We start from the raw sequence: 72,089 nt of genomic DNA on the forward strand, positions 1-72,089 counted from the left end.
GACTGGGTGCAGTGCTGATGCAGAGAGGTCATGTGATAGCTTATGCATCGAGGCAGCTAAAGCCTCATGAGGCGAGATATCTCACGCATGATTTAGAGTTGGGGGCAGTGTTGTTCGCTCTCAAGATTTGGCGTCACTACTTGTATGGGGTTCGATGTACGATATACACCGACCATAAGAGTTTAAAGTATTTGATGGATCAGCCCAACCTAAATATGCGTCAGAGAAGGTGGTTGGATGTGGTCAAGGATTATGATTGTGAAATCCTGTACCACCCGGGCAAGGCTAATGTGGTAGCCAATGCATTGAGCCGCAGGGCGGAGAACACTCCATCGCGAGATGTATGTCTGAGGCTGACAGTGATGACTCCGATACTGTATGCTATTCGTGGGGCACAGGCCGAGGTTGTGAGATCCGAGATGCAGAAGAAAGAGCGGGTCGTGGGGTTAATTTCAGAGTTCGTTAAGAATGGATGTGGACTTCTGACGTTTCAGGGTCGGATTTGGGTACCATTCGTGGGCGGTACGTGTGCTACTTTGATGGAGGAGGCTCATAGATCGAAATTCTCGATCCACCCCGGTGCTACGAAGATGTATTTGGACTTGAGAAAGGAATATTGGTAGCCTTGCATGAAGAGAGACGTCGCTTGCTTCGTTGAGAGGTGCTTGACCTGCCGTAGGGTTAAGGCCGAGCACCAGAAACCGCATGGTAAGTTGCAGCCCTTGGAGATTCCTGAGTGGAAGTGGGAACAGATTACGATGGATTTTATCACCAAATTGCCGAGAACTGCCAGAGGAGTCGATGCAATTTGGGTGATTGTGGATAGGTTGACGAAGAGTGCACACTTCCTTGCCATTAGCGAGAGTTCATCAGCGGAGAAGTTGGCGGAGTTATACGTGAGAGAGATAGTATCTCGGCATGGAGTGCCAATCTCGATTTTTTCAGACCGTGATGTACGCTTCACTTCCAGGTTCTGGAAGAAATTCCATGAGGAGCTGGGTACTAAACTGCATTTTAGTACCGCATACCATCCCCAGACAGACGGTCAGAGCGAGTGGACGATTCAGACATTGGAAGACATGCTTAGAGCGTGTGTGTTAGACTTCGGGGGTAGCTGGGATGCGCATTTGCCTTTGGCTGAGTTTTCCTACAACAACAGCCATCATTCGAGCATTGGTATGCCACCTTTTGAGTTGTTGTATGGTAGGAGGTGTCGGACTCCCATTTGCTGGGGAGAGGTGGGACAGAGAGTGATGGGCAGTACAGAGATCGTACTCCAGACGATAGAGCAGATTCAGCAGGTTAGGCAGAGATTATTGACCGCCCAAAGCCGACAAGAAGAGTTATGCGGACAGACGCTGGTCCGAGCTGGAATTCCAGGTTGGCGACTTCGTTCTCCTGAAGGTTTCTCCTTGGAAGGGAGTGATCCGGTTCAGAAAGAAGGGCAAGTTGGGGCCCCGGTTCATAGGTCCATTTCGTGTAATTGCAAGGGTAGGTCGGGTAGCTTATCGGTTGGAGTTGCCAGCAGAGTTGGGACAGATTCACAATACCTTTCACGTATCACAGTTGAGGAAGTGTATAGCCGATGAATCGGCAGTGGTTCCGTTAGAGGATATTCAGGTGGATGCGAGCCTGAATTACGCCGAGAGACCAGTAGCTATCAGGGATCGGAAGATAAAGGTTCTGCGGAACAAGGAGGTACCTCTGGTGTTGGTTCAGTGGCAACATCGGAAGGGATCGGAGATGACTTGGGAGCCGGAGCGTGAAATGCGGGAGCAACATCCGGAGTTATTCGCAGAGTGAGACTTCGAGGGCGAAGTCTAGTTCTAGTGGGGGAGAGTTTGTAACAGCCCGGAATTTCAGGTATTGCTTTAAAGCTATTTTTGGGGCATTTTTAGGAGGGGACTCGGCGAGTTGGTGCCTGACTCGCCGAGTAGGACCACAGGCTTGTTCGCGGGTTCGCGACTGGACTCGGCGAGTCGACGCTGTTCAGCAGAAACCCTAGCTGTTTGGTTTGGATCGTATATAACGCCTCTTAGGCCGTCATTGTTCGTCTTTTGGCCGATTGAGAAGAACCCTAATCGTTTGTGGACGTCTAGAGCAGGAGGGAAAGCTATTGGAACTCTGAGGAATTTGTTAAGCAAGAAGAAGAAGAGTTTTGGCCAAAGGAATATCAAGGAGGATCGAGTCCTGAGGTTTGGAGACACAGAGGGTGCGTTTTCAGGTAATACTCGGACCATTTCTGTTATTTTGATGTGTACACGAATCTAGGGTTTATGAAACCCATTTGGTGATTAGATAGATTATTATGTTGTTACCCAATCGTTTATACCCCAGTAATAGGATGCCTAGAGGTCCAGAAAGTCCCATGATTGCATGTCTCGGGACCATGCGTGTTTCAGGAAGCAGTTGACTGACTGCATGGCATGGACTCGCCGAGTTGTTCTTCAGACTCGGCGAGTATCTTGAAGATTCACTGGGACTCGCCGAGTTGTTCTTCAAACTCGGCGAGTGGAGTCGGGGTGGCCCCGCGATTCTTCCACGAGGATCTCGTCGAGTCAAGAGGGATACTCGACGAGTAGAAAGGGGAACAACAGGGAAAGTTGGGGAGGACGTCTAGACTCGCCGAGTCGCCTTTGCACTCGACGAGTCCGGTCAAGTTGACCGTTGACCAGAGTTGACCTGCATGTAAATTCTTAGGGTCAGTTGTCTTGAATGATAAGAGTATTAATAAGGATATATGGTATTATAGGGAGTTTGCAGATCGGCGGATCGAGTACGAGTAGTTTCAAGATTTGACAGCTTACATTATCACGAGGTGAGTCTTCTCACTATACTTCACCCGGAAGGGTTTGACTATGAGACCGGAAGGTCGTATATGATAGGTGTTATTTATGCTATAAATAGAAAGGTAGTTGCTATGCATGATATGTATGTTTATACGGGCCGGAAGGCGATATGTTATGTGACAGTAAGGTCAGGTATGATGTATGATATATGTGCTATGTGTGTTATATTAAATGTATTATATGTTGTAAATGTTATGGGCCGGAAGGCAATATACTATGGGCCGGAAGGAAATATGTTACGGGCCGGAAGGCGAAGTGTTGTGGACCGGAAGGTCAGGGCCTGGAAAGGCGTATATGTGTAAGTCGTATACTGGGGAACTCACTAAGCATTTATGCTTACAAGTTGTTATGTATGTGTTTCAGGTACTAGCGAGGACCGTGGGAAGGCGCCGGCATGATGCATACACACTGCTGCTATTTGAGATCTTGGGGATTTTTATATATGTATTTGATATGGAACATGGAATAAATACTTTTGGTTGAATGAAATCACTTTATTTTAAATGAAAATTTTATTCGAAAATTTGCGTTGTTACATGTTGGCACGGGTTGACCAATATTAGGTCATGTATAGGTGTTGGGAATGGGTTAAGACCCAATGGGGTTATAATGCGTGTATGGGTTGTAGGTGGTCACGTGTTGGAACGGGATGACCAATATTAGGTCATGTTCGGGTGTTGGGCATGGGTTAGGACCAAAAGGGGTTATAACATAGATATATGTTGCTAGTGGTCGGGTGTTAGCATGGCTTGACCAATATTAGATCATGTACGGGTGTTGGGAAAGAGTTAGGACCAAAACTAGTTATAATATGGGTATCGGTTGTAGGTGGTCGGGTGTTGGCACGGTTTCACCAATATTAGGTCATGTACAGGTGTTGGGCATGGGTTAGGACCAAAAGGGGTTATAATATGGGTATGGGAGCAGGTGTTCGGGTGGTTGCACGGGTTGACCAATATTACATCATGTACGGGTGTTGGGCTTGTGTTAGGACCAATAAGGGGTTATAATATGGGTATGGGTTCCAGATGGTCGGGTGTTGGCTCGGGTTGACCAATATTATGTCATGTATGGGTTTTGGGCATGGGTTAGGACCAAAAGGGGTTATAATATGGATATAGGTTGCAGGTGGTCGCGTGTTGGCACGGGTTGACCAATATTAGGTCATGTACGGGTGTTGGGTATGGGTTAGGACCAAAAGTGGTTATAATATGGGTATGGGTTTTCACGTGGTCAGTTGTTGGCATATGTTGACCAATATGGGTATAGGATGGAGGTAGTCGGGTGTTAGCACAGTATGACTAATATTAGGTCATGTATGGGTGTTCGGCATGGGTTAGGACCAAAAGGGGTTATAATAGGGTATGGGTTGCAAGTGGTCGGGTGTTGGCACGGGTTGACCAATATTAGGTCATGTATGGGTGTTGGGCATCGGTTAGGACCAAAAGGGGTTTTAATATAGGTATGGGTTGCAACTGGTCAGGTGTTAGCATGAGTTGTAACGACCCGTTCCCGGTATGTTAATTAATTGTTAATTGTCTAAGTTTTCAAGAGGGACTCGGCGAGTTCTAGCCTGACTCGCCGAGTTGGGTCGCGTATTTTGTGCACACGGGAGCCGGGGACTCGGCGAGTCCATATCCCGGACACGGCGAGTCCGTCCGTCTGGGTGAAACCCCAAATCCCCGGGTTTGCCCACTATTTAAACCACATTATAGCCTCATTCTCGCCACTTTCACCCAGAGAACACAGTGAGAGAACCCTAATCCTCCCTTGAGAGCTTATAAGTGATTTGGTGCCATTTTGTGAAGGTGTGAAGAAGGAGAAGAAGAAAGAAGCAAGGAAACGAGTTGTAGTGCAAAGATCCAAGGGCAAATCTGAGTTTATTGAGGTATTTTCGGAGTCCCCTTCTTGTTATATGCTTTAAACTTCCATTAGAGCTCTTCTAAGAGCTATTTGATGTTTGTCCCAAGCCTTATGTTTGCATGAATGTCTTAATAAGTCGAAATACCTTTGGATCTGAATGTTGGCGTGTTGTAGAGCCCAGATCTGCTGTCTTTTTGGAGTTACATTGCATATTAGCCATGGATCTACTCATTTTATGCATCTTTTAGCCTTGTTTCCCTTATTCATGAGGTTGTGCACGTAAAGTTGGAAACTTTACGTGGTAAAACAGCTTATTGGACTCAGATCTATCGATTGTATGCATTGGATTCAAACAAAATCAAGTAGAAATCAGTTGCATGGCGGCGACTCGGCGAGTCGGAAGAACGACTCGACGAGTCGGGTCGCGAGTCACGAGTCCTTCAGTTTTTATCAGTGTCGAGTGTACGAGGTGAGTTAGAGGGTGGACTCAGCGAGTTGAGAGTGGACTCAGTGATGGAGGGACTCGATGAGTTTGTTCATCAACTCGGCGAGTCCAAGGCAATCTTCTTGGGGATCAAGAACAACTCGTCGAGTCTGTTCATACGACTCGGCGAGTCAGATGAAGATTGTCTGAGTTCTTGGATCAAGTGGGTACTCGTCGAGTCGATGCCAGACTCGACGAGTAGCAGTGAGCAGAAGTGAAAAGTGAGAGTAGGACTCGATGAGTTGGGTGGCCAACTCGGCGAGTCAGCCCAAAAGAGAGTTGACTTTGACCAAGGGTAAAAGAGTCATTTTACCCCAAGCGCAGTGTTTAGTATTTGATTGAGTGTGTTTATGGACTTGTAGCCAAGGAGATTCAGGAGCAGCCGCCGTTAGCTTTCCGAGCCACACACTCAGCAGCCAGCTTACGAGGTGAGTTTCCTTCCAGTAGGAACGGGTCTAAGGCCACAATGCCGGCCCGTTCAGTTAGCAGTAGTTTCCAGATTTAGGTCCGATGAAGCAGTTAGTATGTTCGATGCCTTCGTGGTTCGAACAGGGTTGTGTGCTATGTTTTATGTGTTAAGTATTATGTGTTCTGGGCCACGGCCCGATGTAGCATGTCGTATATGTGTTATGCTAGTTGATGTGTTATGCCATGCCATGTTCAGTCAGTCAGTTCCGGACTTCGGTCCGATGCAGTTAGTTCCGGACTTCGGTTCGATGCAGGGGACAAGGTCCCAGTCAGTTCCGGACTTCGGTCCGATGCAGTCAGTTCCGGACTTCGGTCCGATGCAGTAGTTCCGGACTCCGGTCCGATGCAGGGGACAAGGTCCCAGTCAGTTCCGGACTTCGGTCCGATGCGGTTTTCGGGCTTCAGCCCGATGCAGTGGGCAAGGCCGAATATGTGTTTATATGTTATTGTATGGTATGTGGTAGTTTGGGGGAGCTCACTAAGCTTCGTGCTTACAGTTTCAGTTTTGGATTCAGGTACTTCCGCAAGCAAAGGGAAGAGCTCGGGATGACGGCATCGCACACACTACCGCCTCAGCTTTAGCCTGGGATTGATTTAGTTGTTTGATTTGATGTAGTATGATACAGCTTTCCGCACAGTATTTTATCATGTTTTGGAATACGTCATGCATGGTTTTATTATATGATACTCTGATGACAGTTTTGATTATATTAAAAACAAAAATTTTTGGGTCGTATTTTTGGGTCGTTTCAAGTTGGTATCAGAGCCCTGGTTTGAGGGATTCGGATACACTTTCGGGTGTATCTGAACTCAAACTAAGGGAAATAAAAGATTTTAATAAATAAAAATGTTTTACAAACAGAATTTTGAAAATACTTAGAAAGAAAGAATTGTTTTAACAAGATAGAGGTGTGTGCATGCGGTCAGCCGAGCTCAAGTAAGTACTCCCAAATTACCCATACAAATTATTTGTCCAGTTTCAGTTTCAGTAGAACAGCATGCTAGTATAGGGCTAAGGATCTAGGAGAATGCCTTATGTGCCTGTTTATGTGTTACAGTTTTATGAGTATTACATGCTAGAATTGAGTAGATAGCAGTAGGATAGCCTGGTTAGGTTATGCCTGATAGTACGAGCTTAGCATCTTATGCTAGTGCAGAATCGTGTTATGAGAATAGTTTGCTTGAGTCTGTTTTCCGTGTCCGAATGTTGCTTGCTTTGTGCTTAGTGGGGTTCCGAGTGATGGGAGTTAGCCATTAGGTGAACACGTCACACCACATGTGACTAGGATTGAATAATCTCAGAGTACTGGAACTGGCCCTATTGCGCAGCTCTTGTTTGAGTCCAACCGTTATAGGGACGGGTCTTTTACTCGAAGGATTATCTGATCCTCATCCCATGTGATGGTGTTTAGGTAATGGCTAATTGGCATTATGAGGAAACCTTCAGCAGCTGAGGACCAGTTGTGTCGAGCTTGAAGTTTCCCTAGGGCAAGCCTAGGATGAGAGTATCAGAGAATGGCAGTAGTAGAAGTGACTTGGTGGAGTCAAGGCGATTCTTGAGGAAAGTACGGATAGATGTGGAAGGTAGTAGGGGCCCATACTACTGAAAGCAGAGGATCCGTACTCGAATTAAGGAAGGCCAAGACAAGACCAGGAAGCTAGTAGTCGTATCATGATCCCTTGAAATATTTCAGTGTTCTGATGTTGTTATGATATGTTTCAGAATGGTAGTTTTGCGTCCGAGGCCAGCAGCCGGCAGTTCAGATGTCGGAGGGGGATCAGGATCGGGATCAGGCCCGGAGGCCGGGCAGATGGATGAGCAGACTAGGGAGTTCCTTTCTTCCGAGGTTACCCGCATCATACTAGAGCAGACTCCTGTGATCTTCGGTTCGATCAAGGAGGGTATTTTAGAGCTGATGGATGAGCGATTGAGTACTTTTCGGGCTGAGATGGCGGCCGTGATGGGGTCGCGCACTCTTACATTCAGGCAGTTCAGGGCGTGCGGAGCTCCAGACTATCATGGGTCGCGGGACCCCATAGCGAGTACCAGGTGGTTGGCGGATGTGGCCAACGCATTCCGCACCAGCAGATGTCCCGAAGGGGACAAGGTCAGATTGGCGTCCTGTCTTCTGAAGGACAGGGCACGGGATTGGTGGGAGGAGGTTGGACACGCCATCGGGGATGATGCGGCGTTGGATGCTATGACCTAGACGGATTTCTCTACCAGGTTCAGGGTGGAGTTTGCACCGGTCATTGAGGTGCAGCAGCTAGCCAGGGAGTTCCAGGATCTTACCCAGACTACCGAGACAGTGGTGGAGATCAACGCCAAGTTCAGGGAGAGGGCTCTTCTTGTTCCTCAGTATGCCGCCGATGAGGAGATGAAGAAGGCCCATTATCATGAGATGTTGCGGAGTGATATCCGCATGTTTGTGAGCCGGTCCAGTTGTAAAACGCTGGACGACATGATTGCTAGAGCCAGGGAGAGAGAGATTGATCTCGACATGGAGAGGAAGAGGAAACCGGAGGCGGTTTCGGGTTCAGGTAGTGCGGGCAAAAAGCCCAAGGTTTCAGATCACAGGTCCAGGAGTTAGCAGAGCCACGGTCGGTGTGGCAAGTGTGGGAGGATGCACGAGGGTGCGTGCAAGGCAGGGAGTTCCGGCTGCTACAAGTGCGGTCGGGTTGGGCATATGAGCAGGGATTGTACGGCCCCTGCTACTGCGGTTTCAGCATCAGATCTGATTTGCTTTCAGTGCAATCAGAGGGGACACAAAAGGTCCCAGTGTCCCAGTTTAGCTGCAGCAGGGAAGGTGGTTGCACCTGCTCCTGCCACCCTGAGGATTACGGATGGCCGGCAGGGCCGAGCTGATGCGCCGGTGGCGAAGAGCAGGGCATTTCAGATGACAGCAGAGGAGGCGCGAGCGACTCCTGATGTGGTGACGGGTATGAATCTTTCCTTCATCTTTTTTTATTATATTGCTTGAATATTACTTGATGATATGTTTTATTTAGGGTCGTTCTCGGTGAACGGCATCCCCGCTTTGGTATTGTTCGATTCGGGGGCTACCCGATCATTTGTATCGCTTGCGCTTAGCAAGAGACTTAGCAGAGCTCCCGAGGAGCTGGATTGCCCACTAGAGGTTGAGATAGTAGATGATAGGACCGTGAGGGTCTGCAGAGTACATAGAGGGTGTTCCCTTCAGATATTTGATGAGCAGTTTCCAGTGGACCTGGTTCCTATTCCCCTGTGTGGGAATAAAGTTATTGTGGGCATGGATTGGCTGAGCCCCAATGGGGCGGTGATTGATTGTGAGCTACAGCTAGTGAGGGTTCGCACTCCCAGTGGGGGAGAGATAGTGATTCAGGGCGAGAGGCCCCAGCAAGGACCGATCTTTTGTTCCGCCGCGACGACGAGGCGCTATGTCCAGCAGGGTTGCGCCGGTTTTGTAGCCTACGTCTTGGATGCCCGGGACAAGGGCAAGACGGCGATTGATGATGTTCCTGTTGTTCGTGACTACCCGGATGTGTTTCCCGAGGATTTGCCGGGGATACCTCCAGAGAGACAGGTTGAGTTCAGGATCGATCTAGTTCCTGGTGCGGCTCCGATAGCCAAAGCACCATATCGGCTAGCACCCCCTGAGATGCAGGAGTTGTCTACGCAGCTTCAGGAGCTGTTAGACAAGTGTTTCATTCAGCCGAGCAGTTCGCCTTGGGGAGCGCCGATCTTATTTGTGAGGAAGAAGGATGGGTCGCATCGTATGTGCATTGATTATCGGGAGTTGAATAAAGTAACGGTGAAGAACCGTTACCCACTTCCGAGGATAGATGACTTGTTTGATCAGCTTCAGGGAGCGTCTTGGTTCTCCAAGATCGATCTACACTCCGGTTATCATCAGATGAGGGTTAGAGATGAGGATGTACAGAAGGCTGCTTTCAGGACCCGGTATGGTCATTATGAGTTCGTGGTGATGCCTTTTGGGCTCACCAATGCCCCAGCCGCGTTCATGGATCTCATGAACCGCGTGTGCAGACCGATGTTGGATCGGTCGGTGATAGTATTCATAGATGACATCTTGGTATATTCCAAGACTCAGGGGCAGCACGAGGAGCACCTGCGGGAGGTGTTGGAGACTTTGAGGAGGGAGAGACTTTTCACAAAGTTCTCCAAGTGTGAGTTCTGGTTGCGTGAGGTGCAGTTTCTTGGCCATCTCGTCAACCAGAAGGGTATTCTGGTAGATCCGACCAAGATTGAGGCCGTGATGCAGTGGGAGGTCCCGAGGTCTCCATCTGAGATTCGGAGCTTCCTAGGATTGGCAGGATATTATCGGAGATTTATCCAGGACTTCTCCAAGATAGCGGTGCCGCTCACCCAACTAACCAAGAAGTCGGTGGTTTTTCGTTGGGGGCCTGAGCAGCAGTCGGCGTTCGAGACTCTCAGGCAGAGATTGTGCGAGGCTCCGATCCTTACTTTGCCAGAGGGCGTAGAGGATTTTGTAGTCTACTGTGATGCTTCGATCACAGGTATGGGAGCAGTATTGATGCAGCGAGGCCATGTGGTAGCTTATGCCTTGAGACAGTTGAAGCCTCACGAGGCTATTTATCCCACCCACGATTTGGAACTGGGCGCAGTTGTGTTCGCCCTCAAGATTTGGAGACATTACCTTTATGGGGTCCGCTGTACTATTTACACGGATCACAAGAGTTTGCGATATCTTATGGATCAGCCGAGTTTGAACATGAGACAGAGGAGATGGTTAGACGTGCTGAAGGACTATGACTGTGAGATCCTTTATCATCCAGGGAAGGCCAATGTGGTGGCCGACGCCCTGAGCCGCAAGGTGTCGACGGCCCCTATCAGAGATCTGTGTATGAGGATAACAGTGATCACTCCCTTGTTGGAGCGGATCAAGGAGGCTCAGATGGAGGGTCTCAAGGAGGAGAGGCAGAAGTGTGAGAGGATAGTGGGCCGAGTAGCTTCATTTGATTACGATAGTCGTGGTTTGTTGACACTTCATGGTAGGATATGGGTACCGTACTGGGGTGGAGTACGGCAAGTATTGATGGAAGAGGCTCATAAGTCTCGGTTTTCTATCCACCCAGGGGCGACGAAGATGTATCGAGATCTTCGATCGGATTATTGGTGGCCCTGCATGAAGCGAGATGTCGCTTGGTATGTGGAGAGATGTTTGACCTGTCGGAAGGTCAAGGCGGAGCACCAGAGACCTCACGGCAAGATGCAGCCGTTAGACATTCCCGTGTGGAAATGGGAGGATATCACCATGGATTTTGTCACCAAACTTCCCAGGACTGCACGTGGAGTGGATTCAATATGGGTAGTGGTGGATCAGTTGACGAAGAGTGCCCATTTTATCCCGATCCAGGAGAGTATATCGGCGGAAAAGTTAGCCGACATCTATGTGCGGGAGATAGTGGCATGTCATGGAGTGCCGGTATCGGTGGTGTCAGACCGAGATGTCCGTTTCACCTCCAGATTCTGGAAGCGGTTCCACGACGAGATCGGTACTCGTCTTCATTTTAGTACCGCTTTCCATCCTCAGACTGACGGGCAGAGCGAGAGGACGATTCAGACTCTCGAGGACATGCTTAGGGCATGTGTTCTAGACTTTGGGGGCAGTTGGGATACGTATCTTCCGTTAGCGGAATTCTCGTATAACAACAGTTATCATGCGAGCATTGATCGACCTCCTTTTGAGATGTTATATGGCAGGAAGTGCAGGACCCCGATTTGTTGGGGTGAGGTCGGTCAGCGAGTCATTGGGAGCACCGAAGTGGTGCTCAAGACGACGGAGTTGATCCAGCAGGTCCGTAGTAGGCTGCAGACTGCGCAGAGTCGACAGAAGAGCTACGCCGACAGGAGGCGTTCAGACTTGGAGTTCCATGTGGGAGATATGGTTCTTCTGAAGGTCTCACCTTGGAAAGGTGTCATCAGGTTCCGGAAGAGGGGCAAATTGGGCCCCAGATTTATTGGTCCCTTCAGGGTTTTGGCCCGGGTGGGTCGGGTTGCTTATCGGTTAGATCTCCCTGAGGAGCTTAGTCAGATACACAAAACCTTCCACGTGTCCCAGTTGAGAAAGTGTTTGGTGGATGAGTCAGCAGTCGTTCCCCTAGAGGATATTCAGGTTGATAGCAGCCTGAATTATATTGAGAGACCGGTCGCGATTCTGGATCAGAAGATCAAGACCTTGAGGAACAAGGTCATACAGCTAGTGAAGGTGCAGTGGCAGCACCGGAAGGGATCTGAATGGACGTGGGAGGCTGAGGAGGAGATGAGAGCGCACTACCCAGAGTTATTCGCAGATCCAGCTGTAGCAGACTTCGAGGACGAAGTCTGAGACAAGTGGGGGAGATTTGTAACGACCCGTTCCGGGTATGTTAATAAATTGTTAATTGTCTAAGTTTTCAAGAGCGACTCGGCGAGTTCTAGCCTGACTCGCCGAGTTGGGTCGCGTATTTTGTGCACGCGGGAGCCGGGGACTCGGCGAGTCCATATCCCGGACTTGGCGAGTCCGTCCGTCTGGGTGAAACCCTAAATCCCCGGGTTTGCCCACTATTTAAACCACATTATAGCCTCATTCTCGCCACTTTCACCCAGAGAACACAGTGAGAGAACCCTAATCCTCCCTTGAGAGCTTATAAGTGATTTGGTGCCATTTTGTGAAGGTGTGAAGAAGGAGAAGAAGAAAGAAGCAAGGAAACGAGTTGTAGTGCAAAGATCCAAGGCCAAATCTGAGTTTATTGAGGTATTTTCGGAGTGCCCTTCTTGTTATATGCTTTAAACTTCCATTAGAGCTCTTCTAAGAGCTATTTGATGTTTGTCCCAAGCCTTATGTTTGCATGAATGTCTTAATAAGTCGAAATACCTTTGGATCTGAATGTTGGGGTGTTGTAGAGCCCAAATCTACTGTCTTTTTGGAGTTACATTGCATATTAGCCATGGATCTACTCATTTTATGCATCTTTTAGCCTTGTTTCCCTTATTCATGAGGTTGTGCACGTAAAGTTGGAAACTTTACGTGGTAAAACAGCTTATTGGACTCAGATCTATCGATTGTATGCATTGGATTCAAACAAAATCAAGTAGAAATCAGTTGCATGGCGGCGACTCGGCGAGTCGGAAAAACGACTCGACGAGTCGGGTCGCGAGTCACGAGTCCTTCAGTTTTTATCAGTGTCGAGTCTACGAGGTGAGTTAGAGAGTGGACTCAGCGTGTTGAGAGTGGACTCAGTGATGGAGGGACTCGACGAGTTTGTTCATCAACTTGGCGAGTCCAAGGCAATCTTCTTGGGGATCAAGAACAACTCGTCGAGTCTGTTCATACGACTCGGCGAGTCAGATGAAGATTGTCTGAGTTCTTGGATCAAGTGGGTACTCGTCGAGTCGATGCCAGACTCGACGAGTAGCAGTGAGCAGAAGTGAAAAGTGAGAGTAGGACTCGACGAGTTGGGTGGCCAACTCGGCGAGTCAGCCCAAAAGAGAGTTGACTTTGACCAAGGGTAAAAGAGTCATTTTACCCCAAGCGCAGTGTTTAGTATTTGATTGAGTGTGTTTATGGACTTGTAGCCGAGGAGATTCAGGAGCAACCGCCGTTAGCTTTCCGAGCCACACACTCAGCAGCCAGCTTACGAGGTGAGTTTCCTTCCAGTAGGAACGGGTCTAAGGCCACAATGCCGGCCCGTTCAGTTAGCAGTAGTTTCCGGATTTAGGTCCGATGAAGCAGCTATTATGTTCGATGCCTTCGTGGTTCGAACAGGGTTGTGTGCTATGTTTTATGTGTTAAGTATTATGTGTTCCGGGCCACGGCCCGATGTAGCATGTCGTATATGTGTTATGCTAGTTGATGTGTTATGCCATGCCATGTTTAGTCAGACAGTTCCGGACTTCGGTCCGATGCAGGGGACAAGGTCCCAGTCAGTTCCAGACTTCGGTCCGATGCAGTTAGTTCCAGACTTCGGTCCGATGCAGGGGACAAGGTCCCAGTCAGTTCCGGACTTCGGTCCGATAAAGTCAGTTCCGGACTTCGGTCCGATGCAGTAGTTCCGGACTCCGGTCCGATGCAGGGGACAAGGTCCCAATCAGTTCCGGACTTCGGTCCGATGCAGTTTCCGGGCTTCGGCCCGATGCAGTGGGCAAGGCCCAATATGTGTTTATATGTTATTGTATGGTATGTGGTAGTTTGGGGGAGCTCACTAAGCTTCGTGCTTACAGTTTCAGTTTTGGTTTCAGGTACTTCCGCAAGCAAAGGGAAGAGCTCGGGATAACAGCATCGCACACACTACCGCCTTAGCTTTAGCCTGGGATTGATTTAGTTGTTTGATTTGATGTAGTATGATACAGCTTTCCGCACAGTATTTTATCATGTTTTGGAATACGTCACGCATGGTTTTATTATATGATACTCTGATGACAGTTTTGATTATATTAAAAACAAAAATTTTTGGGTTGTATTTTTGGGTCGTTTCATGAGTTGACCAATATTAGGTCATGTACTGGTGTTGGGCAAGGGTTAGGACCAAAAGGGGTTATAATATGGGTATCTGTTGCAGGTTGTATGGTGTTGGCACGGGTTCACCAATATTAGGTCATGAACGAGTGGTGGGCATGGGTAAGGACCAAAAGAGGTTATAATATGGGTATGGGAATAGGAGGTCGGGTGTTGGCATGGGTTAACCAGTATTACGTTATGTATGGGTGTTGGGCATGGGTTAGGATCAAAAGGGGTTACAATATGTGTATGTGTTGCAGGTGTTCGGGTGTTGGCACTGGTTGACCAATATTAGGTCATATACGGGTGTTGGGCATGGGTTTGGACCAATAGGGGTTATAATATGGGTTTAGGTTGGAGGTGGGCGGGTGTTGGCACGGTATGAGCAATATTAGGTCATGTATGGGTGTTGGACATGGGTTAGGACCAAAAAGGGTTATAATATGGGAATGGGTTGCAGGTGGTCGGGTGTTGGCAAGGGTTGACCAATATTATGTCATGTATGGGTGTTGGGCATGGGTTACGACCAAAAGGGGTTATAATATGGGTATGGGTTGCAGGTTGTCAGGTGGTTGCACGGGTTGACAATTATTAGGTCATATAAGGGTGTTGGGCATGGGTTAGGACCAAAAGGGGTTACAATATGTGTATGGATTATAGGTGGTCGGGTGTTGACACTGGTTGACCAGTATTAGGTCATATACGGGTGTTGGGAATGGGTTTGGACCAACAGGGGTTATAATAATTTTTATGGGTTGGAGGTGGGCGGGTGTTGGCACGGTATGACCAACATTAGGTCATGTACTGGTGTTCGGCATGGGTTAGGACCAAAAGGGGTTATAATATGGGTATGGGTTGCAGGCGGTCGGGTGTTGGCACGGGTTGACCAATATTAGGTCATGTACGGGTGTTGGGCATGGGTTATCAACCAAAGGGGTTATAATATGGATATGGTTTGCAGGTGGTCGGATGTTGGCATGGGATGACCAATATTAGGTCATGTACGGGTGTTGGGCATGGGTTAGGCCCAAAAGGGGTTATAATATGGGAATGGGTTGCAGGTGGTCAGGTGTTGGCACAGGTTGACCAATATTTGGTCATGTATGGGTGTTGGGCATGGGTTTGGACCAAAAGGGGTTAGAATATGGGTATGGGTTGCATGTGGTCGGGTGTTGGCATGGGTTGACCAATATTAGGTCATGTACGGCTGTTGGGCATGGATTAGGAACCAAAGTGGTTATAATATGGGTATGGGTTGCAGGTGGTCGGGTGTTGGCATGGGATGATCAATATTAGGTCATGTACGGGTGTTGGGCACTGGTTAGGACCAAAAGGGGTTATAATATGGGAATGGGTTGTGGGTGGTTAGGTGTTGGCACGGGTTTCCAATTATTAGGTCATGTATAGGTGTTCAGTATGGGTTTGGATCAAAAGGGGTTTTAATATGGCTATGGATTGCAGTTGATCGGTTCTTGGCACGGGTTAACCAATTTTAGGTCATGTACGGGTGTTGGGTAAGGGTTAGGACCAAAAGGGGATATCATATGGGTTTGGGTTGCAGGTGGTCAGTTGTTGGCACGGGTTAACCAATATTAGGTCATGTACGGGTGTTGTGCATGGGTTAGGACCAAAAGGGGTTTTAATATAGGTATGGGTTGCAAGTGGTCGGGTGTTAGCATGAGTTGACCAATATTAGGTCATGTACTGGTGTTAGGCAAGGGTTAGGACCAATACGGGTTATAATATGGGTATAGGTTGGAGGTGGGCGGGTGTTGGCACGGTATGACCAATATTAGGTATGTACGGGTGTTGGGCATGGGATAGGACCAAAAGGGGTTACAATATGGGCATGGGTGGCAGGTGGTCGGGTGTTGGCACGGGTTGAAAATTATTAGGTCATATACGGATGTTGGGAATGGGTTGGGACCAAAAGGGGTTATAATATGGGTATGGGTTGTAGGTGGTCGGGTGTTGGCACAGGTTGACCAATATTAGGTCTTGTACGGTTGTTGGGCATGGGTTAGGACCCAAAGAGGTTATAATATGGGTATGGGTTAGAGGTAGTTGGGTGTTTGAATGGGATGACCAATATTAGGTCATGTACGGGTGTTGGGCATGGGTTAGGACCAAAAGGGCTTATAATATGGCCATGGGTTGCAGGTGGTCAGGTGTTGCCACATGTTGACCAATATTAGGTCATGTATGGGTGTTGGGCATGGGTTTGAACCAAAAGGGGTTATAATATGGGTATGGGTTGCTGTTGATCGGGTGTTGGCACGAGTTGACCAATTTTAGGTCATGTATGAGTGTTAGGAAAGGGTTAGGACCAAAAGGGGATATAATATGGGATTTGGTTGCAGGTGGCCGGGTGTTGGCACGGGTTGACCAATATTAGGTCATGTATAGGTGTTGGGAATGGGTTAAGACCCAATGGAGTTATAATGCGAGTATGGGTTGTAGGTGGTCACGTGTTGGCACGGGTGACCAATATTAGGTCATGTTCGGGTGTTGGGCATGGGTTAGGACCAAAAGGGGTTATAACATAGATATATGTTGCTAGTGGTCGGGTGTTAGCATGGGTTGACCAATATTAGATCATGTACGGGTGTTGGGAAAGAGTTAGGACCAAAACTGGTTATAATATGGGTATCGGTTGTAGGTGGTCGGGTGTTGGCACGGTTTCACCAATATTAGGTCATGTACGGGTGTTGGGCATGGGTTAGGACCAAAAGGGGTTATAATATGGGTATGGGAGCAGGTGTTCGGGTTGTTGCACGGGTTGACCAATATTACGTCATGTACGGGTGTTGGGCTTGTGTTAGGACCAATAAGGGGTTATAATATGGGTATGGGTTCCAGATGGTCGGGTGTTAGCTCGGGTTGACCAATATTATGTCATCTACGGGTTTTGGGCATGGGTTAGGACCAAAAGGGGTTATAATATGGATATAGGTTGCAGGTGGTCGGGTGTTGGCACGGGTTGACCAATATTAGGTCATGTACGGGTGTTGGGTATGGGTTGCACGTGGTCAGTTGTTGACATATGTTGACCAATATGGGTACGGGTGTTAGGTCATGTACGGGTGTTGGTTATAATATGGGTATGGGTTGCACGTGGTCAGTTGTTGGCATATGTTGACCAATATGGGTATGGGTTGGAGGTAGTCGGGTGTTAGCACAGTATGACCAATATTAGGTCATGTATGGGTGTTCAGCATGGGTTAGGACCAAAAGGGGTTATAATAGGGTATGGGATGCAAGTGGTCGGGTGTTGGCACGGGTTGACCAATATTAGGTCATGTACAGGTGTTGTGAATGGGTTAGGACCAAAAGGGGTTATAATATGGGTATCGGTTGCAGATGGTCGGGTGTTGGCATGGGTTGACCAGTATTAGGTCATGTACGGGTGTTGGGCAAGGGTTAGGACCAATAGGTGTTACAATATGGGTATGGGTTGCAGGTAGTCGGTTGTTGGCATGGGTTGACCAATATTAGGTCATGTACAGGTGTTGGGCATGTGTTAGGACCAAAAGGGTTTATATTATAGGTATGGGTTGCAAGTGGTCGGGTGTTAGCACGGGTTGACCAATATTAGGTCACGTACGGGTGTTAGGAAAGGGTAAGGACCAAAAGGGGTTATAATATGGGTATCGGTTGCAGGTGGTCGGGTGTTGCCACGAGTTGACCAATATTAGGTCATATACGGGTGTTCGGCATGGGTTAGGACCAAAATGGGTTATAATATGGGTATGGGTTGCAGGTGGTCGGGTGTTGGCACGGGTTGACCAATATTAGGTCATGTACGGGTGTTGGGCATGGGTTAGCAACCAAAGGGGTTATAATATTGGTATGGTTTGCAGGTGGTCGGATGTTGGCATGGTTTGACCAATATTAGGTCATGTACGGGTGTTGGGCATGGGTTAGTCCCAAAAGGGGTTATAATATGGGAATGGGTTGCAGGTGGTTAGGTCTTGGCATAGGTAGACCAATATTTGGTCATGTATGGGTGTTGGGCATGGGTTTTGACCAAAAGGGGTTATAATATGGGTATGTGTTGCATGTGGTCGGGTGTTGGCACGGGTTGACCAATATTAGGTCATGTACGGGTGTTGGGCATGGGTTAGGAACCAAAGTGGTTATAATATGGGTATGTGTTGCAGGTGGTCGGGTGTTGGCATGGGATGACCAATATTAGGTCATGTACGGGTGTTGGGCATGGGTTAGGACCAAAAGGGGTTATAATATGGGAATGGGTTGCAGGTGGTTAGGTAATGGCACAGGTTGACCAATATTTGGTCATGTACGGGTGTTGGGCAAGGGTTAGGACCAAAAGGGGTTATAATATGGGTATGGGTTGCAGTTGATCGGGTGTTATCATGGGTTGACCAATTTTAGGTCATGTACGGGTGTTGGGCAAGGGTTAGGACCAAAAGGGGATATAATATCGGTATGGGTTGCAGGTGGTCGGGTGTTGGCACGGGTTGACCAATATTAGGTCATGTACTGGTGTTGGGCATGGGTTAGGACCAAAACGGGCTATAATATAGGTATAGGTTGCAAGTGATTGGGTGTTAGCATGGGTTGACCAATATTAGCTCATGTACTGGTGTTGGGCAAGGGTTAGGACCAAAAGGGGTTATAATATGGGTATGTGTTGCAGGTATTCGGGTGTTGGCATGGGTTGACCAATATTAGGTCATGTATGGGTGTTGGGCATGGGTTAGGACCAAAAGGAGTTATAATATGGGTATGGGTTGTTGGTGGTCGGGTGTTGGCACGAGTTGAATAGTATTAGGTTATGTACGGGTGTTGGGAATGGGTTAGGACCAAAACGGGTTATAGTATGGTTATTGATTGCAGGTATTCGGGTGTTGGCACGGGTTCACCAATATTAGGTCATGTACGGGTTAGGACCAACATGGGTTATAATATGGGTATGGCTTCTTGGTGGTCGGGTGTTGGCACGGGTTGACCAATATTAGGTCATGTACTGGTGTTGGGCAAGGGTTAGGACCAAAAGGGGTTATAATATGGGTATCGGTTGCAGGTGGTCGGTTCTTCATATAGGTTTACTAATATTAGGTCATCTACAGGTGTTGGGCATGGGTTTGGACCAAAAAGGGGTTATACAATGGGCATGGGTTGTAGCTTGTCGGATGTTGGCAGGGGATGACAATTATTAGGTGATGTACAGGTGTTGGGCATGGGTTAGGACCAAAAAGGGTTATAATATGGGTATTGGTTGCAGGTGGTCCGGTGTTGGCAAGGGTTGACCAATATTATGTCATGTACGAGCGTTGGGCATGGGCTAGAACCAAAATGGGTCGGAATATGGGTATGGTTTGCAGGTTGTCGGGTGGTTGCACGAGTTGACAATTATTAGGTCATATACGCGTGTTGGGAATTGGTTACGACCAAAAGCGGTTACAATATGTGTATGGGTTGCAGGTGGTCGGGTGTTGGCACTTGTTGACCAATATTAGGTCATATACGGGTGTTGGGAATGGGTTTGGACCAATAGGGGTTATAATATGGGTATAGGTTGGAGGTGGGCGGGTGTTGGCACGATATGACCAATATTTGGTCATGTACGGGTGTTGGGCATGGGTTAGGACCAAAAGGGGTTATAATATGGGCATGGGTTGCAGGCGGTCGGGTATCGGCACGGGATGAAAATTATTCGGTCATATACGGGTGTTGGGAATGGGTTAGGACCAAAAGGGGTTATAATTGTTGGGTTATGCGCATTCTAAGACTCCTAAGTGTACATGCAACCCTAAATACCTTGGATCTATGTTTTCTCTATTATACATGCAAATATGAACATCCAAGGTATTATCCTAATCTAGCATACAAAACTATTAATATAACAAGATAGAATACATACCTCTTTGATAGTGCTTGTCTTCATGAAGCTTGAGTGCCTAGTGCCCCAAGTGTGACACCTCAAATGGTTCACACAACACCAAATACACTTGGAATAACTTGAGAGAATTCTACACTTCATAAAATCGGCTAGCCCTCTGTAGAATAATCTAGTGGCCGATTTTGGGAAGAATAATATCTTTATATAGTGTTACAATTAGGGTAAACCCTAATTGTCATGACTTTCCATTTCCTTGGATCCATGGTTTCAAATACACCATGGAGCATCCATGGAGCATCATATGGGTTTTGGCCCAACTAGATAATCCATGGAGCATTAGCCCACTATATAAGTATGGATGATTTACACAATCAACCCATATATTTAATTAGTCTTCTTTTGATCACTTAATTAATCCTAGATTAATTCTTGATCAATACTAATTAAATAATCTTATTATTCTTATTATTAATATAGTAGAACTTATAATATATTAATAACCGTAAGTATCTTATTTCTCTCATTATAGTCTATCCAAGTGCATGATGCCATGCAACCCAAATGGACCATGCTGGGTCGGGTCAAGTCTTACCAATTATAGTTATGGACTTAGACATTAATCCAACAGTCTCCCACTTGGATAAGTCTAAAACTATTATTGCGTATGACTTCAGGAACCAACTGGCAATCGTAGCTCTCAAAAGCTTTTGTCGAACTCTGACCTTGTAGATGAACTCTGATCTTGTCAATGACTTGTCCATTAGATAAGGGATCATATATTCCTCCATTCTAGATATCATATGGACTGAGACATGGATTATAATCATTCTCTCTGTCCATTTGTTGTTTCCCGATTTCTGATTTATGACGACTGACTAATTGAACAAATCAAATCAGTCCTGGCCCGGCCGAGCACTTCCATTTGTCATCATCAAATCATCGAGGGGCCCACAGATATCGCTTTCATCCCGAAGGTAAAAGGAATGGATAAACTTCGACTCATATGGCTTGTTCTGCTACTTGTTGAATCATACACAAAGACACGTTTTATAACATCGAGTTACCAATGCGTTTCGTGTAATCAATGTACTATCAACTCATAGTAACAACTCATATCTCTAGGTTTGAAGAATATAAGATATTATCGTCTCATGATCACTCGTGATAAAACCCATGAAGTGATTCCAATGAGCGCGGGTTGAATCCAGTACTCAGAATTTATGAGCACTCATGAGTGTTGTAGCCCTTTGTCCAACATCTTAGACCTCTACAAGCCAACCCATGACAGTCTTAATTCATATCTACTTCCAACATATGACCGACTGTGGATGGTTTGAATAACTTAGTCATTCTGGAAGAATAACCTAGTTTATTCGGGAAGTCAAAACATGCAAAGTGAAACACAATAATAATTGAATCCAATATGGTATCAAAACCTATGAACATAAATAAAACACCTTTTATTTATCACCATATGATTACACATTATTCATTGTATACTGTTTCAGCTATCAACATTATTCTTGAATTTAAAACAATAGTTGTCCCATGCTCCAAGCATGTACACTATGTTTTCTAAACACTAGTCATGCCATACACCAAGTATGCATACTATGTTTGTCTATGATCTTTACTTTGTGAACTAGATCAATTGAACATAATCTTCAATGATTCTCTTTTCACACTCCCAAATCCTTACTGCAAATGCAAGAATTCCAAATTCATGTCATTTACTGAAATCTGTTAGATTCTAAACTTATATGCATCGATCCTCTTGTAATGATTATGCATAAAGTTAGAAAGACTTAACAACAATCATTACAGAGCATTCCAAAGGAGATCAAGTCCTTAGAACCATCCTTCTTGCATTAAGTTTCCTTAATCTTACACAGATTGAAAATTCTAACTTTGAAACATTTCCAGATTCCATTTCGACTATCACTTCTGAACAAGAGTTGCCTCCTTACAGATTATGTCAATATGGTCCTTCCAGAATTATCACTATAATTCCAACTGTCCTTGAGCAACCAATCTTTGGTAAACCTTAGATTTTCCTCGACAATTGTTTAATCCTTTTAGTCATATCCAGTTCTAAACCTTTTCCCTTCTTAATGCCCTAGGCATTTGGAAAATTTTAGAAAGGATGAATATAGCACATGTAATCGATCCTATATCCGAAGGATATGGGACAAGATTCATGATGTCTCACATAAAGACTAAACCAGTCTTTTGCTATAACATTTCCATTTCAATTTGCCAAGTTCTCATAATTCAGATTATGAAAAGGGATGCCGGAATCATAATCGAATTTTAGAACGCAAATAATGGACCCATATACAGAATTTCCTTATGTTGAGCCATTCCAACATGAAATTCATATATATTCTTGACTAACTGATTAAAACCTCACGATCTAAGCTTATAGATTTGAGATGAAGTATAATTTCCTCTCCCTTAATTATAGCAAAACAACTTTTTCCCAATTGAAACCTTTTGTTTTCTATAGTTAACATTGCTAGCTTGCAATACTTATCGTAATTATCATGCTCCCACTAACATGATGATTATTAGCATAACACTTATGCTCCCACTAGCTTTGACATATACTCAGAAAGCTCGACTTCTAGAAATCAATACTTTATTGACTTTCTTACCAAAGTTCAGATTTCTGATACTAGATTGTTTTGATAAGACTTTATCAAAAACATACACCTTCCCTTAGATAGATCATGGGTGTGTCAAAACAATTTTAAGAACTATGAAAAGGGATGCCGTAATCATAGTCTTGATCGTTTTGACCTTTGCCATTTCTCACAAGTCCAAGTTAGTGTGCCGGTAAACCACACACGCTCCACTAACGACTTTGAGAATGCAAACATCACAATTGCTATCTAGCTAAAATCTACTTAGTGGAAGTGTTTCCTCACCATCATTTTCATGAATCGAAGAGAAACCTTATAACACTTAGATTTAATGGTGTATGTGTTCTTATCCAAGTGAATTGTCAAAATCATAGTCACAAGACAAGGATAATGACAAATCCAAACTCATATGGACTGAACTCAATCTTAATTTCTTGCCACCTGGTAGCTCAAGGGCCTACCATTGCTTCCAAATTGTTGTGCAACACATTGAGAGCTCTAAGAACTCATATGCAAAGCCAACTTTAACTAGAATGGGCACAGAATATGTCAACACGATAGGTTATAAACCTTAAGTTGTATGCTAGTGAAGAACTTTAGGTTTTTATTCTTGATTAATTCTTGAGAATTTCAAGACCTTTAAGACTCCCACTGTCCTCTTGACCTATAAGACTCCCTTGTCAAACATCCAAGAGATAGTGTGGATTCTAATCAAGACAAACACTTCACACAATTGGCCGAAGTTGGTCTTTGTTTTATCCAAAACATCACAACTTACCAATTTCAAATGTACAAGAGTAGAAAACTTTTACTCTTACATTTGACAAGTGTTTTAAACCTTCTTTAAGACATGTAACTCATATTACAATCTTGGAGTATGACTCTAAGACTTGTATTGGAACGAAGTATGACTCATCTTCTTGATTTAACCATTTCAACAATTCAAGATCCCTTCTTCTTAGTCATAAGAATGCACTAAGACTTTCTTAGAGAACTAATTTTGATATGCTTTCTTAATCATTAAGATGATCACAAAGCTGATACTAAATTACTCTCCCATCTTTTCAGATTTGAGAAACTTTTATCCTTCTGCCTAATTTGATTCTTCTTGTTCGCTCTGCCTTACATTGGAACCTTTTCCAACGTCTCAGAGTTACACTTAAGCTTGTAAGTATAATCATATTTACTAAGCTTTAGTAAACTATGACGAATAGCCTTACATCTTTTGTGGTGGACTTAATCAGTGCACATGACTATGTGCTCGATCCCTTAGTCCATTACTTGACTCACACATCCATATGACGAATAGCCTTACAACTTGCATGATTCCAAGTCCCGGTCCAATTGAGACTTTGGATGATGAGAATCTTTCCTTATTTGGTAAATTTAGACATTACCACAAATGAAAGAATCAATTTCATATTTCCACTCTTGCTATTAATGGAATCATATAAGCAACAATTTTCCCTCAAATGCCATTGTAAGGATATTTTAAAATAACTAAAATCGAAATTTTTCTTTATTTTAAAACTTTGCGGAAAACTTATCCTTACAATCCATATGAAAACTTGTTGTTATCTATTCCTAAGCAATATCTCATAACTCCTAAGAAGTAGCTCAAGAATCCGTTTTTCAAACTATGTGATAGAAATCCATCTATGCGATCAGATTCAGCATATTCTTTCTTTAAGTTCCTTTACTTTTCTTTGATTCTTAAAACATTACCATGTGACCCAGTCACATCATGCATCAAGAATCTCATAATAGAAACTTAACAAAGTTAGAGTATTGGACTTTACCTGAAGTAGAGTCAACCTTATTGACTTTAACACCCTTAGGTAAATTTGGCAGCTTCGCAAATAATGACCCTTTCTTTGGCAATATAAACATATGGACCCTTTGATAATGGTACACGGGACTATCACAGACTTAGCTTTTCTCTTTACCATTTGTTCAACCGAGTTGACTATGGCCGATCCCTTTCCATTAGGAAGAGAATACCTTTTTCTGGATTTCCTGTGTCACTATTGCCAATGTCCATAAAGTTTCAGGAAGTTGATCTTAACAATAGATAAGATCATTAAGGGTCTTGTCATAGTCTATTTCATAGGTGTCCCAAAAGAACTCACTATGTGACTTAGAAAGTGATTGAACCACCAACTTTCTCAAGACTTTGACACCCTTCTCTCCCGGCTTGTCAATATGTGACTACATCTCCAAGATGTGATCACGCCTAGACCTTGCCTTGCCAATGGGGCTTGAGTGATCTTAAACTTTTCAAGAACTTGTGGGTTAGGGAGAATAATTGGAGGAGGAGAAAGAAGTATGATATCCATGGGACATCATCTTCATTAGGAATGCTTGTTTCAAGAGATTTGGGAAGCTCATAAATGTCTAAACCAGACATCTTTTGGGAGATATTCAAGATAGTTGATCTAAAGTCCTTAGTATGACACCCAATATGAAATATTAAGGCTAGGACCCAACAAACTATTTTATAACTTAGAAGAGGTATGCCGTAATCCAAGCTATAAAACAATTTGAAGGTAGGTGAATGACGATTCACCAATTTCCACCAAAATAAACGAAATGTATTATTAGGTTTTAATTGGATTTGAAACTCCTAGATCTTTTGAGATTCATTGAACTGTTCAATGGCATGTTTCAATCTCGAGTGTGCCCTTCAGGTTTTGTGTCTGGGATGCCGAGGATCACAAAACAAGGTGTGAAGTAACCATGCAAATTACTTGGTACCCTTAAGTGTTTACCCCTCAATCGATGTGCCGGTTATCCACACACGCTCCATCGATACTATGATAAACATTAAGTTACCCTTTGCCTACCTTGTTAAATACGAGTTTGTGTGCCGGTTAACCACACACGCTCCCCTAACCGACTTAAACAAAGTGCAAAGTGTAATTTCATGGATTAGCACCTTATTCACATTTTCCTAAGTAACTAAGATTGGGAATTATTAAGAGTTTAGTTACTTAGTATTTATCATTAATACTTTTAATGAAGGGAGAATTATAGTCCTGTCAAACCCGTTCGGCTAACGACCCTCCACCAGTCAAGCAAGCGGTGGGTGAGAGTGGACACCTATTAAGTTGCCATTTTATAGGCAACACCCTTATACCCACCTTATAGACCGGCTTCGTGAATGAGGCGTACTAGCGGTAAGACCGACTTTACTCTTATACATATATATATTATTAACTTATAATATTATAAAGTATAAGGGTTGAATTTTAACTTTTTAAAATTCTAAGGGCTAACTTGGAATTAAAGTATTCATAAGAGAAAACTTTACAAATTCCAAAACTTGAGGGAAAGTTTTGAAACTATTCAAAACTAATTAATTCCATAACTTATGTATTTAAAGTAGTTTTAATCCAAAAACTCTTCAAGTTCCATAACTTGTGGAGAAATTATGGAAGACTTTAAACTAATAAAGAATTAATCTTTTCTTTATTTTATAACTTATGGAATTAATTAAGGTTACATATTTTATTTATTTATTTATTAATGAAGTGACTCTTGAACCTCCATAACTTAAGGACAAGACTCTTCATCTTTTGTAACCATTGCCATCTTTTATGAGTTTTATGAGTCTTTAATGTGACTCTTCATGTAACTTAAGGATAAGTTACACAAACACATTTTATACTCAACTCTTAGATTAATTTGGATTGAAAACAACTTTTTCACTCAACTTTTCTATTAATCTAAGCAACTCATAAGAACAAGATAATTCAAATCAAAATTTTTCATGTAATTAGTCTAACCTTTAAACTAATACAAAACATGAATCTATTGACAATTATCTTTGAGAATGGATTAGCATGAACATTACCACATTAAAAACAAGTTTATAAGTTCAAAAACAACTTAGGGTAATGTTCCTAGTCCATTTCTAGCCAAAAACCTCGAAGATATGCTGTCTGGGGTCCAACTCGTCGAGTGCATGAACACAACTCGGTGAGTTGGATGCATTTTGCCTTGGACTCGTCGAGTCCCTTCATGGACTCGGCGACTCAGCTGGGCTGACAGCATCAAAACTCGATTTTTCAGCTTCTATTGCAGGTATAACAAGAAAACAAGCCTAGGCTCTGATACCACTGTTGAGTTATGCGCATTCTAACACTCCTAAGTGTACATGCAACCCTAAATACCTTGGATCTATGTTTTCTCTATTATACATACAAATATGAACATCCAAGGTATTATCCTAATCTAGCATACAAAACTATTAATATAACAAGATAGAATACATACCTCTTTGATAGTTCTTGTCTTCATGAAGCTTGAGTGCCTAGTGCCCCAAGTGTGACACCTCAAATGGTTCACACAACACCAAATACACTTGGAATAACTTGAGAGAATTCTACACTTCATAAAATCGGCTAGCCCTCTCTAGAATAATCTAGTGGCCGATTTTGGGAAGAATAATATCTTTATATAGTGTTACAATTAGGGTAAACCCTAATTGTCATGACTTTCCATTTCCTTGGATCCATGGGTTCAAGTACACCATGGAGCATCCATGGAGCATCATATGGGTTTTGGCCCAACTAGATAATCCATGGAGCATTAGCCCACTATATAAGTATGGATGATTTACACAATCAACCCATATATTTAATTAGTCTTCTTTTGATCACTTAATTAATCCTAGATTAATTCTTGATCAATACTAATTAAATAATCTTATTATTCTTATTATTAATATACTAGAACTTATAATATATTAATAACCGTAAGTATCTTATTTCTCTCATTATAGTCTATCCAAGTGCATGATGCCATGTAACCCAAATGGACCATGCCGGGTCGGGTCAAGTCTTACCAATTATAGTTATGGACTTAGACATTAATCCAACAATAATATGGGTAAGGGTGGCAGGTGGTCGGGTGTTGGCACAGGTTGACCAATATTAGGTCTTGTACGGGTGTTGGGCATGGGTTAGGACCCAAAGGGGTTATAACATGGGTATGGGTTAGAGGTAGTTGGGTCTTTGAATGGGATGACCAATATTAGGTCATGTATGGGTGTTGGCATGAGTTAGGACTAAAAGGGCTTATAATATGGGCATGGGTTGCAGGTGGTCAGGTGTTGGCACAGGTTGACCAATATAAGGTCATGCATGGGTGTTGGGCATGGTTTTGGACCAAAAGGGGTTATAATATGGGTATGGGTTGCAGTTGATCGGGTGTTGGCATGGGCTGACCAATTTTAGGTCATGTACGTGTGTTAGGAAAGGGTTAGGACCAAAAGGGGATATAATATGGGATTTGGTTGCAGGTGGTCGGGTGTTGGCACGGGTTGACCAATATTAGGTCATGTACTGGTGTTGGGAATGGGTTAGGACCCAAAGGGGTTATAATGCGAGTATGGGTTGTAGGTGGTCGCGTGTTGGCACGGGATGACCAATATTAGGTCATGTTCAGGTGTTGGGCATGGGTTAGGACCAAAAGGGGTTATAATATAGATATAGGTTGCTAGTGGTCGGGTGTTTGCATGGGTTGACCAATATTAGGTCATGTACGGGTGTTGGGAAAGAGTTAGGACCAAAAGAGGTTATAATATGGGTATCGGTTGTAGGTGGTCGGGTGTTGGCACGGTTTGACCAATATTAGGTCATGTACGGGTGTTGGGCATGGGTTAGGACCAAAAGGGGTTATAATATGGGTATGGGAGCAGGTGTTCGGGTGGTTGCACGGGTTGACCAATATTACGTCATGTACGGGTGTTGGGCTTGTGTTAGGACCAATAAGGGGTTATAATATGGGTATGGGTTCCATATGGTCGGGTGTTGGCTCGGGTTAACCAATATTATGTCATGTACGGGTTTTGGGAATGGGTTAGGACCAAAAGGGGTTATAATATGGGTATAGGTTGCAGGTGGTCGGGAGTTGGCACGGGTTGACAAATATTAGGTCATGTACGGGTGTTGGGTATGGACGTAGGACCAAAAGGGGTTATAATATCGGTATGGGTTGCACGTGGCCAGTTGTTGGCATATTTTGACCAATATTAGGTCATATACGGGTGTTGAGCATGGGTTTGTACCAAAAGGGGTTATAATATGGGTATGGGTTGGAGGTAGTCGGGTGTTAGCACAGTATGACCAATATTAGGTCATGTATGGGTGTTCGGCATGGGTTAGGACCAAAAGGGGTTATAATAGGGTATGGGTTGCAAGTGGTTGGGTGTTGGCATGGGTTGACCAATATTAGGTCATGTACGGGTGTTGTGAATGGGTTAGGACCAAAAGGGGTTATAATATGGGTATCAGTTGCAGATGGTCGGGTGTTGGCATGGGTTGACCAGTATTAGGTCATGTACGGGTGTTGGGCAAGGGTTAGGACCAATAGGGGTTACAATATGGGTATGGGTTGCAGGTAGTCGGGTGTTGGCATGGGTTGACCACTATTAGGTCATGTACAGGTGTTGGGCATGTGTTAGGACCAAAAGGGGTTATATTATAGGTATGGGTTGCAAGTGGTCGGGTGTTAGCACGGGGTGACTAATATTAGGTCATGTACGGGTGTTGGGCAAGGGTTAGGACCAAAAGGGGTTATAATATGGGTATCGGTTGCAGGTGGTCAGGTCTTGCCATGGGTTGACCAATATTAAGTCATATATGGGTGTTCGGCATGGGTTAGGACCAAAAGGGGTTATAACATAGGTATAAGTTGCAGGTGGTAGGGTGTTGGCACAGGTTTACCAATATTAGGTCACGTACGCGTGTTGGCCATGGGTTTGGACCAAAAAGGGGTTTTAAAATGGGTATGCGTTGCAGATGGTCGGATGTCGGCAGGGGTTGACAATTATTAGGTCATGTACGGGTGTTGGACATAGGTTAGGACCAAAAGGGGTTATACTATGGGTATGGGTTGCATGTGGTCGGGTGTTGGCACGGGTTGTGACGTCCCCGATTTCAGCGCCAAAAAAGGCCGGTTTTGTTTATACTTTATTTCAAAATAAGAGTAACCTTTTAATAAAAGAATTGTGGAATTTGTCCCAAAACAATAATATGATAAAGATTTATCAAAAGCATTTCCTTAGAAATGTATTTGATTTTAAAGACTTGGGATGTCATGTTCGATACAGTACATAAGTATAAACAATACAATATACACCTTACTACATTATTTCATATTTACAGGCCTGTATCCGGAATCCTTCATCCCAACACATCACAACTATGCTCGAGCACCACTACCTGCAATACATAAAACTGAGTGGGTCAGGCTTCGGAGCCTGGCGAGCATATAGGGTTTTCAACCCACAAATAATAATAAATTTATTAATTTTCATCGACCAACAATAAATTTATTAATTTCATCAACCAACAATAACCCTGATTACCCATTCCCGTTATCCTCGCTTTACATCCCTAAACACCTATACAAGGTATCTAGTCTAAGGATTTTATCATCGGTATGGACACTACTATTAAGGGGGTTCCTCAACAATAAATGTCCTAAAGGTAACCATGAGGGGGATGGAGTACATCGGTGAACACATCGTTCACAACACCTACAGGTTGCGATCCTGCCAGCGTTCCACTGGATTGTCTAGAAGAGTCTGTGGTCGTCATCCATACTCCGCTAGATGATTGGAACAACAACAACATCGAGGCCTCTCATCATTTTAACACACATCAACTATTTTGTCTACCTGTATTTTACCCAACATATTTGTAGATAAAATACATATATAGTTTATAACTTGTATAAAACGTTGTATTCAACAATCATCTCAAATAAACAATCAATATAATTACACGTAACACGTATTTTATAGAAAATACTTCATATCTACGTGTAAGATGAAAGTGACTATACGCTCACTTGACTTATGATAATCGGACAACAATTCATTCCTTAAAATGCTCGTTTCTGATAAAACCGAGAGTTTTATTGAGAAATCGGGCTCTGCGAGAGTTAGAGCTTCAAAACCGGAACGATAAAATTTTCCGGGTTTTCGGGCACTTCGGGACGTATTCCGGGCTTTAAAATTGATACCAGGGCTTCGGGGGAAGTCAAAACAGTCAAAATATAAGTTTACGGGTGAAAAATGTCAAATTTCTAAACGTAGTCCGGAAGGCTCGCAGCCCCCCTTTATATAGGGTGTGAGGCTGAGGTCTTCATGGCTGAGAAGGTTCCACGTAGTGATTGCGAGGTTCGGAGACGGAAGAAGGACGTGGTTGCGAGGGAACGAGGCGCATGGCAGCAGCGAGGCGAGACACGGAGGCGGCTATACGAAGCTCGGACGTGGCCCTACAAGACTTGGATATGCGGCAGCTACGAGGCGTCTTCTGATTGGCCGAGACTTCGGTCTGAGGGAATAGCGACACGCGTCAGATCCGAATTCGGCCACATCCTTGGTGACGCAGCAGCTTCGGTGAGGTGACGTGTCTGGTTACTGTTCATGCGAAATTTTTCGAATTTTGAGCCCCGAACTTCTAAAATCCATAACTTTCGCATACGAGCTCTGTTGTTGACGTTCTTTATATGCACGCGTAGCTAAAATTACGCTCTACAACTTTCAGTTAGACTTCGTCGGCTAATTTTGACTTTAATTTTAATATTATTATTTTTAATAGACCGGGATAGGAAAATCCGTTAAAAATTCATAACTTCTTCATCCAACGTCCGTTTTCGTCAGTCTTTTTACCGTTGTACTACTATTGATGAGACCTTCGATTCTCGTTTAGGTTGTGTTGGCTAAATATCGCTCGATCTTAAATTCGAGTATTTATCTGTCTACTACTAAGCTAAAACTTAGAAAAATCATAACTTCCTCATACGAAGTCAGGTTTGGACGTACGTTTTATCAAAATTCTCGGTTTAACGAATACTATGACTTTCGTTTAGATTGTTAAGGCCAAAAAGCACTTTATCGCATTATTCACTTTTTACGCTTCCCGGTACCGTGCCGGTTTCGTCGCAAAACTTGGACAGGTGATAATTTCTTCGTTATTACTCGGATTTTGGCGTTCTTTATATCTCCGGAATCCTTGTTTCGGCCACTACAACTTTCTTAAAAGATATCGGATTTTTCTAATATTTATTTTAAATGATTATTTTCATTATTAATTAGTTAAATCATAATAATTAAGCAAATAAGATAATTCACATAATATTCACATAATTCCTCTTTATTACTTCAAAATGAGTTACAAAGGTTGACCTACACTATTACAACTTTATTAATGCTTTTAGCCTAGAAACACGGGGCGTTACAAGGGTTGACGAATATTACGTCATGTACGGGTGTTGGGCATGTGTTAGGACTAAAAAGGGTTATAATAAAGGTATGGGTTGCAGGTGATTGGGTGTTGGCACGGGTCGACCAATATTACATCGTGTATGGGTGTTGGGCATGGGTTACGACCAAAAGGAGTTATAATATGGGTATGGGTTGCAGGTGGTTGGGTGTTGGCATGGGTTGACCAATATTAGCTCATGAACACGTGTTGGGCATGGATTAGGACCAAAAGGAGTTATAATATGGGTATGGGTTGCAGGTGATCGAGTGTTTGTACGGTATGACCAATACTAGGTCGTGTACAAGTGTTGGGCATGGGTTAGGACCAAAAGGGATTATAATATGGGTATGGGTTACAGGTGGTCGGGTGTTGGCACGTGTTGACCAATATTAGATCATGTACGCGTGTTGGCATGGGTTAGGACCCAAAGGAGTTATAATATAGGTATGGTTTGCAGGTCGTCGGGTGTTGGCACGGGTTGACCATTATTAGGTCATGTATGGGTGTTGGGAATGGGTTAGGACCCAAAGGGGTCATAATACGAGTATGGATTGCAAGGGGTCGCGTGTTGGCACGGGATGACCAATATTAGGTCATGTACAGGTGTTGGGCATGGGTTAGGACCAAAAGGGGTTATAATATAAGTATGAGTTGCTAGTGGTCGGGTGTTAGCACGGGTTGACCAATATTAGGTCATGTACGGGTGTTGGGCAAGGGTTAGGACCAAAAGGGGTTATAGTATAGGTATGGGTTGAAGGTGGTCGGGTGTTGGCATGGGTTGACCAATATTAGGTCATGTATGGGTGTTGGGCTTCGGTTAGGAACAAAAGGGGTTATAATATGGGTTTGGGTTACAGGTGGTCGGGTGTTGGCGCTGGTTGACCAATATTAGGTCATGTATGGGTGTTGGGCATGGGTTATGACCAAAAGGGGTTATAATATAGGTAAGGGTTACAGGTGGTCGGGTGTTGGCACGGTTTTACCAATATTAGGTCATGTACGGGTGTTGGGCATGGGTTATGACCAAAAGGGGTTACAATATGGGTATGGGTTGCAGGTGGTCGGGTGTTGGCATGGGATGACCTATATTAGGCCATGTACAGGTGTTGAGCATGGCATAGGAACAAAAGGGGTTATAATATGGGTATAAGTTGCAGGTGGTCGGGTGTTGACACAGGTTGACCAATATTAGGTCATGTACGGGTGTTGGGAATAGGTTTGGACCAAAAGGGATTATAATATGGGTATCTGTTACAGGTGGTCCGGTGTTGGCATGGGATTACCAATATCATGTCATGTACAGGTGTTGGGCTTGGGTTAGGACCAAAAGGGGTTATATTATGGGTATGGGTTCCAGGTGGTTGGGTGTTGGCGTAGATTTACCAATATTAGGTCATGTACGGGTGTTGGGCATGGGTTTGGACCAAAAACTAGTTATAAAATGGGGATGGGTTGCAGCTTGTCGGATGTTGGCGGGGGTTGACAATTATTAGGTCATGTACAGGTGTTGGGCTTGGGTTAGGACCAAAAGGGGTTATAATATGGGTATGGGTTGCGGGTGGTCGGGTGTTGGCAAGGGTTGACCAATATTAGGTCATGTACGGTTGTTGGGCATGGGTTAGGACAAAAAGGGGTTATAATATGGGTATGCATTGCAGGTTGTCAGGTGGTTGCATGGGTTGACAATTATTAGGTCATGTACGGGTGTTGGGTGTGGCTTAGGACCGAAAGGGTTTATAATATGGGTTGCAGGTGGTTGGGTGTTGGCACAGGTTGACCAATATTTGGTCATATACGGGTGTTGGGCATGGGTTTCGAACAAAAGGGGTTATAATAAGGATATAGGTTGGAGGTGGGCGGGTGTTGGAACAGTATGACCAAGATTAGGTCATGTACGAGTGTTGGGCATGGGTTAGGACCAGAAGGGGTTATAATATGGTTATGGGTTGCAGGTGGTCGGGTGTTGGCACGGGTTTACAATTATTAGGTCATATATGGGTGTTGGGAATGGGCTAGGACCAAAACGGGTTATAATATGGGTATGGGTTGAAGGTGTTCGGGTGTTGGCACAGGTTGACCGATATTAGGTCATGTACGGGTGTGGGGCATGGGTTAGGACCCAAAGGTGTTATAATATGTGTATGGGTTGCAGGTAGTCGGTTGTTTGAATGGGATGACCAATAATAGGTCATGTACGGGTGTTGGGCATCGGTTAAGATCAAAAGGGGTTACAATACGGGCATGGGTTGCAGGTGGTCAGGTGTTGGCATACGATGACCAATATTAGGTCATGTATGGGTGTTGGGCATGAGTTTGGACGAAAAGGGGTTATCATATGCGTATGGGTTGAAGTTGATCGGGCGTTGGCACGGGTTGACCAATTTTAGGTCATGTACGGGTGTTAGCCAAGGGTTAGGACCAAAAGGGGATATAATATGGGATTCGGTTGCAGGTGGTCAGGTGTTGGCACGGGTTGACCAATATTAGTTTATGTACGGGTGTTGGGAATGGGTTAGGACCCAAAGGAGTTATGATACAAGTATGGGTTGCCAGTGGTCTGTTGTTAGCACGTATTTACCAATATTAGGTCATGTACGGGTGTTGGGCAAGGGTTAGGACCAAAAGGGGTTATAATATGGGAATCGGTTGCAGTTGGTTGGGTGTTGGCACGGGTTGAAAAATATTAGGTCATGTACAGGTGTTGGGCATGTGTTAGGACCAAAACGTGTTATAATATGGATATGGGAGTAGGTGGTCGGGTGGTTGCACGGGTTGACCAATATTACGTCATGTACGGGTGTTGGGCATGTGTTAAGACCAAAAAGGGGTTATAATATGGGTATGGGTTGCAGGTGGTTGGGTGTTGGCACGGGTTGACCAATATTAGGTCATGTACTGGTGTTAGGCATGGGTTAGGACAAAAAGCGGTTATACTATGGGTATGGGTTACATGTGGTCAGGTGTTGGAACATGTTGACCAATATTAGGTAATATACGGGTGTTGGGCATGGATTTGGACCAAAAGGGGTTATAACATGCGTATGGGTTGGAGGTGATCGGGTGTTCGCACGATATGACCAATATTAGGTCATTTATGGGTGTTGGGAATGGGTTAGGACCAAAATGGGTTAGAATATGGGTATGGGTTGCAAGTGGTCGGGTGCTGGCATGGGTTGACCAATATTAGATGAGTACAGGTGTTCTAAATGGGTTAGGACAAAAATGGGTTATAATATGGGTATCGGTTGCAGGTGGTGGGGTGTTGGCACGGGTTGACCAGTATTAGGTCATGTACAGGTGTTGGGCAAGGGTTAGGACCAAAAGGGGTTATAATATGGGTATGGGTTGCAGGTGGTCGGGTGTTGGCACGACTTGACCAATATTAGCTCATGTACAGGTGTTGTGCATGGATTAGGACTAAAAGAGGTTATATTATAGGTATGGGTTGCAAGTGGTCGTCTGTTAGCAAGGGTTTGCCAATATTAGGTCATGTACGGGTGTTGCGCAAGGGTTAGGACAAAAAGGGGTTATAATATGGGTATCGGTTGCAGGTGGTAGGGTGTTTGCACGGGTTAACCAATATTAGGTCATGTATGGGTGTTGGGCATGGGTTAAGACCAAAAGGGGTTATAAAATGGGTATGGGTTGCAGGTGTTCGGGTTTTGTCATGGGATGACCAATATTAGGTCATGTACAGGTGTTGGGAATGGGTTAGGACTAACAGGGGTTATAATACGGGTATAAGTTGCAGGTGGTCGGGTGTTGTCACAGGTTTACGAATATTAGGCCATGTACGGGTGTTGGGCATGGGTTTGTACGAAAAAGGGGTCATAAAATGGCTATGCGTTGCAGGTGGTCGGACGTTGGCAGGGGTTGACAATTATCAGGTCATGTGCGAGTGTTGGACATAGGTTAGGACCAAAAGGAGTTATAATATGGGTATGGGTTGCAGGTGCTCAGGTGTTGACATTGGTTGACGAATATTATGTCATGTACGGGTGTTGGGCATGTGTTAGGACCAAAAGTGGTTATAACAAAGGTATGGGTTGTAGGTGGTCGGGAGTTGGCATGGGTTGACCAATACTACATCGTGTATGGGTGTTGGGCATGGGTTAGGACGAAAAGGGGTTATAATTTGGGTATAGGTTGCAGGTGGCCGGGTGTTGGCACGGGTTGACCAATATTAGGTCATGTACAGGTGTTGGGCATGGGTTATGACGAAAATGGGTTATAATATGGGTATGGGTTGCAGGTGGTCGGGTGTTGGCACATGTTGACCAATATTAGGTCATATATGGGTGTTGTGCATGGGTTTGGAGCAAAAGGGGTTATAATATGGGTATGGGTTAGAGGTGGTCGAGTGTTGGCATGGTATGACCAATATTAGGTTATGTAGTGTGTTGGGTATGGGTTAGGACCAAAAGGGGTTATAATATGGGTATGGGTTGCAGGTGGTTGGGTGTGGGCATGGGTTGACAAATATTAGGTAATGTACGGGTGTTGGGAATGGGTTAGGACCAAAAGGGGTTATAATATGTGTATGGGTTGCAGGTGGTCCGGCGTTGGCACGGGTTGATCAATATTAGGTCATGTAGGGGTGTTGGGCATGGGTTAGGACCCAAAGGAGTTATAATGTGGGTATTGTTTGCAGGTCGTCGGGTGTTGGCATGGGATGAAAAATATTTGGTCATGTACGGGTGTTGGGCATGGGTTAGGACCAAAATGGGTTATAATGTTGGCATGGGTTGTAGGTGGTCGGGTGTTGGGACATGTTGACCAATATTAGGTCATGTACGGCTGTTGAGCATGGGTTAGGAATAAAAGGGGTTATAATACGGGTATGGGTTGCAGGTGGTCGGGTGTGGGCACAGGTTGACCAATATTAGGTCATGTAAGGGTGTTGGACATGGGTTAGGACCGAAAGGGGTTATAATATGGGTATGGTTTGCCGGTTGTCGGGTGTTGGTAGGGGTTCACCAGTATTAGGTCATGTACTGGTGTTGGGCATGCGTTAGGAACAAACGGGGTTATAATATGGGTTTGGGTTGTAGGTGGTCGGGTGTTGGCACTGGATGACCAATATTAGGTTATGCATGGGTGTTGGGCATCGCTTAGGATGATAAGGCATTATAATATAGGTAAGGGATGCAGGTGGTCGGGTGTTGGCACGAGTTGACCAATATTAGGTCATGTACGGGTGTTGCGCATGGGTTAGGACCAAAAGGGGTTATAATATGGGTATGTGTTGCAGGAGATCGGGTGTTGGCGTGGGTTGACCAATATTAGGTCATGTACGGGTGTTGGGCATGGGTTAGCACGAAAAGGGGTTATAGTATGGGTATAAGTTGCACGTGGTCGGATGTTGGCACAGGTTAACCAATATTAGGTCATGTACGGGTGTTGGGAATGGGTTTGGACCAAAAGGGGTTGTAATATGGGTATGGGTCGCAGGTGGTCGGGTGTTGCAATGGAATTACCAATATTAGGTCATGTACAGGTGTTTGGCATGGGTTAGGACCAAAATCGGTTATAATATGGGTGTGCGTTGTAGGTGTTCGGGTGTTGGCACGGGTTGACCAATATTAGGTCATGAACGGGTGTTGGGCATGGGTTAGGACGAAAGGGGATATCATATACGTATGGGTTGCTGGTGGTTGGGTGTTGGCACTGGTTGACCAATATTAGGTCATGTACGGGTGTTTAGCATGGGTTAGTACCAAAAGGGGTTATAATATGGGTGTGGGTTACCCGTGGTCGGGTGTTGGCACGGGTTGAACAATATTAGGTCATGTACAGGTGTTGGGCATGGATTAGGACCCAAACGGGTTATAATATGGGTATGGGTTGCAGATGGTCTGGTGTTGGCATGGGATGACCAATATTAGGTCATGTACGGGTGTTGGGCATGGCTTAGGACCAAAAGGGGTTATAATTTGGTCACGGGTTACAGGTGGTTGAGTGTTGGCATAGGTTGACCAATATTAGGTCATGTACGGGAGTTGGGAAAGAGTTAGGGCGAAAAGGGGTTATAATATGGGTATGGTTTGCAGGTGGTCAGGTGTTGGCACGAGTTGACCAATATTAGGTCATCTTCGGGTGTGGGGGATGGGTTAGGACCAAAAGGGGTTGTAATATGGGTATGAGTTGCAGGTGGTCGGGTGTTGGAATGGCATGACCAATATTAGGTCATGTACAGGTGTTGGCCATGGGTTAGGACCAAAAGGGGTTATAATACGGGTATAAGTTGCAGGTGGTCGAGTGTTGGCACAAGTTTACCAATATCAGGTCATGTACGGGTGTTGGGCATGGGTTTGGACCAAAAGGGGTTATAATATGGGTATGGGTTGCAGGTGGTCGGTTGTTGGCACGGGATGACCAATATTAGGTCATGTACGGGTGTTGGGCATGGGTTAGGACCAAAGGGTTATAATATGGGTGTGGGTTGCAGGTGGTCGGGTGTTGGAACGGGTTGACAAATATTAGGTCATGTACAGGTGTTGGGCATGGATTAGGACCTAAAGGGGTTATTATATGGGTATAGGTTGCAGATGCTCGGGTGTTGGCATGGGATAACCAATATTAGGTCATGTACGGGTGTTGGGCATGGGTTAGGACCAAAAGAGGTTATAATATGGGCATGGGTTGGAGGTGGTCGAGTGTTGGCACAGGTTGACCAATATTTGGTCACGTACAGGTGTTGGGCATGGGTTTCGACAAAAAGAGGTTATAATATGGGTATGGGTTGCAGGTGGTCGGGTGTTGGCACAAGTTGACCAATTTTAGGTTATGTATGGGTTTTGGGCATGGGTTAGGACAAATAGGGGTTATAATACAGGTATGGGTTGCAGGTGGTCGGGTGCTGGCACATGTTGACCAATATTAGGTCATGTATGGGTGTTGCGCATTGGTTAGGACCAAAAGAGGTTATGATATAGGTATGGGTTGCAGGTGGTCGGGCGTTAGCACGGGTTGACCAATATTAGATCATGTACGGGTGTTGGGCAAGGGTTAGGACCAAAACGCGTTATGATATGGGTATGGGTTGTAGGTGGTTGGGTGTTCTCACGGGTTAACCAATTTTAGGTTATCTACGGGTGTTGGGCATGGGTTAGGATAAATAGGGGTTACAATACGGGTATGGGTTGCAGGTGGTCCGGTGTTGGCACAGGTTGACCAATATTAGCTCATTTACGGGTTTTGCGCATGGGTTAGGATCAAAATGGGTTATAATATGGGTATGGGTTGCAGGTGGTTGGGTGTTGGCAGGGGTTGACCAATATTAGGTTGTGTACGGGTGTAGGGAATCGTTTAGGAACAAAAGGGGTTATAATATGGGTTTGGGTTGCAGGTGGTCAGGTGTTGGCACGAGTTGACTAATATTAGGTCATTTATGGAAGTTGGGCATGGGTTAGGACCACAAGGGGTCATAATATAGGTAAGGGTTGCAGATGGTCGTGTGGTGGCACGGGTTGACTAATATTAGGTCATGTACGGGAGTTGGGAAAGGGTTAGGGCGAAAAGGGGTTATAATATGGGTATGGGTTGCAGGTGGTCGGGTGTTGGCACGGGTTGACCAAAATTAGGTCATCTTCGGGTGTTGAGCATGGGTTATGACCAAAAGGGGTTATAATAACGGTATGGGTTGCAGGTGGTCGGGTGTTGGAATGGGATGACCAATATTAGGTCATGTACAGGTGTTGGTCATGGGTTAGGACCAAAAGGGGTTATAATATGGGTATAAGTTGTAGGTGGTCGAGTGTTGGCACAAGTTTACCAATATTAGGTCATGTACGGGTGTTGGGCATGGGTTTGGACCAAAAGGGGTTATAATATGGGTATGAGTTGCAGGTGGTCGGTTGTTGGCACGGGATGACCAATATTAGGTCGTGTACGGATGTTAGGCATGGGTAAGGACCAAAAGGGTTATAATATGGGCGTGGGTTGAAGGTGGTCGGGTGTTGGCACGGGTTTACCAATATTAGGTCATGTACGGGTGTTGGGCATGGATTAGGACCAAAGGGGTTATAATATGGGTATGGGTTGCAGATGGTCAGGTGTTGGCATGGGATGACCAATATTAGGTCATATACGGGTGTTGGGCATGGGTTAGGACCAAAAGGGGTTATAATATGGGCATGCGTTAGAGGTGGTCGAGTGTTGGCGTAGGTTGATCAATATTTGGTCATGTACAGGTGTTGGGCATGGGTTTCGACGAAAAGGGGTTATAATATGGGTATGGGTTGCAGGTGGTCGGGTGTTGGCATGGGTTGACCAATTTTAGGTTATGTACAGGTTTTGGGCATGGGTTAGGACAAATAGGGGTTGTAATACGGGTATGGGTTGTAGGTGGTTGGGTTTTTGCACGGGTTGACCAATATTAAGTCATGTATGGGTGTTGGGCATGGATTAGGACCAAAGGGGTTATAATATATGTATGGGTTGAAGATGGTCAGGTGTTGGCATGGGATAACCAATATTAGGTCATGTACAGGTGTTGGGCATGGGTTAGGACCAAAAGGGGTTATAATATGGGCATGGGTTGCAGGTGGTCGAGTGTTGGCACAGGTTGACCAATATTTGGTCATGTATAGGTGTTGGGCATGGGTTTCGACGAAAAGGGGTTATAAGATGGGTGTGGGTTGCAGGTGGTCGTGTGTAGGCACGGGTTGACCAATTTTTGGTTATGTACGGGTTTTAGGCATGGGTTACGACAATTAGGGGTTGTAATACGGGTATCGGTTAGAGGTGGTCGGGTGTTGGCACATGTTGACCAGTATTAGGTCATGTACGAGTGTTGCGCATTAGTTAGGACCAAAAGAGGTTATAATATAGGTATGGGTTGCAGGTGGTCAGGTGTTAGCACGGGTTGACAAAGATTAGATCATGTATGGGTGTTGGGCAAGGGTTAGGACCAAAAGGGGTTCTAATATGGGTATGGGTTGCAGGTGGTCGGGTCTTGGAATGGCATGACTTATATTAGGTCATGTACAGGTGTTGGTCATGGTTTAGGACCAAAAGGGGTTATAATATGGGTATAAGTTGCAGGTGGTCGAGTGTTGGCACAAGTTTACCAATATTAGGTCATGTACGGGTGTTGGGCATGGGTTTGGACCAAAAGGGGTTATAATATGGGTATGGGTTGCAGGTGGTCGGTTGTTGGCACGAGATGACGAATATTAGGTCATGTACGGGTGTTGGGCATGGGTTAGGAACAAAAGGGTTATAATGTGGGTGTGGGTAGCAAGTGATCGGGTGTTGGCATGGGTTGACCAATATTAGGTCATGTACGGGTGTTGGGCGTGGATTAGGACCAAGGGGGTTAAGATATGGGTATGAGTTGGAGATGGTCGGGTGTTGGCATGGGATGACCAATATTAGGTCATGTACGGGTGCTGCGCATGGCATAGGACCAAAAGGGGTTATAATATGGGCATGGTTTGGCGGTGGTCGAGTGTTGGCACAGGTTGACCAATATTTGGTCATGTACAAGTGTTGTGCATGGGTTTCGACAAAAAGAGGTTATAATATGGGTATGGGTTGCAGGTGGTCGGGTGTTGGCACGGGTTGAGAAATTTTAGGTTATGTACGAATTTTGGACATGGGTTAGGACAAATAGGGGTTGTAATACGGGTATGGGTTGCAGGTGGTCGGGTGTTGGCACATGTTGACCAATATTAGGTCATGTACAGGTGTTGCGCATTGGTTAGGACGAAAATATGTTATAATATAGGTATGGGTTGCAGGTGGTCGGGTGTTAGCATGGGTTGACCAATATTATATCATGTGTGGGTGTTGGGCAACGGTTAGGACCAAAAGGGGTTATAATATGGGTATGGGTTGTAGGTGGTTGGGTGTTGGCACGGGTTGACCAATTTTAGGTTATGTACGGGTGTTAGGCATGGGTTAGGACAAATAAGGGTTATAATATGGGTATGGGTTGCAGGTGGTCCGGTGTTGGCACAGGTTGACCAATATTAGCTCATGTACGGGTGTTGCGCATGGGTTAGGACCAAAAGGGTTTATAATATGGGTATCGGTTCCAGGTGCTCGGGTGTTGGCAGGGGTTGACCAATATTAGGTTATGTATGGGTGTTGGGAATGGGTTACGAACAAAGGGGGTTATAATATGGGTTTGGATTGCAGGTGGTCAGGTGTTGGCACGGGTTGACCAATATTAGGTCATGTACGGGAATTGGGCATGTGTTAGGACCAAAAGGGGTTATAATATATGTAAGGGTTGCAGGTGGTCAGGTGTTGGCACCGGTTGACGAATATTAGGTCATGTATGGGAGTTGGGAAAGGGTGAGGGCGAAAAGGGGTATTAATATGGGTATGGGTTGCAGGTGGTCGGGTGTTGGCACGGGTTGACCAATACGAGGTCATCTTCGGGTGTTGGGCTTGGGTTAGGACCAAAAGGGGTTATAATATGGGTATGGGTTGCAGGTCGTCAGGTGTTGGAATGGGATGACCAATATTAGGTCATGTACAGGTGTTGGGCATGGGTTTGGACCAAAAGGGGTTATAATATGGGTATGAGTTGCAGGTGGTCGGTTGTTGGCACGGGATGACCAATATTAGGTCGTGTACGGATGTTAGGCATGGGTAAGGACCAAAAGGGTTATAATATGGGCGTGGGTTGAAGGTGGTCGGGTGTTGGCACGGGTTTACCAATATTAGGTCATGTACGGGTGTTGGGCATGGATTAGGACCAAAGGGGTTATAATATGGGTATGGGTTGCAGATGGTCAGGTGTTGGCATGGGATGACCAATATTAGGTCATATACGGGTGTTGGGCACGGGTTAGGACCAAAAGGGGTTATAATATGGGCATGCGTTAGAGGTGGTCGAGTGTTGGCGTAGGTTGATTAATATTTGGTCATGTACAGGTGTTGGGCATGGGTTTCGACGAAAAGGGGTTATAATATAGGTATGGGTTGCAGGTGGTCGGGTGTTGGCATGGGTTGACCAATTTTAGGTTATGTACAGGTTTTGGGCATGGGTTAGGACAAATAGGGGTTGTAATACGTGTATGGGTTGCAGGTGGTTGGGTATTTGCACGGGTTGACCAATATTAAGTCATGTATGGGTGTTGGGCATGGATTAGGACCAAAGGGGTTATAATATATGTATGGGTTGAAGATGGTCAGGTGTTGGCATGGGATAACCAATATTAGGTCATGTACAGGTGTTGGGCATGGGTTAGGACCAAAAGGGGTTATAATATGGGCATGGGTTGCAGGTGGTCGAGTGTTGGCATAGGTTGACCAATATTTGGTCATGTATAGGTGTTGGGCATGGGTTTCGACGAAAAGGGGTTATAAGATGGGTGTGGGTTGCAGGTGGTCGTGTGTAGGCACGGGTTGACCAATTTTTGGTTATGTACGGGTTTTAGGCATGGGTTACGACAATTAGGGGTTGTAATACGGGTATCGGTTAGAGGTGGTCGGGTGTTGGCACATGTTTACCAGTATTAGGTCATGTACGAGTGTTGCGCATTAGTTAGGACAAAAAGAGGTTATAATATAGGTATGGGTTGCAGGTGGTCAGGTGTTAGCACGGGTTGACAAATATTAGATCATGTATGGGTGTTGGGCAAGGGTTAGGACCAAAAGGGGTTCTAATATGGGTATGGGTTGCAGGTGGTCGGGTCTTGGAATGGCATGACTTATATTAGGTCATGTACAGGTGTTGGTCATGGTTTAGGACCAAAAGGGGTTATAATATGGGTATAAGTTGCAGGTGGTCGAGTGTTGGCACAAGTTTACCAATATTAGGTCATGTACGGGTGTTGGGCATGGGTTTGGACCAAAAGGGGTTATAATATGGGTATGGGTTGCAGGTGGTCGGTTGTTGGCACGAGATGACGAATATTAGGTCATGTACGGGTGTTGGGCATGGGTTAGGAACAAAAGGGTTATAATGTGGGTGTGGGTAGCAAGTGATCGGGTGTTGGCATGGGTTGACCAATATTAGGTCATGTACGGGTGTTGGGCGTGGATTAGGACCAAGGGGGTTAAGATATGGGTATGAGTTGGAGATGGTCGGGTGTTGGCATGGGATGACCAATATTAGGTCATGTACGGGTGCTGCGCATGGCATAGGACCAAAAGGGGTTATAATATGGGCATGGTTTGGCGGTGGTCGAGTATTGGCACAGGTTGACCAATATTTGGTCATGTACAAGTGTTGTGCATGGGCTTCGACAAAAAGAGGTTATAATACGGGTATGGGTTGCAGGTGGTCGGGTGTTGGCACGGGTTGAGAAATTTTAGGTTATGTACGAATTTTGGACATGGGTTAGGACAAATAGGGGTTGTAATACGGGTATGGGTTGCAGGTGGTCGGGTGTTGGCACATGTTGACCAATATTAGGTCATGTACAGGTGTTGCGCATTGGTTAGGACGAAAATATGTTATAATATAGGTATGGGTTGCAGGTGGTCGGGTGTTAGCATGGGTTGACCAATATTATATCATGTGTGGGTGTTGGGCAACGGTTAGGACCAAAAGGGGTTATAATATGGGTATGGGTTGTAGGTGGTTGGGTGTTGGCACGGGTTGACCAATTTTAGGTTATGTACGGGTGTTAGGCATGGGTTAGGACAAATAAGGGTTATAATATGGGTATGGGTTGCAGGTGGTCCGGTGTTGGCACAGGTTGACCAATATTAGCTCATGTATGGGTGTTGCGCATGGGTTAGGACCAAAAGGGTTTATAATATGGGTATCGGTTCCAGGTGGTCGGGTGTTGGCAGGGGTTGACCAATATTAGGTTATGTATGGGTGTTGGGAATGGGTTACGAACAAAGGGGGTTATAATATGGGTTTGGATTGCAGGTGGTCAGGTGTTGGCACGGGTTGACCAATATTAGGTCATGTACGGGAATTGGGCATGTGTTAGGACCAAAAGGGGTTATAATATATGTAAGGGTTGCAGGTGGTCAGGTGTTGGCACCGGTTGACGAATATTAGGTCATGTACGGGAGTTGGGAAAGGGTGAGGGCGAAAAGGGGTATTAATATGGGTATGGGTTGCAGGTGGTCGGGTGTTGGCACGGGTTGACCAATACGAGGTCATCTTCGGGTGTTAGGCATGGGTTAGGACCAAAAGGGGTTATAATATGGGTATGGGTTGCAGGTCGTCAGGTGTTGGAATGGGATGACCAATATTAGGTCATGTACAGGTGTTGGGCATTGGTTAGGACCAAAATGGGATATAATATGGGTATAACTTGCAGGTGGTCGAGTGTTGGCACAAGTTTACCAATATTAGGTCATGTACGGGTGTTGGGCGTGGATTTGGACCAAAAGGGGTTATAATATGGGTATGCATTGTAGGTGGTCGGGTGTTGGCACGGGATGACCAATATTAGGTCATGTACGGGTGTTCGGGATGGGTTAGGAACAAAAGGGTTATAATATGGGTGTGGGTTGCAGGTGGTCGGGTGTTGGCATGGTTTGACCAATATAAGGTCATGGACGGGTGTCAGGCATGGATTAGGACCAATGGGGTTATAATATTGGTATGGGTTGTAGATGGTCAGGTGTTGGCATGGGTTGACCAATATTAGGTCATGTACGGGTGTTGGGCGTGGGATAGGACCAAAAAGGGTTATAATATGGGCATTGGTTGGAGGTGGTCGAGTTTTGGCACAGGTTGACCAATATTTGGTCATGTACAGGTGTTGGGCATGGGTTTCGATGAAAAGGGGTTATAATATGGGTATGGGTTGCAGGTGGTCGGGTGTTGGCACGGGTTTACCAATTATAGGTTATGTATGGGTTTTGGGCATGTGTTAGGACAAATAGGGGTTGTAATACGGGTATGGGTTGCTGGTGGTCGGGTGTTTGCACATGTTGACCGATATTAAGTCATGTACGGGTGTTGCGCATTGGATAGGACCAAAAAGGGTTATAATATAGGTATGGGTTGCAGGTGGTCGGGTGTTGGCACGGGTTAGGACAAAAAGTCGGGTGTTGGCACGGGTTGATCAATATTAGGTCATGTACGAGTGTTGGCATGCGTTAGGATCAATAGGGGTTATAATATGGGTTTGGGAGATGGTGGTCGGGTGGTTGCACGGGTTGACCAATATTACGTCTTGTACGGGAGTTAGGCATGTGTTAGGACCAAAAAGGGTTTATAGTATGGGTATGGTTTGTAGCTGGTCGGGTGTTGGCACGGGTTGACCAATATTAGGTCATTTACGGGTGTTGGGCATGGGTTAGGACCAAAAGCGGTTATAATATGGGTATGGGTTTCACGTGGTCGGGTGTTGGAACATGTTGACCAATATTAGGTCATATATGGTTATTGGGCATGGGTTTGGACCAAAAGGGGTTTTAATATGGTATGGGTTGGAGGTGGTCGGGTGTTTGCACGGTATGACCAATATTAGGTCATTTATGGTTGTTGGGCATGGGTTAGGACCAAAAGGGGTTATAATATGGGAATGGGTTGCAAAATGGTCAGGTGTTGGCACGGGTTGACCAATATTAGGTCATGTACGGGTGTTAGAATGGGTTAGGACCAAAAGGGCTTATAATATGGTTATCGGTTCCAGGTGGTCGGGTGTTGGCACAGGTTGACCAGTATTAGGTCATGTACAGGTGTTGGGCAAGGGATAGGACCAAAAGGGGTTATAAAATGGGTATGGGTTGCAAGTGGTCGGGTGTTGGCGCAGGTTTACCAATATTAGGTCATGTACAGATGTTGGGCATGGGTTAGGACCAAAAGGGGTTATATTATAGATATGGGTTGCAGGTGGTCGGTTGTTTGCACAGGTAGACCAGTATTAGGTCAAGTACGGGTGTTGGGCAAGGGTTAGGACCAAAAGGGGTATAATATGGGTATCGGTTGCAGGTGGTCGGGTGTTGGCACATGGGTTCAGATCAAAAGGGTTATAAAATGGGTATGGGTTGCAAGTGGTTGGTTTTTGGCATGGGATGACAAGAATTAGGTCATGTACAGGTATTGGGCATGGGTTAGGAACAAAAGGGGTTATAATATGGGTATAAGTTTTAGGTAGTCGGGTGTTGGCACAGGTTTACCAATATTAGGTCATGTACGGGTGTTGGGCATGTGTCTGGACCAAAAAGGGGATATAAAATAGTTATGCGTTGCAGGTGGTCGGATGTTGGCAAGGGTTGACAATTATTAGGTCATGTACGCGTGTTGGACATAGGTTAGGAACAAAAGGGGTTATAATATAGGTATGGGTTACAGGTGGTCAGGTGTTGACATGGGTTGACGAATATTACATCATGTATGGGTGTTGGGCATGTGTTAGGACCAAAAGGGGTTATAATAAAGGTATGGGTTTCAGGGGGTCAGGTGTTGGCACGGGTTGACCAATATTACGTCGTGTACGGGTCTTGGACATGCGTCAGGACCAAAAGGGGTTACAATATGGGTATGGGATGCAAGTGGTCGGGTGTTGGCACGGGTTGACCAATATTAGGTCATGTACGGGTGTTGGGCATGGGTTAGGACAAAAAGGTGTTATAATATGGGTATGGGTTGATGTTGGTCGGGTGTTGGCACATGTTGACCAATATTAGGTCATATACAGGTGTTGGGCATGGGTTTGGAACAAAAGGGGTTATAATATGGGTATGGGTTAGAAGCGGTCGAGTGTTGGCACGGTATGACCAATATTAGGTCCTGTACTGGTGTTGGGTATGGGTTAGGACCAAAAGGGGTTATGATATGGGTATGGTTTGCTGGTGGTCGGGTGTTGGCACGGGTTGACCAATATTACGTCAAGTACGTGTGTTGGGAATGGGTTAGGACCAAAATGGGTTATAATATGTGTTTGAGTTGCAAGTGATCGGGTGTTGGCATGGGTTGACCAATATTAGCTCATGTAAGGGTGTTGGGCATGGGTTAGGACCCAAAGGAGCTATAATATAGGTTTGGTTTGCAGGTCTTCTGGTGTTGGCATGGGATGACAAATATTAGGTAATGTACGCGTGTTAGGCACGAGTTAGGACCAAAAGGGGTTATAATATGGGCATGGGTTACAGGTGGTTGGGTGTTGGCACAGGTTTACCGATATTAGGTCATGTACGGGTTTTTAGCATGGGTTAGGACCAAAAGGGGTTATAATACGGGTGTGGGTTGCAGGTGGTTGGGTATGGGCACAGGTTCACAAATATTAAGTCATGTACGGGTGTTCGACATGGGTTAGGACCAAAAGGGGTTATAATTGTTGGATAAGGTGTCTAAGTCCATAACTTATTTGGTATATACTTGACCTGACCGGCATGGTCCATTTGGGTTGCATCTCATCCAAACTATTATGGATAATTTTATAAGAGTTATACACATATGTTTATTAATATATTATGAGTTATAATATATTAATATGAAGTTACTTTATTTAATTAGTTTTAGTCTTAAATTAATTATGAATTAATTTAGAGATTAAAAGGATTACTAATTAAATTATGGGCTATTTGTTTTATATAGTGTGGGATAATACTCATTTGTTAATGGGCTAGGCTTATGTGTGTAAGTCCATGGATGATCCATGGAGCTTTTAACCCATGGATCCATGGAAAAGGAAAAGACATGGGTTATTAGGGTTTCACCCTAACCATGCACACTATATAAGCATGCTTATGGAGCATGAAATGGAGCCTAAGAGAAAACTAGTGAACTAGTGTGTGTGCATGTGTGTGGCCGATTTTATACAAGGTGTATACTCTCTCAAAGTTTTTCCAAGAGTTTGTGGTGTTTGTGATTCCATTTGAGGCATTCACAGTATTGGTGCTTGGCCCTCAAACTCCTTAGAACCAAACTCACCAAAAGGTATGTAATCTCTTCTAACTCTTTTATGTTGAAACGTTCCCCATGCCATGTTAGATAGGTTATAAACCTTGGAAAATTATTATTTTGCATGTATTTAGACAAACATAGATCCAAGGTTTATTAGGGTTGCATGCACACTTAGGAAGTGTTAGATTGCTCAAAACCCAACAGTGGTATCAGAGCCTAGGCTTGCTTGTTTGATACTTGATGCAAAATAGTGAAAAAAGTCGAAATCGTTGCTGTCAGCATGGTGGACTCGCCGAGTCCATTGGGGGGAACTCGACGAGTCCAAGGCAAACTTCAACCTACTCGGCGAGTAAGTTCATGCACTCGACGAGTAGGATCGAAAGAGTGCAGATTCTCGACTTTTGCTGCTGGAAATGGACTAGAAACATTACCCTAAACTGTTTTGGTGTTATAAAACTTATTTTAGTTGGTGTAATGGTTGTTCTAATCCATTTGCAATAGCATATATCAAAATTCCATGATTTTATGTGTTCATATAATTCTTGAATTTTTGATGATCATGTTCATGTTCTTATGAATCTAGAAAATGATAGGAATTATTTGCTGAATTGTTTAGGATTAATTCTTTATCATTTATGTGTTTTAATGGAGTCCATAATTTGTCCTCAAGTTATGGATTACCAAAGGTCACTTTCATTTAACACACACTTAAAACACATAAGTTACATGAAAATGAAGAGTCTTCATTTTTATGAACCTTTAATTCATAAGTTATGAAATGAAGAGTTTTGCAAAGTTACAAAACTTGCCCTCAAGTTTTGGAATTTGTAAAGTTTCACACACTTTAATAAACCTTAATTCAAAACCTTAGAGTTTTAATAGTTAAAATTCAACCCTTATACTATTTATAACATTAATGGTTAATTATTATATATATGTATAAGAATAAGTCGTTTTACCGTTAGTAGGCCTCATTCACGAAGCCGGTCTATAAGGTGGGTATAAGGTTGTTGCCTATAAAATGGCGACTTAATGGGTGTATACTCTCACCCACCGCCTGCTTGATCGGTGGAAGGTCGTTAGCCGAACGGGTAGAACAATGACTTTAAATCCTCATTAAAAGTATAATGAATATTATAAAATAACTAAACTCTTTTAATTCCAAATCTTAGTTATTTTAGGAAAAATGTGAACATGGTGCTAGTCCATGGAATTCACACTTTGTACCTTACCAAGTCGTTGGTGGAGCGTGTGTGGTTAACCGGCACACTAACTAGGACTAGTAAGGATCACGAAGGGTGACTTAATGTTTGTCATAGATCAATGGAGCGTGTATGGTTAACCGGAACATTGATTAGGTGATAATATTAAGAGTACCAAGTGAATTAGCATGGTTATTCACACCTTGTTTTGTGATCCTCGGCATCCCAGTTACAAAACTTGAAGGGCACAATCGAGATTGAAACATGCCATTGAAAAGTTCAATGAATCTCAAAAGAATCTAGGAATTTCAAATCCAATTAAACCTAATAAATCATTTCGTTTTCATGGTGGAAATTGGTGAATCATCATTCACCTACCTTTCAAATATATTATTACTTAGATTACGGCATCCCTCTTCTAAGTGTAATATATTGTGATTGGATCCTAGCCTTAATATTACATTTGGGTGTCTTATTAAGGATCCTAAATATCTAATCTAAACTTACTTTCTTCTTTCAGATGTCTTCCAACACTAATGCTTCAGGCTTTAACCCAACTGGTTCTTTCTCTCTCATGAATCTTTGTGGGAGGGTCATCTTTGATGGTTCCAACTTCATGGATTGGATTAGGAACATTAGGATGGTTACTCGTTATGAGGACAAGGAATATGTCCTCGACAAGGAGTTAAAAGAACTTGAAGAGTCTACTGCTACTCCTGAGGAGATCGCTGAATTCAGGACTCATGAGAGAGATGCTACTAAGGTGGCATGTATCATGATGGCCACGATGACAGCCGAGCTCCAAAAGTCGTATGAAGATTTCTACCCTTTTGAGATGCACCAAGACCTGATGGAAAGGTACCATCAGAGTGCTCGTCAGGAGCGGTATGAAATAATCTCCTCCATAATAACTACCCGCATGAAGGATGGTGAATCTGTCACGGGCCACATGCAAAAGATGCAAAGGTATGTGGACCGTTTGCTGAAGCTGAATGTTAACATCCCCGAGGAGTTGGCAATTGACATCATTTTGCACTCCTTGCCTTCTTGTTATGATCATTTTCGAATGACATATCTTATGAACAAGGAGGAAGTTACCCTCAGCAAGCTTCAAGGACTCTTGAAGACCGCTGAAACCGGTCTTAAGGGTAAAGCGGTTGTTACCTCTACTACTCCTACTCCAACTTCTACCCCTGTTTTAGCTATTGGGCAAGGCAAAGGGAAAAAGAGGAAGCACCCTTCGAAGGGTACCAAGGGAAAGTCTCTTGAAGGCTCCTCATCAAAGACTAAGAACGGTTCTGTTACTCCTTCTGCCATTCCCAAGGATGCTGAATCTTTTTATTGCCATGAAAAGGCACACTGGAAGCGAAACTGCCCTAAGTACTTGCAGGATCTAAAGGATGGGAAAGTGAAACCCACCTATGCAGGTATTTACACTATATTGTCTAATTACTCAACATATTCTAACTCTTGGGTGCTTGATACAGGATGTGGTATTCACATATGTTCGGATTTGCAGGGCCGAAGAAGAAGTGAGGATGTGGAGCACGGGAAGATAAACTTAATCATGGGGAATAGGAAGGCTTCACCTGTTTCCAAGATTGGAGTTTATACTTTGTTGCTTAATAATGGGTTAAAATTAGATTTGAATAATGTAACAATGCAAATTTTCAAATAAATTTTTCATTTTAAATAAAGTGAGTTCATTCAACCAATAATATTTATTTCATGTTTCAAAACAAATACATATGTAAAATCCCCAAGATCTCAAATAGCAGTAGTGTGTATGCATCATGCCGGCGCCTTCCCACGGTCCTCGCTAGTACCTGAAACACATACATAACAACTTGTAAGCATAAATGCTTAGTGAGTTCCCCAGTATACCACTTACACATATACGCCTTTCCAGGCCTGGACCTTCCGGTCCACAGTACAATGCCTTCCGGCCCTTATGATAATCGCCTTCCGGCCCATAAAATGATTTCCTTCCGGCCCATAAGATAATTGCCTTCCGGCCCATAAGATAATTGCCTTCCGGCCCATAACATGATTGCCTTCCGGCCCATAAACATATATAACACATAATGCATTTACTCTAACACATATATCACATATATCATAAATCATAACTGACCTTCCTATCACATAATACATTGCCTTCCGGCCTATAGAAACATACATAGCATGCATAGCAACTATTCCTTTCAATTATAGCACATATAAAAGACATAACATATCCGACCTTCCGATCACACAGTCAAACCCTTCCGGGTACAGTATAGTGAGAAGACTCACCTCGTGGTAATGTAAGCTATCAACTCTTGAAACTACTCGCACTCGATCCGCCGATCTGCAGACTCCCTATAATACCATATACCCTTATTAATACTCTTATCATTCAATACAACTGACCCTAAGAATTTACATGCAGGTCAACTCTGGTCAACGGTCAACTTGACCGGACTCGTCGAGTGCAAAGGCGACTCGGCGAGTCTAGACGTCCTCCCCAAATTTCCCTGTTGTTCCCCTTCTACTCGTCGAGTATCCCTCTTGACTCGACGAGGTCTTCGTGGAAGAATCGCGGGGCCACCCCGACTCCACTCGTCGAGTCTGCTCATCCGACTCGGCGAGTCCATGCCATGGAGTCGATCAACTGCTTCCTGAAACACATATGGTCCCGAAATACACACTCATGGGACTATCTGGACCTCTAAACATCCTATTACTGGGGTATAAACACTTGGGTAACAACATAATAATCCCTCTAATCATCAAATGGGTTTTATAAACCCTAACTTCATATACACATCAATCACAGAAGAACGAAATCCGAGATATTACCTGATTGATGCACTTTCTGTGTCCCCAATCCTCAGAACGTGATTCTCTTGCTGTTCCTTTAGCTAAACCTTCCTCTTCCTTGCACACAACTCTTCCAAACCGAACAATGGTCTTCAATCCTTGTTCCAGATGCACACAATCGCCCTAGGGTTCTTCTCAATAAGCAAAAACGAACAATGACGGCCTAAGAGGCGTTATAAACGATCCCAAAACCAAACGGTTAGGGTTTCTGCTGAACAGCGTCGACTCGCCGAGTCCCTAATGGACTCGTCGAGTCCAGTCGCGAATCTGCGACCAAGTCTGTGGTCCTACTCGGCGAGTCAGGCACCAACTCGCCGAGTCCCTTCCTAAAATGTCCCCCAAAAATAAGTTTAAAACAATAACTGAAATTCTGGGCTATTACAATTCTCCCCCACTAGAACTAGACTTCGCCCTCGAAGTCTCACTCTGCGAATAACTCCGGATGTTGCTCCCGCATTTCACGCTCCGGCTCCCAAGTCATCTTCGATCCCTTCCGGTGTTGCCACTGAACCAACACCAGAGGTACTTCCTTGTTCCGCAGAACCTTGATCTTCCGATCCCTAATAGCTACTGGTCTCTCGGCGTAATTCAGGCTCGCATCCACCTGAATATCCTCTAACGGAACCACCGCCGATTCATCGGCTATACACTTCCTCAACTGTGATACGTGAAAGGTATGGTGAATCTGTCCCAACTCTGCTGGCAACTCCAAACGATAAGCTACCCGACCTACCCTTGCAATTACCCGAAATGGACCTATGAACCGGGGCCCCAACTTGCCCCTCTTTCTGAACCGGATCACTCCCTTCCAAGGAGAAACCTTCAGGAGAACGAAGTCGCCGACCTGGAATTCCAGCTCGGACCGGCGCCTGTCCGCATAACTCTTCTGTCAGCTTTGGGCGGTCAATAATCTCTGCCTAACCTGCTGAATCTGCTCTGTCGTCTGGAGTACGATCTCTGTACTGCCCATCACCCTCTGACCCACCTCTCCCCAGCAAATGGGGGTCCGACACCTCCTACCATACAACAACTCAAAAGGTGGCATACCAATGCTCGAATGATGGCTGTTGTTGTAGGAAAACTCTGCCAAGGATAAATACGCATCCCAGCTACCCCCGAAGTCTAACACACACGCTCGAAGCATGTCCTCCAATGTCTGAATCGTCCGCTCGCTCTGCCCGTCGGTCTGGGGATGGTATGCGGTACTAAAATGCAGTTTAGTACCCAGCTCCTCATGAAATTTCTTCCAGAACCTGGAAGTGAAACGTACATCACGGTCTGAAACAATCGAGATCGGCACTCCATGCCGAGATACTACCTCTCTCACGTATAACTCCGCCAACTTCTCCGCTGATGAACTCTCGCTAATGGCAAGGAAGTGTGCACTCTTCGTCAATCTATCCACAATCACCCAAATTGCATCGACTCCCCTAGCAGTTCTTGGCAATTTGGTGATGAAATCCATAGAAATCTGCTCCCACTTCCACTCAGGAATCTCCAAGGGCTGCAACTTACCATGCGGTCTCTGGTGTTCGGCTTTAACCCTACGGCAAGTCAAACACCTTTCAACGAACCATGCGACGTCTCTCTTCATACAAGGCCACCAATATTCCTTCCTCAAGTCCAGATACATCTTCGTAGCACCAGGATGGATCGAGAATTTCGATCTATGAGCCTCCTCTATCAAAATAGTACGCGTACCGCCCACGAATGGTACCCAAATCCGACCCTGAAACGTCAAAAGTCCTCGTCCATCCTTAACGAACTCTGAAATTAACCCAACGACTCTCTCTTTCTTCTGCATCTCGGATCTCACAGCCTCGGCCTGCGCCCCACGAATAGCATCCAATATCGGGGTCATCATTGTCAGTCTCAAATATACGTCTCGCAATGGAGTGCTTTCCGCTCTACGACTCAATGCATCGGCTACCACATTAGCCTTGCCTGGGTGGTATAGGATCTCACAGTCATAATCCTTAACCACATCTAACCATATCCTCTGACGCATATTTAGGTTGGGTTGGTCCATCAAATACTTCAAACTCTTATGGTCCGTGTATATAGTACAACGAACCCCGTACAGGTAGTGACGCCATATCTTGAGAGCGAACACCACTGCCCCCAACTCTAAATCATGCGTGGGATATCTCGCCTCATGAGGCTTCAGCTGCCTCGACGCATAAGCTATCACATGACCTCTCTGCATCAACACCGCACCCAGTCCCGATATCGATGCGTCGCAATATACGACAAAATCCTCCATCCCTTCCGGGAGAGCTAACACCGGGGCTTCGCACAACCTCTGACGAAGTGTCTCGAAGGAAATCTGCTGCTAGGGTCCCCATGAGAATGTAACACCCTTCCGGGTCAACCTGGTGAGCGGTACTGCGATCTTGGAGAAGTCCCTAATAAACCTTCGATAGTACCCCGCCAACCCAAGGAAACTCCTGATCTCGGAAGGTGACTTCGGTGCCTCCCAACTCATCACTGCTTCCACCTTGGCCGGATCGACCAATATCCCTGCCTGATTAACCACATGCCCAAGAAATTGGACCTCCCGCAACCAGAAGTCACATTTGGAGAATTTTGCATATAGCTTCTCCGACCTCAGCACCTCAAGGACCTCACTCAAATGTCTCTCATGCTGCTCTCTAGTTCGCGAATATACTAGGATGTCGTCGATAAATACAATCACAGACCGATCCAGCATCGGCCTGCATACCCTGTTCATGAGGTCCATGAACACCGCCGGGGCATTGGTGAGCCCAAAAGGCATCACCACGAACTCGTAATGCCCATACCGCGTCCTGAATGTTGTCTTCTGGATGTCCTCATCCCGCACTCTTACCTGATGGTACCCTGATCTCAGATCGATCTTGGAAAACCAAGATGCCCCTTGCAACTGATCGAATAGATCATCGATCCTCGGTAACGGATAGCGGTTCTTGACCGTCACCTTGTTCAACTCCCGGTAATCAATACACATCCGGTGTGAACCATCCTTCTTCTTGACGAATAGAATCGGTGCTCCCCACGGCGAGCTACTCGGCCGAATAAATCCCTTCCCCAGCAACTCCTGGAGTTGCGAGGACAACTCTTGCATCTCTGGAGGTGCAAGACGATAAGGCACCTTCGCAATGGGCGCAGCCCCCGGAATCAGATCAATACCAAACTCCACTTGCCTCGCAGGAGGTACTCCCGGAAAATCCTCGGGAAAGACATCTGGAAACTCGCGCACCACTGGTACCTCCTCCACTGTCCTCGGTCTCTCGGAAGCCTCCCGCGTATCCATCACATACGCCACAAAACCTTTACATCCCTGCTGTAGACACTGCCTTGCCCTAGCGGCCGAACAAAAAGCTGATCCCGAACGGGTACCCTCGCCGTACACCGTAAGAACTCCCCCACTAGGGTCTCGTATAGTCACCAGCTGGCGCTCACAGTCGATGACAGCGCTGAATCGGCTCAACCAATCCATGCCCACGATGACACAGACATCACCCATCGCAATAGGAATTAGGTCAATCGGGAATGCAACCCCAAAAATCTCTAGCACGCATCCCCGAAGAACCTCCATAGCACAAACCACCCTCTCGGCCGCTATAGAAACGCTCAGAGGCCGACTTAACGGCTCACGACTAATGCTGATATGCTGACTAAAAGCTAAAGATACAAAGGATCTACTCGCACCCGAATCAAATAACACAAGAGCAGGCATAGAGTTCACAATAAAAGTACCTACACATATATTAACATAAGCATAACATTTCAACTTTAAATAAATACGCGAATTACAGTATACCTGCCACAACATCGGGTGCAGCGCGGACCTCCTCCGCAGTCAGCTGAAAGGCTCTCCCGCGAGCCCTCGGAGCCTCGACCTTTACCGGTCGTGTCTCGGTAGCCCTGGTAGTAGGTGTAGATCCCTGACGAAGCTGCGGGCACTCGGCCTTCCGATGGCCTGTCTGGTTGCAATGAAAGCAAACCATAAACCCCTTAGGACAATCCCTGGCAATGTGTCCTTCCTTGCCACACTTGTAGCAACTACCCGCTCTACACGCCCCCTCATGACTCTTGCCGCACTTTCCGCAAGTGCGGCCCTTCGAACCTCCCATCCTCGCATCAGCGGATTTGAACCGCTTGGCTGCCGGCTAAGACTGAGCCGGTCGCCGATCCACCTGCCGAGACTCGGCCTCCTCCCTGGCCTGGGTCTCCAACTCGATCTCGCGCTTCCTGGCATTCGCCTGAAGCTCAGTGAAAGTACGATAGGTGGAGTTTGACACAAACTCCCGGATATCCCTCCTCAACACGCCCAAGTACCGGCTCATCCGTGACTGCTCTGTAGACACCAACTCGGGGCAGAACATCGCCCTCTCATGAAATTTCCGTGTAACCACCGCAACAGAATCAGTACCCTGCTTAAGGGACAAGAACTCCTGGATCAATCGTTCCCTCTCCATTGGGGGAACGTACTCGTCCCTGAACATCTCAGTAAACCTCTCCCATGTCACCGCTGAAATCTCCGCCTGAGTGAAGTTCGCCATCACGAACTTCCACCAATCCTTCGCTCCCAGACGGAGCTGGTTCAAGGCGAACCGTACTCTCAGGTGCTCCGGGCATGAACAAGTGTAGAAGCACCCCTCAATATCGGCGATCCACCTCATCGCAGCAATCGGATCCTGCGTCCCATCGAACTCAGGGGGTTTCGTGTTGCTGAATTCTCGGAATAGCAACGAATCACCCCCTTGCGGCCTAGCAGCGGCCACAGCTACGGTAGCGGCAGCGACTGCAGCTTCAGTCAGTGCAGCGTACCGCTCCTCAAACTCCTCCATCAGGGTGGTCTTAATGGACCCAAACATCTCCGGGATCTCAGCCCGAACCGCCGCAGCTACCTCCTCCTAAATCATCTGACGAATCTCCTCGTCACTCATACTGCTCGAACTCGCTCCGTGGCGTGTCCTAACCATGATGTCTCTGAAATACAACATAAGATTATCAGAGACTCCATCAAGTACAATTGTACTCGATAACGCAACCCTACTCAGTCTCCGATATCCAGGGATTCTTACTTGGGTCTTCCACCGACCCGGTGTCTTCGGTAGTACGGGCCCAATACCACCGACCACACCGTGTCAGTATTCGTCCCAAATCTTCCTCCCCAAACCCCAAATAGTGAGTACTCTACTTCTCGTATGCACTATCTACCTGCATGCTACCGAATATCTCATACAAGCAATCTCCCTAGACTAAGGCATCACAAAACAGGCCATTCTAGTCCTATCATGTATACCTAGTCTTCTAACATGCATAACAATTCATAATTCAGTGCATAACATAACATTGTAAGGTATTCTGGGGATCTTTACCGTTCGGGCGCTGGCTGATCGTACACACTGCGTCTTTCTTACTTACCACTTTACCATTTATAAAAGTTTATGTATTTATATTTTTTTTTTTTAAAGATTTTTCTCAAATCCTCGGTTTGAGTTCAGTTACACCCGAAGGTACACCCGAATCCCTCAAACCAAGGCTCTGATACCAATTGTAACAACGCAAATTTTCAAATAAATTTTTCATTTTAAATAAAGTAAGTTCATTCAACCAATAATATTTATTTCATGTTTCAAAACAAATACATATGTAAAATCCCCAAGATCTCAAATAGCAGCAGTGTGTATGCATCATGCCGGCGCCTTCCCACGGTCCTCGCTAGTACCAGAAACACATACATAACAACTTGTAAGCATAAATGCTTAGTGAGTTCCCCAGTATACCACTTACACATATACGCCTTTCCAGGCCTGGACCTTCCGGTCCACAGTACAATGCCTTCCGGCCCTTATGATAATCGCCTTCCGGCCCATAAAATGATTGCCTTCCGGCCCATAAGATAATTGCCTTCCGGCCCATAAGATAATTGCCTTCCGGCCCATAAGATAATTGCCTTCCGGCCCATAAGATCATTGCCTTCCGGCCCATAACATGATTGCCTTCCGGCCCATAAACATATATAACACATAATGCATTTACTCTAACACATATATCACATATATCATAAATCATAACTGACCTTCCTGTCACATAAAACATTGCCTTCTGGCCCATAGAAACATACATAGCATGCATAGCAACTATGTAACACCGTAAATTTTAAGGCAAAATTTTCATTTTATTTAATCAAATTAATATTAAAACACTTGTTTAAAATCTCATACACATTTGAATTACAAAAACATAGTTCCATTTTCACTTAGTAGAAAACCAGGATCCTCCAGAATACAACTCTTTCTTTGGTGTGTACAATCGAGCCGGTGCCATCCCGCGTTACTGAAAGAACCTGAAACAACATAACATAAAACACTGTAAGCACGAAGCTTAGTGAGTTCCCCAATATACACCTTACGCACATACGCCTTTCCAGGCCCTGACCTTCCGGTCCCTGCACAATGCCTTCCGGCCCATGAGATAATCGCCTTCCGGCCCATAACGTATTCGCCTTCCGGCCCATAACATATTGCCTTCCGGCCCATAACATATTGCCTTCCGGCCCATAACATATTGCCTTCCGGCCCAAAAACATATACGACACATTATACATTTACTCTAACACATAAAGCACATATATCATATATCATACCTGACCTTTCTGTCACATAACACTTTTCCTTCCGGCCCATATAAACATGCATATCACGCGTAACAACTAACTTTCCATTTATCGCATATATACATAACACATAACATATTCGACCTTCCGGTCACACAATCAAACCCTTCTGGGTACAGTATAGTGAGAAGACTCACCTCGTGGATGCTGTAAGTTAGCAACTCCTGAAATCACTTGCACCTGATCCACCGAGCTACAAGCTCCCTATAACAATATATCTCTTATTAATACTTTTATCTTCCACGTTAACTGACCCTTAGAAATCACACACAGGTCAACTCTGGTCAACGGTCCACGGTCATCTCGACTGGACTCGGCGAGTACCCTGGTGACTCGGCGAGTCTAGTCGTCCTCACAATTTCCTGGATGTTCCCTTTCTACTCGTCGAGTATCTCTCTTGACTCGACGAGTTCCTCGTGGAAGAATCGCGGGGCCACCCCGACTCCACTCGCCGAGTCTGAAGAACAACTCGGCGAGTCCCAGTGAATCTTCAAGCTACTCGCCGAGTCTGCTCATCCGACTCGGCGAGTCCATATGCCATGCAGTCGATCAACTGCTTCCAGAAATACGTATGGTCCCGAAATACACAATCATGGGACTTTCTGGACCTCTAAACATCCTATTACTGGGGTATAAACGTTTGGGTAGCAACATAATAATCCATCTAATCACCAAATGGGTTTCATAAACCCTAAATCTGTGTACACATCAAAATAACAGGAATGATCCGAAGTATTACCTGAAAACGTACTCTTTGTGTCCCCAAACCTCAGAACTCGATCCCCTTGATCTTCCTTTGGCCAAAACCCTTCCTCTTCTTGCCTAACAAATTCCTTCAAGGTCACTAATGGCCTTCAAGCTTGCTCTAGATGCCACAGTCGCTTAGGGTTCTTCTCAATCGGCCAAAAGACGAACAATGACGGCCTAAGATCCCTTATATACGTCCCAAAACTGAACGGCTAGGGTTTCCGCTGAACAGCGTCGACTCGCCGAGTCCATATCTGGACTCGTCGAGTCCAGTCGCAAACCCGCGACTAAGTCCGTGCTCCTACTCGGCGAGTCAAGCTCCAACTCGCCAAGTCCCCCCTCTAAAACACCCCAAAATGTGATTTAACAATACTTCGAGATTTCGGGCTGTTACAATTCTCCCCCACTAGCAACAGACTTCGCCCTCGAAGTCTCACTCTGAAATTAGTGCCGGATGCTGCTCTCGCATCTCACGTTCCGGCTCCCCAGTCACTTCCGATCTCTTCCGAGGTTACCACCGAACCAATACCAGAGGTACCTCCTTGTTCCTCAGAACCTTGATCTCTTTTCCTCGTGCGAGCAATACCATCCAACCGAGGATCGTCTCAACTCTAATCTCTGGGTTCTGCTGCGCATATTCCTCGCGTATCTCCCCGCACCTCCCGACAGAGACGGATACCCCCGTCTTGCCCCTGACTCAACATCTAGGCTCCAAAAACTCAATATTAGGACTACTCAAACCCAAAACTCTTCCACACCATACACTGTTCAGAAAACATTCCAACATCGCATTCTCTTGCCATTTAATGAGTACCGCGACTACACGCGGTATTACAACATCTTCTGGATAGTGAGTACTGCGACTCGAATATTCACCACAGACTATGGAGGCAATCACCATTATGAACTTCCACCTTGCGAAAATCCACTCTCTCTAATAGTCTCCCTGGATGTCCATACTCGAAGACTCCCACTAGATCCGCAGATACTTGATACGCCACACGTCGATTCAATTCAGGATTCCCGAATAACTCCGAAGTAAGGATATCATAACCGAATAGCCCAGAATACTGCCACAACCACTGATCTCCTGCCCCAAACATCATGTAGACCCAATAATACATTCTCTCTGAACCCCATAACTAGATCTTCATTTCCCACCTTACAACTTCGGTGCATCTAATTTTCTCGATTTGGAAAATGAGAAAACGCTGACGCTACGAAATATGCTGGTAATTCTCCGAAACCCTTCTTCCGACGCTCAAAATCCAAACAAGGATACGCACACCGGCCCCGGAAGTTGGCTGCCCAATCTTTCTCTATCTTCTTGCAACAACACCAATCACCTGTCATGAGTACATTCGTTCTCCTCCTTAAGTACTTCCCGCATTAACTCACTCTGACCTTTTCACTCGATCACCGACACCTCTGGTCTCATGATTTCTTATAGCATATCTCTATACTTCACTTATAACCACTCTTGACAAATCTTTGCTTTCTTATGTACTGCACCCGGTTCTCTCCCACTTGGGGTTCGAACCATCTCCAATTAGCACTCCACCAACCCACGACTATTTTTCCACCATCGAAATCGCACCTGCGCTGAGGAAGTGCTACGCAACGCCCGATAATTCCCCCTTAAGGGAATCAATCGACCCCCTATACTCTGAACCTCTGATGAACTCCTCAAGAACTCCTCATCCCGACTATCTCTAATTGTTCCAAATCTCATACCAATCCAATACTAAGCATCTCAACTGCTTAAAACATCCCTGGCTCATAGACTGCACCGCAGAATCGTCGTTCCTCTCACCTCAACTCATCAACCAATGTTCCAACACCGGAATTGTCCCAAGGACAGGGACCCACTCTCAACATAGACGAAAACTCTCTGCACTGCAAAACTCGACTGAACTCCCCACTGCTACCGCTACAAAACATCCTAATATTCCCAATTGGGTGTAGTGTGGTCCTCGACTACCTCAGTCCCAACTGACTGTCTGCTCACGATAAATCACTACCTCGCGGCACACATGCTCCCTAATACTCTGGGGAAAATCATCACCGATAACGACTTGCAGGGTGTACCCCCCCCCCCCCAAAATCCAAAACTGAAACGTCAGACCTCTCGTATCTTGCACACAACATAATTAGCAATACCCACCTAGAAGGTGACCTCTCCCTTATCGACTGATTGCTCAACTCAGATCGAAATTTTCCTCTCCCTTTAACTCCTTACCAAAATACTCTGATAGGCACTCGCCTTTCCTCTCGAAGGACGCCTCTCCACACTCAATCTTGGTCTGCAGGCCTAAGGCCCATCGTGCCCGATCTCTACCTCATTGATCATGACTGGATAACAAGATAACCACAAGCATCATTCACTACGAACCATGGTACTCATCCCACGACATCCCTTCTGAATCTGCTCCGGTGTATGGTTCCCGAACCATAACATCACCCCTCAATCTGCTCCGATGTATGGTACTCGAACCACAACATCTATCCTCAATCTGTTCCGATGTATGGTACCCGGACCATAACATCACTCCTCAATCTGCTCCGATGTATGGTACTCGAACCACAACATCTATCCTCAATTTGTTCCGATGTATGGTACCCGGACCATAACATCACTCCGCAATCCGCTCCGATGTATGGTATTTGAACCATAACATCACTCCTCAATTTGTTCCGATGTGTGGTACCCGGACCATAACATCACTCTGCAATCCGCTCCGATGTATGGTGTTTGAACAATAACATCACTCCTCAATCTGTTCTGTTGTTTGGTACCCGGACCATAACATCACTCTGCAATCCGCTCCGATGTATGGCGTTCGAACCATAACATCACTCCTCAATCTGTTCCGATGTATGGTACCCAGACCATAACATCACTTTGCAATCCGCTCCGATGTATGGTGTTCGAACCATAACATCACTCCTCAGTCTGCTCCGATGTATGGTACTCGAACCATAACATCACTCCTCAATCCGCTCCTTAGGGCCTCCAGAATACTCCCTGTATCAAGTATGGGTCCTCTGCTTTCAGTAGTACGGGCCCATACTACCTGCCACATCTACCCATACTTTCCACACGGACCATCCCAGAGCTCCTAAGTAGCTGCTCGACCTGCTCTTTCACCAATCCCATCGCACGTGCTCGCTCCCTAGCGAAATCCTCTACTCTTTCATCGTACTTATCTGGCTAGGTTTACTCCCTAGTCTCTTCCGCCGTCCACCCACTTCTTTGCTATCAGCTGCTGAAGAGCTCCTAATGATGCCAGCCATCTACCTCCTGAATATCTTCATACTCACTTAATAGCTGACTCCCATCATCGAGAATTCCACAAAGCACAAAGCAAGCAGCATTCGAGCATCGAAGAATATATAGGACTCCCTATCTATAATAGCTCCACCTTCTCGGCTCGTCCTCGGAAGTACCACTGAACTCTGTAGTTCTACCCCTCGTGCGTTCTAACTGGATACTCTCATTCATCACATATTCAAAAGCATAACGCACATATAACAACAAACCCTAGGCTAAGGCATCACAAATCAGGCCATTCTAGTCCTAAGATATGAAATACCTAGCCTGTCTCTAACATGCAATAATATCTCATAAGTGCATAATAAATATTTCATAACTCAAAAGTAAGGGTATTTTGGGAAATCACCGTCTGGCTCTGGCTGATTGTACACACTGCTCTTTCTTGCTTTCTCTTTGAACTCTTATTCACTTTTTAGAAAACTATTTATTTGAAAACTTTTTCTTACTTCATCGGTTTGAGTCCAGATTTACCCGTAGACGCATCCGAATCCCTCAAACCAAGGCTCTAATACCAATTTGTAACACCGTAAATTTTAAGGAAAAATTTTCATTTTATTTAATCAAATTAATATTAAAACACTTGTTTAAAATCTCATACACATTTGAATTACAAAAACATAGTTCCATTTTCACTTAGTAGAAAACCAGGATCCTCCAGAATACAACTCTTTCTTTGGTGTGTACAATCGAGCCGGTGCCATCCCGCATTACTGAAAGAACCTGAAACAACATAACATAAAACACTGTAAGCACGAAGCTTAGTGAGTTCCCCAATATACACCTTACGCACATACGCCTTTCCAGGCCCTGACCTTCCGGTCCCTGCACAATGCCTTCCGGCCCATGAGATAATCGCCTTCCGGCCCATAACGTATTCGCCTTCCGGCCCATAACATATTGCCTTCCGGCCCATAACATATTGCCTTCCGGCCCATAACATATTGCCTTCCGGCCCATAACATCTTGCCTTCCGGCCCATAACATATTGTCTTCCGGCCCAAAAACATATACGGCACATAATACATTTACTCTAACACATAAAGCACATATATCATATATCATACCTGACCTTTCTGTCACACAGCACTTTGCCTTCCGGCCCATATAAACATGCATATCACGCGTAACAACTAACTTTTCATTTATCGCATATATACATAACACATAACATATTCGACCTTCCGGTCACACAATCAAACCCTACCGGGTACAGTATAGTGAGAAGACTCACCTCGTGGATGCTGGAAGTTACCAACTCCTGAAATCACTTGCACCTGATCCACCGAGCTACAAGCTCCCTATAACAATATATCTCTTATTAATACTTTTATCTTCCACGTTAACTGACCCTAAGAAATCACACACAGGTCAACTCTGGTCAACGGTCCTCGGTCATCTCGACTGGACTCGGCGAGTACCCTGGTGACTCGGCGAGTCTAGTCGTCCTCACAATTTCCTGGATGTTCCCTTTCTACTCGTCGAGTATCTCTCTTGACTCGACGAGTTCCTCGTGGAAGAATCGCGGGGCCACCCCGACTCCACTCGCCGAGTCTGAAGAACAACTCGGCGAGTCCCAGTGAATCTTCAAGCTACTCGCCGAGTCTGCTCATCCGACTCGGCGAGTCCATATGCCATGCAGTCGACCAACTGCTTCCAGAAATACGTATGGTCCCGAAATACACAATCATGGGACTTTCTGGACCTCTAAACATCCTATTACTGGGGTATAAATGTTTGGGTAGCAACATAATAATCCATCTAATCACCAAATGGGTTTCATAAACCCTAAATCCGTGTACACATCAAAATAACAGGAATGATCCGAAGTATTACCTGAAAACGTACTCTCTGTGTCCCCAAACCTCAGAACTCGATCCCCTTGATCTTCCTTTGGCCAAAACCCTTCCTCTTCTTGCCTAACAAATTCCATCAAGGTCATTAATGGCCTTCAAGCTTGCTCTAGATGCCACAGTCGCTTAGGGTTCTTCTCAATCGGCCAAAAGACGAACAATGACGGCCTAAGATCCCTTATATACATCCCAAAACTGAACGGCTAGGGTTTCCGCTGAACAGCGTCGACTCGCTGAGTCCATATCTGGACTCGTCGAGTCCAGTCGCGAACCCGCGACCAAGTCCGTGCTCCTACTCGGCGAGTCAAGCTCCAACTCGCCGAGTCCCCCCTCTAAAACACCCCAAAATGTGATTTAACAATACTTCGAGATTTCGGGCTGTTACAAACTATTCCTTTCAATTATAGCACATATAAAAGACATAACATATCCGACCTTCCGGTCACACAGTCAAACCCTTCCGGGTACAGTATAGTGAGAAGACTCACCTCGTGGTAATGTAAGCTACCAACTCTTGAAACTACTCGCACTCGATCCGCCGATCTGCAGACTCCCTATAATACCATATACCCTTATTAATACTCTTATCATTCAAGACAACTGACCCTAAGAATTTACATGCAGGTCAACTCTGGTCAACGGTCAACTTGACCGGACTCGTCGAGTGCAAAGGCGACTCGGCGAGTCTAGATGTCCTCCCCAAATTTCCCTGTTGTTCCCCTTCTACTCGTCGAGTATCCCTCTTGACTCGACGAGGTCTTCGTGGAAGAATCGCGGGGCCACCCCGACTCCACTCGCCGAGTCTGAAGAACAACTCGGCGAGTCCCAGTGAATCTTCAAGCTACTCGCCGAGTCCGCTCATCCGACTCGGCGAGTCCATGTCATGCAGTCGATCAACTGCTTCCTGAAACACATATGGTCCCGAAATACACACTCATGGGACTATCTGGACATCTAAACATCCTATTACTGGGGTATAAACACTTGGGTAACAACATAATAATCCCTCTAATCATCAAATGGGTTTTATAAACCCTAACTTCATATACACATCAATCACAGAAGAACGAAATCCGAGATATTACCTGATTGATGCACTTTCTGTGTCCCCAATCCTCAGAACGTGATTCTCTTGCTGTTCCTTTAGCTAAACCTTCCTCTTCCTTGCACACAACTCTTCCAAACCCAACAATGGTCTTCAATCCTTGCTCCAGATGCACACAATCGCCCTAGGGTTCTTCTCAATAAGCAAAAATGAACAATGACGGCCTAAGAGGCGTTATAAACGATCCCAAAACCAAACGGTTAGGGTTTCTGCTGAACAGCGTCGACTCGCCGAGTCCCTAATGGACTCGTCGAGTCCAGTCGCGAATCTGCGACCAAGTCTGTGGTCCTACTCGGCGAGTCAGGCACCAACTCGCCGAGTCCCTTCCTAAAATGTCCCCCAAAAATAATTTTAAAACAATACCTGAAATTCCAGGCTGTTACAATATGGGTATGGGTTGGAGGTGGTTGGGTGTTGGCAGGTATGACCAATATTAGGTCATGTATGGGTGTAAGGCATAGGTTAGGATGAAAAGGAGTTATAATATTGTTATAGGTTGTAGGTGGTCGGGTTTTGTTATGGGATGACCAATATTAGGTCATGTATAGGTCTTGGGCATGGGTTAGGACCAAAAGAGGTTGTAATATGGGTATGGGTTGCAGGTGGTCGGGTGTTGGCACAGGTTGTCCAATATTAGGTCATGTACGGGTGGTGGGAATGGGTTTGGACCATAAAGTGGTTATAAAATGTGTATGGGTTGCAGGTGGTCGGATGTTGGTAGGGGTTGACAATTATTAGATCATGTACGGGTGTTGGGCTTGGGTTAGGACCAAACGGGGTTGTAATGGGTATGGGTTACAAGTGGTCGGGAGTTGGCACGGGCTGACCAATATTACATCATGTGTGGGTGTTGGGCATGTGTTAGGACCCAAAGGGGTTATAGTATGGGTATGGGTTGCAGGTGGTCGGGTGTTAGCTCGGGGTGACCAATATTATGTCATGTACGGGTATTGGGCATGGGTTAGGACCAAAAGGGGTATTAATATGGGTACGGGTTGGAGGTGGTCAGGTGTTGGCACGGGTTGACCAATATTAGGTCATGTACGGGTGTGGGGCATGGATTTGGACCAAAAGCGCTTATAATATGGGTATGGGTTGCAGGTGGTCGGGTGTTAGCACGAGTTGACCAATATTAGGTCATGTACGGGTGTTGGGCAAGGGTTAGGACCAACATGAGTTATAATATGGGTATGGGTTGCAAGTGGTCAGGTGTTGGCACTGGTTGACCAATATTAGGTCATGTACAGGTGTTGGGCATGGGTTAGGACCAAAAGGGGTTATAATATGGTTATGGGTTGTAGGTGGTCGTGTGTTGGCACAGTTTGACCTATATTAGGTCATATACGGGTGTTAGGCATGGGTTTGGACCAAAAGGGGTTATAATATGGGTATGGGTTGGAGGTCGTTGCGGTTGGCATGGTATGACCAATATTAGATCATGTATGGGTGTTGGGCACGGGTTAGGACCAAAAGGAGTTATAATATGGGTATGGATTGTAGGTGGTCAGGTGTTGGCACAGTTTGACCAATGTTAGGTCATATACGGTTGTTAGGAATGGGTTTGGACCAAAAAGGGTTATAATATGGGTATGGGTTGGAGGTGGTTGGGGTTGGTGTCGTATGACCTATATTAGGTCATGTACGGGTGTTGGGCATGGGTTAAGACCAAAAGGAGTTATAATATGGGTATGGGTTGCAGGTGGTCAGGTGTTGGCACGGGTTGACCAATATTAGGACATGTACGGGTGTTGGGAATGGGTTAGTTCCAAAACGGGTTATAATGTGGGTATGGGATGCAGGTGGTCGAGTTTTGGCACGGGTTGATATTAGGTCATGTATGGGTGTTGGGCATGGGTTAGGAACCAAATGAGTTATAATATGGGTTCTGATGCAGGTGGTCGGGTGTTGGCATTGGATGCACAATATTAGGTCATGTACAGGTGTTGGGCATGGGTTTGGACCAAAAGGGGTTAAAATATTGGTATGGGTTGCAAGTGGTCGGGTGTTATCATGGGTTGACCAATATTAGGTCATGTACGGGTGTTAGGAAAGGGTTAGGACCAAAAGGGGTTATACTCTGGATATCAGTTGCAGGTGGTCGGTTTTTGGCACAGGTTGACCAATATTAGGTCTTGTAAGGGTGTTGGGCATGGGTTAGGACCAAAAGGGGTTATAATATGGGTATATCATGCAGGTGGTCGGGTGGTTGCACAGGTTGACAATTATTAGGTCATGTACGGGTGTTGCGCATGGGTAAGGACCTAAAGGGGTTATAATATGGGTATGGATTGCAGGTGGTCGGGTGTTGGAGCAGGTTGACCAATATTAGGTCATATATGGGTTTTCGGCATGGGTTTGGACCAAAACAGGTTATAATATGGGTATGGGTTGGAGGTGGTCGTTTGTTGGCACGGTATGACCAATATTGGGTCATGTATGGGTGTTTGACATAGGTTAGGACCAAAAGGGGTTATAATATTGTTATGGGTTGCAGGTGGTCCGGTGTTGGCACGGGTTGCCCAATATTAGGTCATGTATGGGTGTTGGGAATTGGTTAGGACTAAAAAGGGATATAATATGGGTATGGGTTGCAAGTGGTCGGGTGTTGGCACAGGTTGACCAATATTAGGTCATGTACGGGTGGTGGGCAAGGTTTAAGACCAAAATGGGTTATAATATGGGTATGGGTTGCACGTGGTCACGTGTTGGCACGGGATGACGAATATTAGGTCATGTACGAGTGTTGCGCATGGGTTAGGACCACAAGCGGTTATAATATAGGTATAGGTTGCAACTGGTCAGGTGTTAGCACGTGTTGACCAATATTAGGTCTTGTACGGGTGTTAGGAACAGGCTAGGACCAAAAGGGGTTATAATATGGGTATCGGTTGCAGGTGGTCGGGTGTTGGCATTGGTTGACCAATTTTAGGTCATGTACCGGTGTTGGCATGGGATAGAACCAACAGGGGTTATAATATGGGTATGGGTGGCAGGTGGTCGGGTGTCGGCATGGGATGACCAATATTAGGTCATGTACAGGTGTTGGGCATGGGTTAGGACCAAAAGGGGTTATAATATGGGTATGGGTTGCAGGTGGTCGGGTGTTGGCATGGGTTGACTAATTTTAGGTCATGTACGGGTGTTGGGCATGGGTTTAGACCAAAAAGGTGTTATAAATTTGGTATGGGTTGCAGGTGGTTGGATGTTGGCAGGGGTTGACAATTATTAGCTCATGTACCGGTGTTGGGCATAGGTTAGGACCAAAAGGGGTTATAATATGGGTATGTGTTGCAGGTGGTCGGGTGTTGGCACGGGTTGACCATATTATGTCGTGTACGGGTGTTGGGCATGGGTTAGGACCCAAAGTGGTTATAATATGGGTATGGGTTGCAAGTGGTCGGGTGTTGGCACGGGTTGACTAATTTTAGCTCATGTACCGGTGTTGGGCATAGGTTAGGACCAAAAGGGGTTATAATATGGGTATGTGTTGCAGGTTGTCGGGTGTTGGCACGGGTTGACCATATTGTGTCGTGTACGGGTGTTGGGCATGGGTTAGGACCCAAAGTGGTTATAATATGGGTATGGGTTGCAGGTGGTCGGGTGTTGGCACGGGTTGACTAATTTTAGGTCATGTACGGGTGTTGGGCATATGTTTGGACCAAAAAGGTGTTACAAAATTGGTATGGGTTGCAGGTGGTTGGATGTTGGCAGGGGTTTACAATTATTAGCTCATGTACCGGTGTCGGGCATAGGTTAGGACCAAAAGGGGTTATAATATGGGTATGGGTTGCAGGTGGTCGAGTGTAGGCACGGGTTGATAATATTATGTCGTGTACGGGTGTTGGGCATGGGTTAGGACCCGAAGTGGTTATAATATGGGTATGGGTTGCAGGTGGTCGGGTGTTGGCACGGGTTGACCAATATTAGGTCACGTACAGGTGTTGGGCATGGGATAGGACCAAAAGGTATTATAATATGGGTATGGTTTGCAGGTGGTTGAGTGGTTGCACCGGTTGAAAATTATTAGGTCATGTACGCGTGTTGGGCATGGGTTAGGACCCAAAGGGGTTATAATATGGGTATTAGTTGCTGGTGGTCGGGTGTTGGCACAGGTTGTCCAATATTAGGTCATGTACGGGTGTTGGGTATGGGTTTGGACAGTAAAGTGGTTATAAAATCTGTACGGGTTGCAGGTGGTCGGATGTTGGTAACGGTTGACAATTATTAGATCATGTACGGTTGTTGGGCTTGGCTTAGGTCCAAAAGGGGTTATAATATGGGTATAGGTTACAAGTGGTCGGAAGTTGGTACGGGTTGACCAATATTACATCATGTGTGGGTGTTGGGCATGTGGTAGGACCAAAAGGGGTTACAGTATGGGTATGGGTTGCAGGTGGTCGGGTGTTAGCTCGAAGTGACCAATATTACGTCATGTACGGGTGTTGGCCATGGATTAGGACCAAAAGGGGTTATAATATGGGTACGGGTTGCAGGTGGTCAGGTGTTGGCACGGGTTGACCAATATTAGGTCATGTACGGGTGTTGGGCATGGATTTGGACCGAAAGTGGTTATAATATGGGTAAGGGTTGCAGGTGGTTGGGTGTTAGCACGGGTTGACCAATATTGGGTCATGTACGGGTGTCGGGCAAGGGTTATGCCAAAAGGAGTTATAATATTGGTATGGGTTCCAAGTGATCAGGTGTTGGCACGGGTTGACCAATATTAGGTCATGTACGGGTGTAGGGCATGGGTTAGGACCAAAAGGGGTTATAATATGGGTATCGTTTGCAGGTGGTCGGGTGTTGGCACAGTTTGACCTATATTAGGTCATAGGCGGGTGTTAGGCATGGGTTTGGACCAAAAGGGGCTATAATATGGGTATGGGTTAGAGGTCGTCGTGGTTGGCATGGTATCACCAATATTAGGACATGTATGGGTGTTGGGCATTGGTTAGGACCAAAAGGAGTTATAATATGGGTACGGATTGTAGGTGGTCGGGTGTTGGCACAATTTGACCAATAATAGGTCATATACGGTTGTTAGGAATGGGTTTGGACCAAAAAGGGTTATAATATGGTTATGCATTGGAGGTGGTCGGGGTTGGCGCGCTATGACCTATATTAGGTCATGTACGGGTGTTGGGCATGGGTTAAGACCAAAAGGAGTTATAATATGGGTATGGGTTGCAGGTGGTCGGGTGTTGGCACGGGTTGACCAATATTAGGACATGTACGGGTGTTGGGAATGGGTTAGGACCAAAACGGGTTATAATATGGGTATGGGTTGCAGGTGGTCGAGTTTTGGCACGGATTGACCAATATTAGGTCATGTATGGGTGTTAGGCATGGGTTATGACCCAAATGGGTTATAATATGCGTTCTGATGCTGTTGGTCGGGTGTTGGCATGGGATGAACAATATTAGGTCATCTACAGGTGTTGGGAATGGGTTAGGACCCAAAGGGGTTATAATATGGGTATGGTTTGCTGGTGGTCGGGTGAGGGCATGGGATGACCAATATTATATGATCTCCGGGTGTTGGGAAAGGGTTAGGATCAAAAGGGGATATAATATGGGTATGGGTTGCAGGT

Source organism: Lactuca saligna, chromosome 5 (genome assembly GCF_052625555.1).
Source record: "Lactuca saligna cultivar CGN05327 chromosome 5, ASM5262555v1, whole genome shotgun sequence".
Classification (NCBI taxonomy): domain Eukaryota; kingdom Viridiplantae; phylum Streptophyta; class Magnoliopsida; order Asterales; family Asteraceae; genus Lactuca; species Lactuca saligna.